Source organism: Oncorhynchus mykiss, chromosome 3 (genome assembly GCF_057628025.1).
Source record: "Oncorhynchus mykiss isolate SJ-2025 chromosome 3, ASM5762802v1, whole genome shotgun sequence".
In the NCBI taxonomy this organism is placed as follows: domain Eukaryota; kingdom Metazoa; phylum Chordata; class Actinopteri; order Salmoniformes; family Salmonidae; genus Oncorhynchus; species Oncorhynchus mykiss.
Genome location: NC_143024.1, coordinates 80,011,103 through 80,082,714, shown reverse-complemented (window position 1 = coordinate 80,082,714; position 71,612 = coordinate 80,011,103). Strand labels below are relative to the sequence as shown.

The window sequence follows — 71,612 nt, the reverse complement described above, 5'->3', positions numbered from 1 at the left end:
CAGGTGGTGATGTTTGTGAGTCCCAGACTGACGTTCATTGTTCTGTTTGACGCAGCGCCTTGCGCTCCCACACACTCCAAGAACGTAGAGGTCTCGTTCAGTGTTCGTAAATCCATTTAGAGAGTTAAAGAAAAATGTCAGAAGTGCACATTATATTCGTGCTATGTGCGAGCATCTGCTTTGGTCAAATGACTGCGTCCATAGAAATCCACCAAAATATTTTTAAGTGGTCTAATTCTTTCCCAAAATTATCCAACCAAATGATTGCTTACTTTGTCTGTAGATGTTCCAAAGTATATTTCCTACTTTACCCATTTATTGGGCATCCTTGAAGTTTCCAGTTGACAGTTTTCACCCCGGAGTTGAAAGGATCTCTGCTTTGCTGTAGTTTCGGGGATCCCACCTTTCTGCTGCGCCTCGTTGGTGACTGTGGCTCGGACTGCAGCGGTGAGGTTATGGGGGACAGCTGAGTGCGTGGGAAGGTGGGGGGAGTAGTTTGTGGGTGGGGGTGCTGCGTTTGGATGCAGTGGTGGATACAGCATTTTTTTTTAAATTGACGGCACAGAAGATGTCTGTATTTGTCGCTAATACTGGACCAGTAAAGCACTACTTGTGTGTGAGAAAAAAAGAACTACATGTATTTGAGTGTTTGCCAGCTTTTGTAATTTGAGTCTGATAATTATCTGTACAAAACAGTTAATCTGATAATATGTGTGGAATATAAAAATACCTTCTTGAATATATGTTTTCCAGTTTAAAAAAAATACTTTGCAAATGCATCTGATTTCAATGTGAAAGCTATAATGGTCTAGTCATTCCTTTTCCATAGACACTCTTAACCAGAGCAACATATAGTAGTGAGTGCATACATTTTCCGTACTGGTCCCCATGGGAATTAAACCCACAACCCTAGCATTGCAAGGGCCATACTCTACCAACTAAGCCAGATCATCACACAACCACTTTGTCTCAATGTACTCAATTACTGTATTGTGCATTGTTTTTCTTTATGGTGATGAAAAGTCTACAAACGTAGATTACCAGCAAATGTACAATACCATAATGTACATTTGTGGTTTGTACGGATGGTAAATGAATACTGAACAAAAAGTGGTTGTTTTCCATGTTATTGGATCAAGAACAACATCTAATTGATGTGGATGTTTTGTGTCTTTGACCATAACTTTGCACCTTTTGATGTACATGTTTGAGGATAGGATTGTGTTCTTTCTGGATCCCATTAGCCAGCAGCATACCACCCTGCATACCACTGCTGGCTTGCTTCTGAAGCTAAGCAGGGTAGGTCGTGGTCAGTTCCTGGATGGGAGGCCAGATGCTGTTGGAGGGCCAGTAGGAGGCACTCTTTCCTTTGGCCTAAATAAATATATCCCAGTGATTGGGGTTAATGCCCTGTGTAGGGTAGGGTGTCCTGACTCTCTGAGGTCATTAAAGACCCAATGGCACTTATTGTAGGGGTGTTAACCCCAGTGTCCTGGCTAAAGTCCTAATCTGGCCCTCAAACCATCACGGTCACCTAATAATCCCCAGTTTACAATTGTCTCATTTCTCCCCTGTAACTATTCCCCAGGTCATGGCTGCAAATGAGAATGTGTTCTCAGTCAACTTATCTGGTAAAAGAACAGATAAATAATTAGAATGACAATCCCAGAAAAATGTACAGCCTTACAACTATTGAATCCTGCAAGATACGGTTCTTAATTATACTGTTTTGCCTGTGATACAGATGTCTACAGTGCCTTGTGAAAGTATTCGGCCCCCTTGAACTTTGCGACCTTTTGCCACATTTCAGGCTTCAAACATAAAGATATAAAACTGTATTTTTTTGTGAAGAATCAACAACAAGTGGGACACAATCATGAAGTGGAACGACATTTATTGGATATTTCAAACTTTTTTAACAAATCAAAAACTGAAAAATTGGGCGTGCAAAATGATTCAGCCCCTTTACTTTCAGTGCAGCAAACTCTCTCCAGAAGTTCAGTGAGGATCTCTGAATGATCCAATGTTGACCTAAATGACTAATGATGATAAATACAATCCACCTGTGTGTAATCAAGTCTCCGTATAAATGCACCTGCACTGTGATAGTCTCAGAGGTCCGTTAAAAGCGCAGAGAGCATCATGAAGAACAAGGAACACACCAGGCAGGTCCGAGATACTGTTGTGAAGAAGTTTAAAGCCGGATTTGGATACAAAAAGATTTCCCAAGCTTTAAACATCCCAAGGAGCACTGTGCAAGCGATAATATTGAAATGGAAGGAGTATCAGACCACTGCAAATCTACCAAGACCTGGCCGTCCCTCTAAACTTTCAGCTCATACAAGGAGAAGACTGATCAGAGATGCAGCCAAGAGGCCCATGATCACTCTGGATGAACTGCAGAGATCTACAGCTGAGGTGGGAGACTCTGTCCATAGGACAACAATCAGTCGTATATTGCACAAATCTGGCCTTTATGGAAGAGTGGCAAGAAGAAAGCCATTTCTTAAAGATATCCATAAAAAGTGTTGTTTAAAGTTTGCCACAAGCCACCTGGGAGACACACCAAACATGTGGAAGAAGGTGCTCTGGTCAGATGAAACCAAAATTGAACTTTTTGGCAACAATGCAAAACGTTATGTTTGGCGTAAAAGCAACACAGCTGAACACACCATCCCCACTGTCAAACATGGTGGTGGCAGCATCATGGTTTGGGCCTGCTTTTCTTCAGCAGGGACAGGGAAGATGGTTAAAATTGATGGGAAGATGGATGGAGCCAAATACAGGACCATTCTGGAAGAAAACCTGATGGAGTCTGCAAAAGACCTGAGACTGGGACGGAGATTTGTCTTCCAACAAGACAATCCAAAACATAAAGCAAAATCTACAATGGAATGGTTCAAAAATAAACATATCCAGGTGTTAGAATGGCCAAGTCAAAGTCCAGACCTGAATCCAATCGAGAATCTGTGAAAAGAACTGAAAACTGCTGTTCACAAATGCTCTCCATCCAACCTCACTGAGCTCGAGCTGTTTTGCAAGGAGGAATGGGAAAAAATGTCAGTCTCTCGATATGCAAAAATGATAGAGACATACCCCAAGCGACTTACACCTTTAATCGCAGCAAATGGTGGCGCTACAAAGTATTAACTTAAGGGGGCTGAATAATTTTGCACGCCCAATTTTTCAGTTTTTGATTTGTTAAAAAAGTTTGAAATATCCAATAAATGTTGTTCCATTACATGATTGTGTCCCACTTGTTGTTGATTCTTCACAAAAAAATACAGTTTTATATCTTTATGTTTGAAGCCTGAAATGTGGCAAAAGATCGCAAAGTTCAAGGGGGCCGAATACTTTCTCAAGGCACTGTATATCGGTCTTCTAACACAAGTAAAGGCCCAGTGCACTACTTTTGTGAGAAAAACAACTCATCAATCAATCAAATGTATTTATAAAGCCCTTTTTACATCAGCAGATGTCACAAAGTGCTATGCAGAAACCCAGCCTAAAACCCCAAACAGCAAGCAATGCAGATGTAGAAGCACAGTGGCTAGGAAAAACTCCCTAGAAAGAAACGTAGAGAGGAACCAGGATCTGAGGGGCGGCCAGTCCTCTTCTGGCTGTGTCGGGTGGAGATTATAACAGTACATGGCCAAGATGTTCAAATGTTCATAGATGACTAGCAGGGTCAACTAATAATAATCACAGTGGTTGTGACCGTAGTGTACGTGTAGGTATGTACGGCAGGACCTAATCGGAAAGATAAGTAGGAGCAAGCCCATGTAATGCTTTGTAGGTTAGCAGTAAAACCTTGAAATCAGCCCTTGCCTTAACAGGAAGCCAGTGTAGAGAGGCTAGCATTGGAGTAATATGATCACAGTTTTTGGTTCTAGTCAAGATTCTAGCAGCTGTGTTTAGCACCCCCTCTCTCTAACTCTCACCTAAATCCAGGTTTTGTTATATCAGGTCATACATTCCTGGAAGAGACTCTCGCCACAGGCGTATCTGTTTTTATGTCCCCCGCGTGTAGGTAATATAATGCTAGCAAAGAGTATGCCGAATGGGTTAATGTGAGACGTCAACGTCACTACTAAACCCCCTTTCCATGTTGTATGGAATCCTTTGTGCTCTGGGAACAGTAGAAGAATAGCTAGCTGGCATGAGACGCTACAGCTAACAAAGGAATAGCAGCCATTTTGTTTTCCTGTGTCACTGCCTAACACTTCCGCCTTGGGCGACGGAAGAGTTCCGCCATTGTACTTCCGTTCAAGTTGAGCTTTGTGCGATCATTGACCCCTGGTGGTGAAGAATCGCCAGTACATTTCTTAATCAACAATTAGTTAGGTGACACCCAAACGTGGATCACGTTTAACAAGTGGTTACTTATGATATCCAGCCAATCGCAATTGATTGGATATCGATGTCTCATTCAATTGAACTAATAAGTAAAATTGCCAGATTTACCTTTTCAGGTGGATCTTTTAAATAATATCAAAATTGATTGGTTTTCTACAATGAGACAACTTAATCTTTTACAATATTAACCTAGATGAACCAACCTCTCAGGTTAATTAAAGTTTAATTTCCAAATAGTCTATACAGGTTTGATTTATCATTAACATTGATTAAGTCAGTAAAATGTGCTTATTCAGGACTACCCAGTACTGAATGAAGTCCCGACTCCAGCAGGTATCCCATGTGGCTGCGGCCAAAGGGAGAAGTGAACCTAGTGGAGAATGTACCATAACATTTGCTCAACTGGTTACACTTATGATAATCCAGACAATCTCAGTTGATTGGATATCATCGTATCAATCAATTAAAATAAATAAATTGTTGAACATACCTTTTCGGGTTCTTCCAAATAAATGAGACATTATAAACTTAACAATATTAACTTAAATGAATTAACTTCTCAGGTTAATTCAAGTTTAAATTCCGAGATAGCCTATCCAGTTATGGTTAATCATTATCATTGACTAATCAATTCAATTTGCTTTGAAAATGAATTCACATTTCCAACTTTCTTTCTTTATTATAATGACAATTATTTTTATTGGTATGTAACTGTTATGAAAGTTTGTCCGTTTTGTTTTGTATTTAAACGCCACTTTAAATGTGTACATGACACTGCAACAAAATGTCCCCATGGGGACAATAAAGTCAGTAAAGTAAAGTACTGATGGTTCATTAAAGCCTATAATACATTACAAACGTTGTTGCAGCTTCCAACGTATCCAAAACCAAAAGTTTGGAAAAATAGGAAATAGGAAACTTTTTTTTTCTCTCCTCTCAAATGTTCTGCAAGCTATCAAGCTAATTAGTGAAACCTCACCAATAAAAGGACTGATCTCTGACCTCAGCAGTGATACTAACTATACCATTAGCGGAAAAAAAGTAGAATTCGGAGACAAACGCCCTCCAAAATCAACCATTGGACTCAGGCCTTGTAAAGGTTCTCTCCAGTTTAGCCCTGATGTCTTGCCATCCAAGATTGGCATCGCTCCAAAACTGCAGTGCACAGATGAAGCACAAGCATCTCCAGTCTTCGAGGGCCTGATTGGTGTCACACTTTTTCTCCATCCCTAGTAAACACAGCTAATTAATCAAATTGCATTCTAAACTGAAGATCATGATTAGGTGATAATTTTTTTTTTAAATTGTTTTATTTATGTTATTTTGCCAGGTAAGTTGAGAACACATTCTCATTTAAAGCAACGACCTGGGTAATAGTTACAGGGGAGAGAAGGGTGATGAATGAGCCAATTGTAAACTGGGGATTATTAGGTGACCGTGATGGTTTGAGGGCCAGATTGGGAATTTAGCCAGGACACCGGGGTTAACACCCCTACTCTTACGATAAGTGCCATGGGATCTTTAATGACCTCAGAGAGTTAGGACACCCGTTTAATGTCCCATCCAAAAGACAGCACCCTACACAGGGCAGTGTCCCCAACCACTGCCATGGGGCATTGGGACATTTTTATTTTTTTAGACCAGAGGAAAGAGTGCCTCCTACTGGCCCTCCAACACCACTTCTAGCAGCATCTGGTCTCCCATCCAGGAACTGACCAGGACCAACCCTGCTTAGCTTCAGAAGCAAGCCAGCAGTGGTATGCAGGGTGGTATGGTGCTGGAATTATTGGAGTCGGGTGTGTTAGCTGGGGTTGGGGCAAAACTGTGACACCAATCAGGCCCTCGAGGACTGGAATTGCCCATCCCTGACATAAAGGGACAGCTGGAGAGAACAGGGAAACTGATGACAAATGCAGAAAAGGGAAAAATTCTGCTAGCCATCGAACTGCAATTGAAAAGTGAACAATTAAACGTAATTGCAAAAACTTATGACAATGAACAAGAACAACCTCTTCAACAAAATCGTCTTCTACAGGAACAAAATCGCATTCTACAGGAACAACTCAATTTAGCCAAAACTAAATAAGATGATGTCCACGCCAAACTAGATAAATCTGAAGAGTTATCTACAGACAGGAGCGCTCAACTTGATAACATGCATGCAGTTTTGTTGAACACTACTCAAAGTAACAATGTTCTACTCAACATGCTGCAGACCAAAGACGATCAGTTAATGAACACAATGACTAAGTTGGATGACAGGTCAGCAGAACTCATTGAAGTCACTGACCAAATTACTGATAAGAGAACTCAGGTGACGAACTCAAGCAACCGGAGTGCGGTATTCAAAGGAGTGAAGACGATAGAAGGTTTCAGACTTTGCCTCCCTCATGTGTCCCTCAGTCTTCTCATCTTGGCCATTCGGCACTGAGTAATATGGCGCCTCATCTCCAACAAAGCCAAAGCTTGGCTTCTCCTCTTGGCCTTTCGGCCCCAATTTCCCCACAGGCCATCCCTCTCCACCTGCTTGGCGCTGAACACTAACAAACTCGTCAAGAATTTTCACTTTTGACCCCGTTCTAGGTCAGCCAAACGATACTGAGACGTTCCTAGCTGACATAAAGGCATTGGATGGCTACCCGAACTTTACGGGTTCTGACAGGGTATACCTGTTGAAGCGAACGTTGAATAGACGTGACGAAGTTCATTCGTCTACAACAGAAACACATGCTTAACGACTACTATAAACTTGCCAGAACTTAGAAATTAGAATTCAGTGGTTCTGCGACTCACAAACACGATAGCTCACTGGCTAACACTGTCAAACAAGCTCAGAATGAACACCCCTAAGCTTCTTCACTGAAACAGGAATGAAAGAGCTGTTACCATTCAAACAAATGTTTCTGTCGAACATGTATCCCATCTTCATTACCTACTTGAGCCCTACAGCCCACATTGGTTTCCCTATCTTACAACTCAGAGAGCTTGCAAGCACAGCTTTTGAGGCATCAAAAGCTGACAACGCTAAGAGCCCTGACCACTCAGTTTTGAAGTTTGTTCAGGAGCACTCTCTCCAGTTAGAGTGTGCATTATCAGATATTGGAGCGTTGAGAGATGACACACAACAACAGTTTCTACCATGAAACCACGATTCCAATAACCACCGCGATCAAAATAACTGAAGTACGTCGCCATCGAAACGACTACCGCTACAATTGACCTGTTCGCTACGTTCCTGCACCCAACCCTCACAAAGTGTCAAAGCACAAGGGTAACAAAGGGTTAAAGGATGATAACAACTTAGACCAATGTTCTCTAGAAGTTCCACTAGGTGAAGAACTAAAGCAAGAAAAATGTGAGGATAGGGTAAAAGATAAGTCACAAGGACTAGACGGGGAATTATCGGACACCAGGTTTCGCAGGAATTAACACGCTTAGCAAGGACATTAAAATTAAAATTTCTACCGCTCTCACTCGAGACCCTATGCAGAGCCCACTTGATCAAGAAACAAGGCCACTTTGTCTATAGACTCTGATACAAAGGTTGCGAAGAAAAAGATCAAAATCTTTGTTAAAGCCCACTCAAAATCTGAAAAGTCAATCTGCTTTCACCTTGAACAGAAATGGCACATCATGTTGTTTGCGAACGACCACTCCACTTTGTGCCGAATATGTCCACTAAACGTGACTCTAAATGGCCATACCTGGAAACAGTTCTGGAGTGCTGCTTAACTTGTTACGGAGGTGGTCCCTGCACAGGGACAGCTCAGCGGAAATTTCAGAGCGCCACCTATAGTACTCGATAAATCTCAAACTTTCATAAAAATACACATGCAAGGTACTGAATTAAAGCTACACTCTTTGTGAATCTATCCACCAAGTCAGATTTGTAAAATGCTTTTCGGCAAAAGCATGAGAAGCTATTATCTGATAGCATGCACTCCCCCAAAATACCAGCACAACAGTAAACAACAGATTTTGCGGTAGCCGGCGCTACCCAAAACGCATAAATAAAATATAAAACATTCATTACCTTGGACGAGCTTCTTTGTTGGCACTCCTATATGTCCCATAAACATCACAATTGGGTCTTTTTCCCGATTAAATCCGTCATTGTATACCCAAAATGTCATTTGCTGAAGGCCAGTCTGATGCTGCAAAAAGCCCATTTACAAGACGCAACGTCACTTTTTAAAATTACAAAAGTCGCCTATAAACTTTTACAAATCACTTCAAACAACTTTTCTAAACCAACCAGTCATGCTGAAACTACACTTCCAGGACGTATCACTCATTCACCCTGTGTATGTTACCAGCCCAGAATCCGATCCAATGAAATATTACGATATCTCGACACATTCCATCAGCAAACCTGATTGACCATTCTTTTCATGATTTCGAGCCAGCTGTCTCTGTGAATGAGCAACTTCCCAGCAATACTGTTGCTGTGATGAACTTCTCTTGCCCTTCAGACACTTCCGCATACACGGCAGTCATCTGAGCAATAAAAGCATCAACGCGCGGAGTGCACTGCGCTTCTGATGATACCCCTTCTGCTTTGTGGGGGACTGTCACCCCTTACAATGACACTAATGGCGTCAGTCCCGCAACTGACCCGATGACTCCGACTGGTGAAACACTTTGCGATATCACAGACAGAAATCCTCTTCTCAGTTCGCAGGTACTAAAGAGGTTGCCACATGCGGACGTGGTGGTAACTGACATGCCTCGACAGCCACTGTGTGTTTTGTAGCACAAACACCAGGAGATTTGGTTGATAGTTTAGTTTTAAAACCACAATTCCAATAACCACTGCGCTCAAAATAACTAAAGTATGTCGCCATCGAAACGACTACCGCTACAATTGACCTGTTTGCTACGTTCCTGCACACAACACACACAAAGTGTCAGAGCACAGCAACTGACCCGATGACTCCCACTGGTGAAACACTTTGCAATATCACAGACAGATATCCTCGTCTCAGTTTGCAGGAACCTCTTGGTTCTTTCCCTGGGAATGTGCACTTATGTAAGCATGAATGCACACGTACAAAGGAACATTTAATGAGGATTTAAGGTTCAAACAAAATACCAGCGTTAGTAAAGTTAAAAATGTACTCTGACGCCTTTGACTCTTCAGCTACAGTACTCACCAGTTTCTCCACAGAGGTCCATAGGTCATCCCTGTAGACTTCCCGAAGCTGGTTCCTTGCAGCTGTAGACTCATCATGTAGTTATCAACTTAGGATAGTGCCCTAAACAACACATCGCAAATTAGGAACACCCTAGATATGACATTAGACAATGCCATGATAGGGTCATTTTGCCAGGACCTAGGACGTATATAGAATACAGTCCAAATGGATGATTAAGGTGTGATAACTATATTTTGTATATATTTTGTTTATGCTTTCATTCCTTTTCATTTAATTTCTTCTGACACTTAGGAAGTGATAGAGCCATAAACAAGTTTCCCATACAACCATCACTCAGTGCCACAACGCTGCTCATTTGGGAAGAAATGTAATTATATATTTTGTGATTGTGTGTGCGTTGTTAACTGCCCTGATCTTCCAGTCTGGACAACCCGACGACAGGCCCGGAATGGCGATCCCAATCCGGACATCCACTGACCATTTTTGTGGCGGCCTGTTCCATTGGCAGAAATCCTACACGGGTCAACCACCAGAGGGGGACTGGAACGGCGATTACCAATGGGACATCCACCGCCCATCCTTGTGTTGGACTGCTCCGCTTTCAGAGAGCCTACCAAGGTAAACCACCAGAGGGGGACCATAACGGTATCACCAACCAGGACATCCCCTGGCCATTCCTGTGGTACTTTGCAGCTTCCAGGAAACCTACCAGGTAAACCACTAGAGAGGGACGGCAACGGTGATCTCAAACCAGACATCCACTGCCCATCCTAGTGGTGGACTACTCCGCGTTCAGGTCAACCACCAGAGGGGGACTGCAATGATTATCTACAACCAGGACATCCCTTGGTCATTATTTTATGTTGGTTTGCAACTTGTAGGATAATCACAAGATTTAAACCACCAGAGCGGAACTGTCATGACATGGGCCTTTCTGGGTATAGATCATGGACCTCCCCTTCTCTCTCTCTCCTAAACCCAGGTTTTGTTATCTCAAGTCATAAATTCCTGGCAGAGACTCTCTCCCCCTGGTCATGCAAAAAGAGCACAGAGAGAGAACAAAGGAGTTCACTTGGCCAAACTTCTAAATCCCCAAAATGGGAGAATTAAACAATCTCTACTTTTGAGAATGTGGGAAGGGTCTATGGACACTTATGGTACAGTTATGACTAGTGTGTTTCATTTGGTGATCTCATGAAGGACATGAAACACACATAACTGTATCTCTTAAAGTGTACATTTCCCAGCTTTCAGGTTTACATCTAAACATTGTGAAACGTATGTGATTAAACCTGAAACTATTTGTGAAAAGATGTAATGTTAACCTTCAAAATGAGAGTATGGATTTTCATATAAAGATTAACTAGTCAGTGGCCACGCCCACGTGAGCATAGACATTACGTAGGCGTAATGGACCGCCCTTCTCTACTGAAACGCATAAAACCCACTCCTAATAAAATTCACACCAGACCACGCAAACCCCGGTGTAAGCTAGGTTGCAAATGGTTGAATTTCTAAGACCAAAACATGCCGGGTGATGCTGGTGTGTGAAGTGGTTTAATCTACAACTCTACCAAAGGACAGACTATGCCACATGGAAATGGTTCAACTATACACGGCTGGAAATGGTTCAACTCTGAGACTATCGATCACTACAGAATAAGAGCAAATCTTAGACCTATAATTACTAGTCTGCATCTAGACCTTACGTAAACCTAGGATGAGAACACCGACACCCGCCGAAGCATCTATTCTTTGAGAACATTTCTGAATGGTACTCTGAAGTTACCATTCTAACCATGTACAACGAGGAAAGACTTTGTGACTACAATGAAAGTTAACCAGAGACTCTGATGAACCTTGCAGGACGATCAACGATTCCAACAGAGAAGACAACAAACACATACGGGCGTAAACATAATTATAAACTGTGTGTGGTGAATCCATGTCTTTCCCGCTCTTTCTTAGTCCCACCCCTTTCCTTTTGTCTACTAAGCTGTCATATCGGTTTAGCCCACTAGGGACTTTTCTGTCATTGTTAGTAACCAATATCTACTGTTTGTTTGTTATGTATTTCTGTGATTATTTAGTTAGTAAATAAATTATTAAGACAATTTGTATATTGCTGAGTCATAATTTATGCTAGGGTTTGTGCAGATAACCAAGAATGTTATGACATTCAGATGAGACTGATAGAAGGTAAAGAATAATTAATGATTGACTGCTATTGAGAGATAGCTCTATATCAACTAATGAGTCTGTGGTGCCCTGGATTCCTAATAAGTTAGTAATTGCCTGATTCATCTAATCAAATAATTCAACTTTAGGTAATCGATTTGAAAATAGCATGTCATCTCATTTAACCATAGTACAGACACGACATGTCTGAAACACAGGCTTCCAGGGTGGGCAATTTTGGGGCTTCACCATGTTTCATAGAAATGTACAGCTCTGTATCGTCTGCATAGTGATGAAAGTTAACATTTTGTTTCCGAATGACATCACCAAGAGGTAAAATATATAGTGAAAACAATAGTGGTCCTAAAACGGAACCTTGACAAAACACTGAAATTTACATTTGATTTGTCAGAGGACAAACCATTCACAGAGACAAACTGATATCTTTCCGACAGATAAGATCTAAACCAGGCTAGAACTTGTCCGTGTAGACCAATTTGGGATTCCAATCTCTCCAAAAGAATGTAGTTATTGATGGTATCAAAAGCAGCACTGAGGTCTAGGAGCACGAGGACAGATGGAGAGCATTGGTCTGACGCCATTAAAAGGTAATTTACCACCTTTATGAGTGCAGTCTCAGTGCTATGATGGGGTTTAAAACCAGACTGAAGCGTTTCGTATATATTGTTTGTCTTCAGGAAGGCAGTGAGTTGCTGGGCAACAGCTTTTTCAAAAACTGTTGAGAGGAATGGGAGATTCAATATAGGCCAATCATTTTTTAAATTTTTTGGGTCAAGGTTTGGCTGTTTCAAGAGAGGTTTTATTACTGCCACTTTTAGTGAGTTTGGTACACATCTGGTGGATAGGGAGCTGTTTATTATGTTCATCATAGGAGGTTGAAGCACAGGGAGCATCTCTTTCAGTAGTGTAGTTGGAATAGGGTCCAGTATGCAGCTTGAAGGTTTAGAGGCCATGACAATTTTCATCAATGTGTTAATTATATATTGTATAAAAAAACCTGTCTCTCCCCTGATCCCAGGTCCTGGCAGTGTTGTGCAGACTCATGAAAACTGAGCTTTGGAGAAATACGCAGATTTAAAGAGGAGTTCATGAATTGATCACTGCTGAAGAGAAAGCCATCCTCTCTTGCGGAATGCTGATTTTTAGTTAGCTTTGTGACAGCAACAAAAATAAAATAATAAGAGGATCGAGCGGCAGTCAGTGCTCTTCGATACTGCACGGTACTGTCTTTCCAAGCTAATCAGAAGACTTCCAGTTTGGTGCAGCGCCATTTCCGTTCCAATTTTCTGGAAGCTTGCTTCAGGACTCTGGTATTTTCTGTATACCAGAGAGCTAGTTTCTTATAACAAATGTTTTTTTGTTTTCAGGGGCGCTACTGCATCTAGGGTATTACACAAGGTTAAATTAAGTTCCTCAGTTAGGTAGTTATACCGATTTTTGTACTCTGACATCCTTGGGTAGGTGGAGGGAGTCTGGAAGGGCATCTAGGAATATTTGGGTTGTCCGAGAATTTATAGCACGGCCTTTGATGATCCTTGGTTGGGGTCTAAGCAAATTATTTGTTGTGATTGCAAACTTAATAAAATGGTGGTCCGATAGTCCAGGATTATGAGGAAAAACATTAAGATCCACAACATTTATTCCACGGGACAAAACTAGGTCCAGAGTATGACTGTGGCCATGAGTAGGTCCGGAGACATGTTGAACAAAACCCACTGAGTCGATGATTGGCTCTGAAAGCCTTTTGGAGTGGGTCTGTGGACTTTTACATGTGAATATTAAAGTCACCAAAAACGTCAATATTATCTGCCATGACTACAAGGTCCGATATGAATTGAGGGAACTCGGTGAGAAATGCTGTATATAGCCCAGGAGGCCTGTCAACAGTAGCTATAAAAAGTGATTTGAGTAGGCTGCATAGATTTCATGACTAGAAGCGGAAAAGACGAAAATGCAGTCATTTGTTTTTTTGTTATTTGAAATTTGCTTTCGTAAATGTTAACAACACCTCCACCTTTGCGGGATACGTGAGAGATATGGTCACTAATGTAACCAGGAGGTGAGGCCTCATTTAACACGGTTTAAGCTATGTTTCAGTCAGGCCAATCACATCAACATTATGATCAGTGATTAATTCATTGACTATAACTGCCTTGGAAGTGAGGTATCTTACATTACGTAGCCCTATTTTGAGATGTGAGATATCACAATCTCTTTAAATAATGACAGGACTGGAGGAGGTCTTTATTCCAGTGAGATTGCTAGAGCGTACACCGCCATGTTTAGTTTTGCCCAACCTAGATCGAGGAACAGACACGGTCTCAATGAGGATTGCTGAGCTGACTATACTGACTGTGCTAGTGGCAGACTCCACTAAGCTGGCAAGATGGCTAACAGCTTGGTGCCTGGTCTGCACTCTATCTCATTGTGGGGCTAGGGGAGTTAGAGCCCTGTCTATGTTCATAGATAAGATGAGAGCACTCCTCCAGCTAGGATGGAGTCTGTCACTCCTCAGCAGGCCAGGCTTGGTCCTGTTTGTGGGTGAGTCCCAGAAAGAGGGCCAATTCCCTACAAATTCTATCTTTTGGGAGGGGCAGAAAACAGTTCTCAACCAGTGATTGAGTTGTGATAATGCTGTAGAGCTCATCACTCCCCCTAACTGGGAAGGGGGCCAGAGACAATTACTCGATGCCGACACATCTTTCTAGCTGATTTACACGCTGAAGCTATGTTGTGCTTGGTGACCTCTGACTGTTTCATCCTAACATTGTTGGTGCCGACATGGATAACAATATCTCTATACTCTCTACACTCGCTAGTTTTAGCCTTAGCCAGCACCATCTTCAGATTAGTCTTAACCTCGGTAGCCCTGCCCCCTGGATGATTATTTTAAAGTCTAATACGTCTAATGGAGTCGCCAATGACTAGGGTTTTTAATTTGTCAGAGCTAATGGTGGGAGGCTTTGGCGTCTCAGACCCCGTAACGGGTAGAGGAGAGACCAGAGAAGGCTACAGCATTTCCTTTCAGAAGCCATGAGAAAATTATCCGTCTGTGGGGACTGTGCGAGGGGATTTCTACTACTATCTGTACATATTAGTGGCACAGACGCTGTTTCATCCTTTCCTACACTTAAATGACCCTTGCCTAACTATTGTGGCTGAAGCTGGGCTTGCAGCACGGCTCTGCTCACCATAAGGCGATCGTTCTCCTGTACATTATGAGTACAGCGACTGCAATTAGAAGGCATAATGTTAATGTTACTATTTATCTTCGGCTGGTGGAGGTCCAGTAGAACCATGTCTAGATAAAGCATCATGTTAATGTTACTACTTATCTTCGGCTGGTGGAGGTCCAGTAGAACCATGTCTAGATAAAGCATCATGTTAATGTTACTAGTTATCTTCGGCTGGTGGAGGTCCTGTAGAACCATGTCTAGATAAAGCATCATGTTAATGTTACTATTTATCTTCGGCTGGTGGAGGTCCAGTAGAACCATGTCTAGATAAAGCATCATGTTAATGTTACTACTTATCTTCGGCTGGTGGAGGTCCTGTAGAACCATGTCTAGATAAAGCATCATGTTAATGTTACTACTTATCTTCGGCTGGTGGAGGTCCAGTAGAACCATGTCTAGATAAAGCATCATGTTAATGTTACTACTTATCTTCGGCTGGTGGAGGTCCTGTAGAACCATGTCTAGATAAAGCATCATGTTAATGTTACTATTTATCTTCGGCTGGTGGAGGTCCAGTAGAACCATGTCTAGATAAAGCGTTCGTGATGAAAAGGTTGAATGAAAAAAGTTGAGCGAGGGAAAAATAAAAATATGAAACGATAATTCAAAAGTAAAAACTGTAACGTTGGCAGGTAGCAAAGTAACGTTAGCAACAAACCGCATAGCAGCACGTAATCAAGTTCACAAGTTGTGGCTGTGAATGACCTAACTGAAAATCTAAAAAAAAAATGTATTCATATTTTTTTTAAATTCATATTTTTCAGTGGGTGCTGCAGCACCCCCAGAACCCCTACTTACACGGCTATGGGAAGTAGGGGATTGGTAGTGGAGTCTGTTTGCAGCCGCGTTTGGGGGTGTAGGATAACGGTCCTCTGACTCAGGTAGAAAGTTATGAATGACAGGTTGAACAGAGCACTACAGTGGCTCCCTCAAGTGGTGAATAAACAAAACACAGTGATTTTACAAGCTCAGATTCCAGAATGTGTCGGCTGTCTACAGGGCTCAATATTGCAGGGCCTTGGTTATCACAATCGACTTCTACTTTATGACTTCAAGAGATCTATATATTGATACTGTAATTTAATCATCTCCCAATGTAGATATGAAACTTGACATAGGTTGTTATTTCATGTGTGAAATGCAGCCGATCCAAATCTCACAGTTTTCACACAATGCTTTTCCCATCAAGGAAGTGGGCCTACACAGATGTTTATCTATTCCATAGATTAGAATGACAATAACAAACTATTGTCATATAGGCTAAGACACATTATTCTATCAACTCACTTCCAATGGAACAAGCTATTTATTTTCTGCATGGCTTCCCTGCACTGTTTCCCTTAAAAGCAGGCAGAGATGAATGGGCCGCTGGATTGGCGGTAACACCTGCTGTATTATAATCAAAGGACCTGTTGTACAGTAGCAGATAGCTGCCTGCTGAGGCGTGTTATTGCTCTGCAGAGAAGGGACTCATCCAAAGGCCTGTGGTGGGGTTATATGAACGCAAACTGCTCTCCCTCAGAGAGAACCATGACTGATTATTACTTCTCCAGACCGCAGAACCAAATCTATCCAAAGCTTTAATTACCCCAGTTCAATATGCAGCCAGTCAATCTGCAGGTGCAATTACCCACATAAACAACCCTATGAGAATGTCAATCAAAGGAGAGAGAAGGAGAGAGAGAGAGAGAGAGAGAGAGAGAGAGAGAGAGGGCTGAGTGCTATTCATCATGGTGTCTCTCTGAGAGGAGTGCTATTCATCATGGTGTCTCTGAGAGGAGTGTTATTCATCATGGTGTCTCTCTGAGAGGAGTGTTATTCATCATGGTGTCTCTCTTGGAGGAGTGTTATTCATCATGGTGTCTCTCTCTCTGGGAGGAGTGTTATTCATCATGGTGTCTCTCTGGGAGGAGTGTTATTCATCATGGTGTCTCTCTGGGAGGAGTGTTATTCATTATGGTCTCTCTGGGAGGAGTGTTATTCCTCATGGTGTCTCTCTGGGAGGAGTGTTAATTATCATGGTCTCTCTCTGGGAGGAGTGTTATTCATCATGGTGTCTCTCTCTCTGGGAGGAGTGTGATTCATCACGGTCTCTCCCTGAGAGGAGTGTTATTCATCATGGTCTCTCTCTGGGAGGAATGTTATTCATCATGGTCTCTCTCTCTCTGAGAGGAGTGTTATTCATCATGGTGTCTCTCTCTCTGGGAGGAGTGTGAATCATCATGGTCTCTCTCTGGGTGGAGTGTTATTCATCATGGTGTCTCTCTCTCTGGGAGGAGTGTGATTCATCACGGTCTCTCTCTGAGAGGAGTGTTATTCATCATGGTCTCTCTCTGGGAGGAATGTTATTCATCATGGTCTCTCTCTCTGAGAGGAGTGTTATTCATCATGGTGTCTCTCTCTCTCTGGGAGGAGTGTGATTCATCACAGTCTCTCTCTGAGAGGAGTGTTATTCATCATGGTCTCGCTCTGAGAGGAATGTTATTCATCATAGTGTCTATGGGAGGAATGTTATTCATCATGGTATCTCTCTGAGAGGAGTGTTATCCATCATGGTCTCTCTCTGGGAGGAATGTTATTCATCATGGTCTCTCTCTCTGGGAGGAGTGTTATTCATCATGGTCTTTCTCTGAGAGGAGTGTTATTCATCATGGTCTCTCTCTGAGAGGAGAGCTATTCATCATGGTCTCTCTCTGAGAGGAGTGTTATTCATCATGGTCTCTCTCTCTCTCTGGGAGGAATGTTATTCATCATGGTCCCTCTCTCCCTGAGATGAGTGTTATTCATCATGGTCTCTCCCTGAGAGGAGTGTTATTCATCATGGTCTCTCTCTGAGAGGAATTTTTATTCATTATGGTCTCTCTCTGAGTGGAATGTTATTCATCATGGTCTCTCTCTCTGGGAGGGGTGTTATTTATCCTGGTCTCTCTCTCCCTGAGAGGAGTGTTTTTCATCATGGTCTCTCTGACATGGAGAGGTGTGTTATTCATCATTGTCTCTCTTTGTGGGCGGAGTGTTATTCATCATTGTCTCTCTTTCTGGGAGGAGTGTTATTCATCATAGTCTCTCTCTCTGGAAGGAGTGTTATTCATCATGGTCTCTCTCTGAGAGGAATTTTTATTCATTATGGTCTCTCTCTGAGTGGAATGTTATTCATCATGGTCTCTCTCTCTGGGAGGGGTGTTATTTATCCTGGTCTCTCTCTCCCTGAGAGGAGTGTTTTTCATCATGGTCTCTCTGACATGGAGAGGTGTGTTATTCATCATTGTCTCTCTTTGTGGGCGGAGTGTTATTCATCATTGTCTCTCTTTCTGGGAGGAGTGTTATTCATCATAGTCTCTCTCTCTGGAAGGAGTGTTATTCATCATTGTCTCTCTCTGAGAGGAATGTTATTCATCATGGTCTCTCTCTCTGAGGGGTGTTATTCAACATGGTCTCTCTCAAATGTAGAGGTGTGCTATTCATCATGGTCTCTCTCTGAGGAGTTAAATTCATCATGTTCTCTCTGGGAAGAGGATTATTCATCATGGTCTCTGTCTCTGAGGAGTGTTTTCCATCATGGTCTTTCTCTGGGAAGAGTGTCATTCATTATGGTCTCTCCCTGAGAGGAGTGTTGTTCATCATGGTGTCTCTCTGGGAGGAGTGTTATTCATCATGGTGTCTCTCTGGGAGGAGTGTTATTCATTATGGTCTCTCTGGGAGGAGTGTTATTCCTCATGGTGTCTCTCTGGGAGGAGTGTTAATTATCATGGTCTCTCTCTGGGAGGAGTGTTATTCATCATGGTGTCTCTCTCTCTGGGAGGAGTGTGATTCATCACGGTCTCTCCCTGAGAGGAGTGTTATTCATCATGGTCTCTCTCTGGGAGGAATGTTATTCATCATGGTCTCTCTCTCTCTGAGAGGAGTGTTATTCATCATGGTGTCTCTTTCTCTGGGAGGAGTGTGAATCATCATGGTCTCTCTCTGGGAGGAGTGTGATTCATCACGGTCTCTCTCTGAGAGGAGTGTTATTCATCATGGTCTCTCTCTGGGAGGAATGTTATTCATCATGGTCTCTCTCTCTGAGAGGAGTGTTATTCATCATGGTGTCTCTCTCTCTCTGGGAGGAGTGTGATTCATCACAGTCTCTCTCTGAGAGGAGTGTTATTCATCATGGTCTCGCTCTGAGAGGAATGTTATTCATCATGGTGTCTATGGGAGGAATGTTATTCATCATGGTCTCTCTCTGAGAGGAGTGTTATCCATCATGGTCTCTCTCTGGGAGGAATGTTATTCATCATGGTCTCTCTCTCTGGGAGGAGTGTTATTCATCATGGTCTTTCTCTGAGAGGAGTGTTATTCATCATGGTCTCTCTCTGAGAGGAGAGCTATTCATCATGGTCTCTCTCTGAGAGGAGTGTTATTCATCATGGTCTCTCTCTCTCTCTCTGGGAGGAATGTTATTCATCATGGTCCCTCTCTCCCTGAGATGAGTGTTATTCATCATGGTCTCTCCCTGAGAGGAGTGTTATTCATCATGGTCTCTCTCTGAGAGGAATTTTTATTCATTATGGTCTCTCTCTGAGTGGAATGTTATTCATCATGGTCTCTCTCTCTGGGAGGGGTGTTATTTATCCTGGTCTCTCTCTCCCTGAGAGGAGTGTTTTTCATCATGGTCTCTCTGACATGGAGAGGTGTGTTATTCATCATTGTCTCTCTTTGTGGGCGGAGTGTTATTCATCATTGTCTCTCTTTCTGGGAGGAGTGTTATTCATCATAGTCTCTCTCTCTGGAAGGAGTGTTATTCATCATGGTCTCTCTCTGAGAGGAATTTTTATTCATTATGGTCTCTCTCTGAGTGGAATGTTATTCATCATGGTCTCTCTCTCTGGGAGGGGTGTTATTTATCCTGGTCTCTCTCTCCCTGAGAGGAGTGTTTTTCATCATGGTCTCTCTGACATGGAGAGGTGTGTTATTCATCATTGTCTCTCTTTGTGGGCGGAGTGTTATTCATCATTGTCTCTCTTTCTGGGAGGAGTGTTATTCATCATAGTCTCTCTCTCTGGAAGGAGTGTTATTCATCATTGTCTCTCTCTGAGAGGAATGTTATTCATCATGGTCTCTCTCTCTGAGGGGTGTTATTCAACATGGTCTCTCTCAAATGTAGAGGTGTGCTATTCATCATGGTCTCTCTCTGAGGAGTTAAATTCATCATGTTCTCTCTGGGAAGAGGATTATTCATCATGGTCTCTGTCTCTGAGGAGTGTTTTCCATCATGGTCTTTCTCTGGGAAGAGTGTCATTCATTATGGTCTCTCCCTGAGAGGAGTGTTGTTCATCATGGTGTCTCTCTGGGAGGAGTGTTATTCATCATGGTGTCTCTCTGGGAGGAGTGTTATTCATTATGGTCTCTCTGGGAGGAGTGTTATTCCTCATGGTGTCTCTCTGGGAGGAGTGTTAATTATCATGGTCTCTCTCTGGGAGGAGTGTTATTCATCATGGTGTCTCTCTCTCTGGGAGGAGTGTGATTCATCACGGTCTCTCCCTGAGAGGAGTGTTATTCATCATGGTCTCTCTCTGGGAGGAATGTTATTCATCATGGTCTCTCTCTCTCTGAGAGGAGTGTTATTCATCATGGTGTCTCTTTCTCTGGGAGGAGTGTGAATCATCATGGTCTCTCTCTGGGAGGAGTGTGATTCATCACGGTCTCTCTCTGAGAGGAGTGTTATTCATCATGGTCTCTCTCTGGGAGGAATGTTATTCATCATGGTCTCTCTCTCTGAGAGGAGTGTTATTCATCATGGTGTCTCTCTCTCTCTGGGAGGAGTGTGATTCATCACAGTCTCTCTCTGAGAGGAGTGTTATTCATCATGGTCTCGCTCTGAGAGGAATGTTATTCATCATGGTGTCTATGGGAGGAATGTTATTCATCATGGTCTCTCTCTGAGAGGAGTGTTATCCATCATGGTCTCTCTCTGGGAGGAATGTTATTCATCATGGTCTCTCTCTCTGGGAGGAGTGTTATTCATCATGGTCTTTCTCTGAGAGGAGTGTTATTCATCATGGTCTCTCTCTGAGAGGAGAGCTATTCATCATGGTCTCTCTCTGAGAGGAGTGTTATTCATCATGGTCTCTCTCTCTCTCTGGGAGGAATGTTATTCATCATGGTCCCTCTCTCCCTGAGATGAGTGTTATTCATCATGGTCTCTCCCTGAGAGGAGTGTTATTCATCATGGTCTCTCTCTGAGAGGAATTTTTATTCATTATGGTCTCTCTCTGAGTGGAATGTTATTCATCATGGTCTCTCTCTCTGGGAGGGGTGTTATTTATCCTGGTCTCTCTCTCCCTGAGAGGAGTGTTTTTCATCATGGTCTCTCTGACATGGAGAGGTGTGTTATTCATCATTGTCTCTCTTTGTGGGCGGAGTGTTATTCATCATTGTCTCTCTTTCTGGGAGGAGTGTTATTCATCATAGTCTCTCTCTCTGGAAGGAGTGTTATTCATCATGGTCTCTCTCTGAGAGGAATTTTTATTCATTATGGTCTCTCTCTGAGTGGAATGTTATTCATCATGGTCTCTCTCTCTGGGAGGGGTGTTATTTATCCTGGTCTCTCTCTCCCTGAGAGGAGTGTTTTTCATCATGGTCTCTCTGACATGGAGAGGTGTGTTATTCATCATTGTCTCTCTTTGTGGGCGGAGTGTTATTCATCATTGTCTCTCTTTCTGGGAGGAGTGTTATTCATCATAGTCTCTCTCTCTGGAAGGAGTGTTATTCATCATTGTCTCTCTCTGAGAGGAATGTTATTCATCATGGTCTCTCTCTCTGAGGGGTGTTATTCAACATGGTCTCTCTCAAATGTAGAGGTGTGCTATTCATCATGGTCTCTCTCTGAGGAGTTAAATTCATCATGTTCTCTCTGGGAAGAGGATTATTCATCATGGTCTCTGTTACTGAGGAGTGTTTTCCATCATGGTCTTTCTCTGGGAAGAGTGTCATTCATTATGGTCTCTCCCTGAGAGGAGTGTTGTTCATCATGGTGTCTCTCTGGGAGGAGTGTTATTCATCATGGTGTCTCTCTGGGAGGAGTGTTATTCATTATGGTCTCTCTGGGAGGAGTGTTATTCCTCATGGTGTCTCTCTGGGAGGAGTGTTAATTATCATGGTCTCTCTCTGGGAGGAGTGTTATTCATCATGGTGTCTCTCTCTCTGGGAGGAGTGTGATTCATCACGGTCTCTCCCTGAGAGGAGTGTTATTCATCATGGTCTCTCTCTGGGAGGAATGTTATTCATCATGGTCTCTCTCTCTCTGAGAGGAGTGTTATTCATCATGGTGTCTCTTTCTCTGGGAGGAGTGTGAATCATCATGGTCTCTCTCTGGGAGGAGTGTGATTCATCACGGTCTCTCTCTGAGAGGAGTGTTATTCATCATGGTCTCTCTCTGGGAGGAATGTTATTCATCATGGTCTCTCTCTCTGAGAGGAGTGTTATTCATCATGGTGTCTCTCTCTCTCTGGGAGGAGTGTGATTCATCACAGTCTCTCTCTGAGAGGAGTGTTATTCATCATGGTCTCGCTCTGAGAGGAATGTTATTCATCATGGTGTCTATGGGAGGAATGTTATTCATCATGGTCTGTCTCTGAGAGGAGTGTTATCCATCATGGTCTCTCTCTGGGAGGAATGTTATTCATCATGGTCTCTCTCTCTGGGAGGAGTGTTATTCATCATGGTCTTTCTCTGAGAGGAGTGTTATTCATCATGGTCTCTCTCTGAGAGGAGAGCTATTCATCATGGTCTCTCTCTGAGAGGAGTGTTATTCATCATGGTCTCTCTCTCTCTCTGGGAGGAATGTTATTCATCATGGTCCCTCTCTCCCTGAGATGAGTGTTATTCATCATGGTCTCTCCCTGAGAGGAGTGTTATTCATCATGGTCTCTCTCTGAGAGGAATTTTTATTCATTATGGTCTCTCTCTGAGTGGAATGTTATTCATCATGGTCTCTCTCTCTGGGAGGGGTGTTATTTATCCTGGTCTCTCTCTCCCTGAGAGGAGTGTTTTTCATCATGTTCTCTCTGACATGGAGAGGTGTGTTATTCATCATTGTCTCTCTTTGTGGGCGGAGTGTTATTCATCATTGTCTCTCTTTCTGGGAGGAGTGTTATTCATCATAGTCTCTCTCTCTGGAAGGAGTGTTATTCATCATGGTCTCTCTCTGAGAGGAATTTTTATTCATTATGGTCTCTCTCTGAGTGGAATGTTATTCATCATGGTCTCTCTCTCTGGGAGGGGTGTTATTTATCCTGGTCTCTCTCTCCCTGAGAGGAGTGTTTTTCATCATGGTCTCTCTGACATGGAGAGGTGTGTTATTCATCATTGTCTCTCTTTGTGGGCGGAGTGTTATTCATCATTGTCTCTCTTTCTGGGAGGAGTGTTATTCATCATAGTCTCTCTCTCTGGAAGGAGTGTTATTCATCATTGTCTCTCTCTGAGAGGAATGTTATTCATCATGGTCTCTCTCTCTGAGGGGTGTTATTCAACATGGTCTCTCTCAAATGTAGAGGTGTGCTATTCATCATGGTCTCTCTCTGAGGAGTTAAAATCATCATGTTCTCTCTGGGAAGAGGATTATTCATCATGGTCTCTGTTACTGAGGAGTGTTTTCCATCATGGTCTTTCTCTGGGAAGAGTGTCATTCATTATGGTCTCTCCCTGAGAGGAGTGTTGTTCATCATGGTGCCTCTCTAATAGGAGTGTTATTCATCATGGTCTCTCTGTGAGAGGAGTGTTATTCGTCATGGTATTTCTCAGAGAGGAGTGTTATTCATCATGGTTTCTCTCTAGCAGGAATGTTATTCATCATGGTCTCTCTCTCTCTGGGAGGAGTGTTATTCATTATGGTCTCTCTCTGGGAGGAGTGTTATTCATCATGGTCTCTCTCTCTGGAAGGAGTGTTATTCATCATTGTCTCTCTCTGACAGGAATGTTATTCATCATGGTCTCTCTCTCTCTCTGAGAGGAATGTTATTCATCATGGTCTCTCTCTGGGAGGAATGTTATTCATCATGGTCTCTCTCTCTGAGAGGAGTGTTATTCATCATGGTTTCTCTCTAGGAGGAGTGTGATTCATCATGGTATCGCTCTGGGAGGAATGTTATTCATCATGGTGTCTATGGGAGGAATGTTATTCATCATGGTGTCTATGGGAGGAATGTTATTCATCATGGTCTCTCTCTCTCTGGGAGGAGTGTTATTCATTATGGTCTCTCTCTGGGAGGAGTGTTATTCATCATGGTCTCTCTCTCTGGAAGGAGAGCTATTCATCATGGTCTCTCTCTGAGAGGAGTGTTATTCATCATGGTGTCTCTCTCTCTCTGGCAGGAATGTTATTCATCATGGTCTCTCTCTCTCTCTGGGAGGAGTGGTATTTATCATGGTCTCTCTCTGGGAGGAATGTTATTCATCATGGTCTCTCTCTCTCTGGGAGGAGTGTTAATCATCATGGTCTCTCTCTCTGGAAGGAATGTTGTTCACCATGGTCTCTCTCTGACAGGAATGCTATTCATCATGGTCTCTCTCTCTGAGAGGAGTGTTATTCATCATGGTCTCTCTCTGAGAGGAGTGTTATTCGTCATGGTCTCTCTCTGAGAGGAGTTATTATTCGTCATGGTCTCACTCTCTGGGAGGAGTGTTATTCATCATGGTCTCTCTCCCTGAGAGAAGTGTCATTCAACACGGTCTCTCTCTCCCTGAGAGAAGTGTCATTCAACACGGTCTCTCTCTCCCTGAGAGGAGTGTTATTCATCATGGTCTCTCTCTGAGAGGAATGTTATTCATCATGGTCTCTCTCTCTCTCTGAGAAGTGTTATTCTTCATGGTCTTTCTCTCCCTGAGAGGAATGTTATTCATCATGGTCTCTCTCTCTGAGGGGTGTTATTCATTTTGGTCTCTCTCAAATGTAGAGGTGTGCTATTATTCATGGTCTCTCTCTGAGGAGTTGTATTCATCATGTTCTCTCTCTGGGAAGAGGGATATTCATCACAGTCTCTCTCACTGGGAGGAGTGTTATTCATCATGGACTCTCTTTGAGAGGAGTGTTTTTCATCATTGTCTCTCTCTGAGAGGAGTTATTCTTCATGGTGTCTCTCTGAGAGGAGTGTTATTCGTCATGGTCTCTCTCTCTGGAAGGAGTGTTATTCATCATGGTCTCTCTCTCCCTGGGAGGAGTATTATTTATCATGGTCTCTCTCTCTCTGGGAGGAATGTTATTCATCATGGTCTCTCTCTCTCTGGGAGGAGTGTTATTCATCATGGTATCTCTCTCTCTCTGAGGAGTGTTATTGTTCATGGTCTTTCTCTCCCTGAGAGAATGTTATTCATCATGGTCTCTCTCTCTCTCAGGAGTGTTATTCATCATGGTCTCTTTCAAATGTAGATGTGTGCTACTCATCATTTTCTCTCTCTGGGGAGTTTTAATCATCATGGTCTCTCTCTCTCTGGGAAGAGGGTTATTCATCATGGTCTCTCTGAGAGGAGTGTTATCCATCACTGTCTCTCTTACTGGGAGGAGTGTTATTCTTCATGGCCTCTCTCTTTCTGAGAGGAGTGTTATTCATCATGGTCTCTCTCTGAGAGGAGTTATTTATCATGGTCTCTCTCTGAGAGGAGTGTTATTTATCATGGTCTCTCTCTCTCCCCAAGAGGAGTGTTATTCGTCATGGTCTCTCTCTCTGGAAGGAGTGTTATTCATCATGGTCTCTCTCTCCCTGGGAGGAGTATTATTTATCCTGGTCTCTCTCTCCCTGAGAGGAGTGTTATTCATCATGGTCTCTCTCTCCCTGAGAGGTGTGTTATTCATCACGGTCTCTCTCTCTCTCTCTCTGGGAGGAGTGTTATTCATCATGGTCTCTCTCTCCTTGAGAGGAGTGTTATTCATCATGGTCTCTCTTTCTCTGGAAGGAGTGTTATTCATCATGGTCTCTCTCTCTCTGAGAGGAGTGTTTTTCATCATGGTCTCTCTCTCTCTCTGGGAGAAGTGTTATTCATCATGGTCTCTCACTCCCTGAGAGGAGTGTTATTCACCATGGTCTCTCTCTCTCTGGGAGGAGTGTTATTCATCATGGTCTCTCTCTGAGAGGAGTTATTCATCATGGTGTCTCTCTGAGAGGAGTGTTATTCGTCATGGTCTCTCTCTCTGGAAGGAGTGTTATTCATCATGGTCTCTCTCTCCCTGAGATGAGTGTTTTTCATCATGGTCTCTCTCTCCCTGAGAGGAGTGTTATTCATCATGGTCTCTCTCTCCCTGAGATGAGTGTTTTTCATCATGGTCTCTCTTTCTCTGGAAGGAGTGTTATTCATCATGGTCTCTCTCTCTCTGGGACGAGTGTTATTCGTCATGGTCTCTCTCTCCCTGAGAGGAGTGTTATTCATCATGGTCTCTCTCTCCCTGAGATGAGTGTTACTCATCATGGTCTCTCTCTCTCTCTCTGGGATGAGTGTTATTTATCATGGTCTCTCTCTCCCTGAGATGAGTGTTATTCATCAGGGTCTCTCTCACTCTGGGAGGAGTGTTATTCATCATGGTCTCTCTCTCCCTGAGGGGAGTGTTATTCATCATGGTCTATCTCTCCCTGAGAGGAGTGTTATTCATCATGGTATCTCTCTCCCTGAGAGGAGTGTTATTCATCATGGTCTCTCTCTCTCTGGGAGGAGTGTTATTCATCATGGTCTCTCTCTCCCTGAGATGAGTGTTATTCATCATGGTCTCTCTTTCTCTGGAAGGAGTGTTATTCATCATGGTCTCTCTCTCCTTGAGATGAGTGTTATTCATCATGGTCTCTCTTTCTCTGGAAGGAGTGTTATTCATCATGGTCTCTCTCTCTCTCTGTGAGGAGTGTTATTCATCATGGTCTCTCTCTCCCTGAGAGGAGTGTTATTCATCATGGTCTCTCTCTCTCCCTGAGAGGAGTGTTATTCATCATGGTCTCTCTCTCTCTCTGTGAGGAGTGTTATTCATCATGGTCTCTCTCTCTGGGAGGAGTGTTATTCATCATGGTCTCTCTCTCCCTGTCAGGAGTGTTATTCATCATGGTCTCTCCCTGAGACAAGTGTTATTCATCATGGTCTCTCTTTCTCTGGAAGGAGTGTTATTCATCATTGTCTCTCTCTCTGGGAGGAGTGTTATTCATCATGGTCTCTCTCTCCCTGTCAGGAGTGTTATTCATCATGGTCTCTCCCTGAGAGGAGTGTTATTCATCATGGTCTCTCTCTCTCTCTCTGTGAGGAGTGTTATTCATCATGGTCTCTCTCTCTCTCTGTGAGGAGTGTTATTCATCATGGTCTCTCTCTCTGGGAGGATTGTTATTCATCATGGTCTCTCTCTCTCTGGGAGGAATGTTATTCATCATGGTCTCTCTCTCTGGGAGGAGTGTTATTTATCATGGTCTCTCTCTCCCTGAGATGAGTGTTATTCATCATGGTCTCTCTCACTCTGGTTAGGAGTGTTATTCATCATGGTCTCTCTCACTCTGGGAGGAGTGTTATTCATCATGGTCTCTCTCTCCCTGAGGGGAGTGTTATTCATCATGGTCTATCTCTCCCTGAGAGGAGTGTTATTCATCATGGTCTCTCTCTCCCTGAGAGGAGTGTTATTCATCATGGTCTCTCTCTCTCTGGGAGGAGTGTTATTCATCATGGTCTCTTTCTCCCTGAGATGAGTGTTTTTCATCATGGTCTCTCTTTCTCTGGAAGGAGTGCTATTCATCATGGTCTCTCTCTCTCTCTGGGACGAGTGTTATTCATCATGGTCTCTCTCTCCCTGAGAGGAGTGTTATTCATCATGGTCTCTCTCACTCTGGGAGGAGTGTTATTCATCATGGTCTCTCTCTCCCTTAGAGGAGTGTTATTCATCATGGTCTCTCTCTCTCTCTGTGAAGAGTGTTATTCATCATGGTCTCTCTCTCACTGAGAGGAGTGTTATTCATCATGGTCTCTCTCTCTCTGTGAGGAGTGTTATTCATCATGGTCTCTCTCTCTGGGAGGAGTGTTATTCATCATGGTCTCTCTCTCCCTGTCAGGAGTGTTATTCATCATGGTCTCTCCCTGAGACGAGTGTTATTCATCATGGTCTCTCTTTCTCTGGAAGGAGTGTTATTCATCATGGTCTCTCTCTCTCTGGGACGAGTGTTATTCATCATTGTCTCTCTCTCTCTCTGGGAGGAGTGTTATTCATAATGGTCTCTCTCCCTGAGAGGAGTGTTATTCATCATGGTCTCTCTCTCTTGGAGGATTGTTATTCATCATGGTCTCTCTCTCTCTGGGAGGAATGTTATTCATCATGGTCTCTCTCTCTCTGGGAGGAGTGTTATTCATCATGGTCTCTCTCTCTCTCTCTCTGGGAGGAGTGTTATTCATCATGGTCTTTCTCTGATATGACGATAATATGCTGATTACACCCAGATGGTGTAACGGTAATGACGTCACCTGCTGGAATGATTAAAGCACCATGAAAGGTTGAGAATAAGTGCATCTCTGATCTGAGATAGTGTGAGGGCGATGTGTAGAATAGATAACTACGTTCTAGTACCATTCTCCAGACAGACGTCCAACTAGAGTGAAGTACATTTAAATTTATACCAATCCAATGACCCAATTTTGTAGCAGAAATGGGACCTTGTTTCTGACACAAACAACTATTTGTTGAATCTAATGAGACTTGGTGTCTCTGTATCCACATATGCGCGCACACACGCACGCTCGCACACGCACGCACGCACGTGTAGAGGGTGATGAATAGTGAAATAAGTCAGGCAGTAGTGTTTGGTCAAGCTGAAGATGATCTCTGTCTCTCTCAGACACACTGTCAGTCTGCTGGCCCTGCATGTCTCCTGTCCTGTGCCCCTCACATCAATCTGTACAAACACAGCTACAGGCCCCTGCTGAGTACCTGCTTGGCCAGAGGGTCACCTTTCTCTCTCGCCCTGGCTGCACAATGCACCATCCGGTCTCTAATGTTTACCCCAAGGACACACACCTGCGTCTGGAGCCTCATTCCTCATCAGTCTGTGTAAACAGACACCCCGTGACTGACCAGCAGCCAGCTCTTGCCCATCAGACTCTCTGTCTCTGACCTAACTGACACACACACACACACACACACACACACACACACACACACACACACACACACACACACACACACACACACACACACACACACACACACACACACACAAACACAAACACACACACACAATAACACACCTATTAACACACATCTCTTTCTCTCCCTCTCATCAATCGCGTATCACTAAAATCAAAGACTTTCCTGGGAGGCAGTTGTCTTACAAATGGCTTTCCTCTTGAGGGAATCATTTTGAATCCCCTCTTGACAGCAGGTGGCAGAGATCAGTTGAAAGGAGAAATGTTCTCAAACTCCCTCTGTTACATGGACCCATATTCCCTTCTGCAAGGTACATAATGGTCCAAGTCCAATTATTACAGTCCTTCAAACCCTAAACTCAACTTAAACATTTCATCCAAAGCTACATTGTCAAAAGATGATGTTTTTGATTGTCATACTGATAACTGAGTTGAGACGTGTTTAGATATTGTTGGTCGGACAAGCTGTGTGTCTGGGCTTATAGTGTCAGTGAGCAAGAAGCAGACCAGTATTACCAAAGCTGCTCACCTGACAACAGTGGTGGCTGGTGGGAGGAGCTATAGGAGGATGGCTGGAATATAATGAACGGAAAGGTGGTTTCCATATGTTTGATACAGTTCCATTTATTCCATTCCAACCATTACAAAGAGCCCATCCTCCTATAGCTCCTCCCACCAGCCTCCACTGCCTGAGAATAACAGTCTTCACAGATCAATCAACCAACCATTACATCCAAGACTGGCTTCAGAGGCATCAAGACATGCCTATTGCCAATGGTTATATTTATTAGTTTTCTGATATAAATATACATTACACACTATAGTTTGAGATAAAGCATACTATACTGGGGGACTATCCCACAGATAAGCGCATTTCCACCATAAAGCATGGAATTCTTCCATCCAGGCAATACGCCCAGTCAGCCAGTCTTTTCTCCCATTAACCCATCCTCACTGCTGTTATTGTTATTGGGTTGTTGTGGTGACGTTGCCAAGTCTTGATCCTTGACATTGTCAGTAGCTTTCTCCACCCCCCTCTGTCATATTTGACCATTCTAAACAGATGACTGGGTTGTGATTAACACGGTGGTTTTAAAGGGACACCTGGACTGTTTAGACATGTGTCTCCCAAGATGCCACGAGACACTGTTAAATAACTCAGCCTTTAAGTTCAACTTTGACCTGTCAAAGTCCTTCAGAGAGAGAGAGAGAGAGAGAGAGAGAGAGAGAGAGAGGGGAGGAATGAAATGAGAGTGTGAGAGCAAGAGCGAGAGAGAGAGAGAAATTGGGAAGAAACAGAGATACCACCTTACCTTAACAAAATAAGATCCTCCTCTGGACTGGGACTGGGACGAGAGACAGGAGTAGGTGAGGGAATGTTCTACTCTTTCTCCTATTGTTGTGGTCTATCAAATGAATCACGTATATATTATGTTTAGTTACTTAGCTTTTGATGCTAATTAATGCTATATTTGTTAACATGATCAATTCTACTATTTGCTCAGTGTTTTGATATCACATGCACTGGTTATCTTATGTGTGGTGGTGGGCAATGGCAGGTGTTTAAGACTGACTATGATGGACATACAGTTAAAGTCGGAAGTTTACATACACTTAGTTTGTCATTAAAACTCGTTTTTCAACCACTCCACAAATTTCTTGTTAACAAACTATAGTTTTGGCAAGTCAGTTAGGACATCTACTTTGTGCATGACACAAGTACTTTTTCCAACTATTGTTTACAGACAGATTATTTCACTTATAATTCACTGTATCACAATTCCAGTGGGTCAGAAGTTTACATACAATACACTAAGTTGACTGTGCCTTTAAAACAGCTTGGAAAAATCCAGAAAATGATGTCATGGCTTTAGAAGCTTCTGATAAGCTAATTGACATAATTTGAGTCAATTGGAGGTATACGTGTGGATGTATTTCAGGGCCTACATTCAAACTGAGTGCCTCTTTGCTTGACATCATTGGAAAATCAAAAGAAATCAGCCAAGACCTAAGAAAAAAAATTGGAGATCTCCACAAGTCTGGTTCATCCTTGGGAGCAATTCCCAAATGCCTGAAGGCACCACGTTCATCTGTACAAATAATAGTACGCAAGTATAAACACCATGGGACCACACAGCCGTCATACCGCTCAGGAAGGAGACGCGTTCTGTCTCTTAGAGATAAACGTACTTTGGTGCGATAAGTGCAAATCAATCCCAGAACAATAGAAAAGGACCTTGTGAAGATGCTGGAGGAAACAAAAGTATCTATATCCACAGTAAAAACAAGTCCTTTATCGACATAACCTGAAACGCCGCACAGCAAGGAAGAAGCCACTGCTCCAAAACCGCCATAAAAAAGCCAGGGTACGGTTTGCAACTGCACATGGGGACAAAGGTCGTACTTTTTGAAGAACTTTCCTCTGGTCTAATGAAACAAAAATAGAACTGTTTGGCCACAATGACCATTGTTATGTTTGGAGGGAAAGGGGGAAGGCTTGCAAGCCAAATAATACCATCCCAACCATGAAGTACAGTGGTGGCAGCATCATGTTGTGGGGGTGCTTTGGTGCACTACACAAAATAGATGGCATCATGGGGAAGGGAAATTACATGGAAAGAAAATTACGTGGATGTATTGTTTGACCCAAGTTAAACAAATTAAAGGCAACGCTACCAAATACTAATTGAGTGTATGTAAACGTCTGACTCACTAGGAATGTGATGAAAGAAATAAAAGCTGAAATAAATTAACAATTCTCTCTACTTTTATTCTGACATTTCACATTCTTAAAATAAAGTGGTGATCCTAACTGACCATTTTTACTAGAATTAAATGTCAGGAATTGTGAAAACCTGAGTTTAAATGTATTTGGCTAGGGTGTATGTAAACTTCCCACTTCAACTGAGCGTTGGACCAGTAACTGAAAGGTCACTGGTTCAAATCCCTGAGCCAAATAGATTTTTCACCTATCTTCTTTTTCACCCAAATTGCTCCTGTAAGTTTCTCTATAAGAGTGTCTGCTAAATGACTCACATGGAGATATAGAGTAACAACAGAGACACAGGTGCAGTGGATAGAGGGGCTCCAAATAACAATACAGGATACTTTGGGGTTAGTACGTGACATGTGCCCCCACAATGAGGATTCAATCTCTGGGGAAAGGACCATGGTTCCACTCAATGTAGATGGTGTTTCCCTGCAATTGTCATCTTGGGTTAGTTTCTAGGACTGCATCTACTTCCAGGAAACAGTCTCCCTAAAAACAGCAGTCTACAGTGACTGTGTCAGGGATTAAATGATAGAACTAGATTAGCAAAATGTAGGAACAGACACATCAGCACACTGCCACACACAGACTTACACTACACCTGAACACAAACACACACACAAACACACATCTGTCACGTCTTACTTTCTCTCTGTGATAACAGTGTAATAAACATTTCAAGGATTCTCATGTTGACCATCTTTATTGGGGGGTCAAATTCACACATTCCAGTTAAAAGAGCCCTTCGCACCTTCAGCTGGCCCTAGCTGCTGTTAACCATTAACAACCCATGGCCACGTGAGAGGTAGCATAGCAGGTTAACCTTCTTCTAGAGCTATCAGCACTTTGCTACACTATTAAAACACGAGTGTAGATCGTGGTGTGTCTGTGTGCGTGTTTGTGCGAGATAGGGATTCAGCGTAATGGTTCGCAGAATACACTCTCTAGAGATCTCTTGTCAGTAAAGTATCAGTGTAATCAATGACATTGAGCCCAACCCTACACTGACCTATGTGGTCTCTTATCTCTACGGGATATCCAGTCTTTTAATATATGTGTTTATATCCCTGTTATATCTCTCTATATTGCCAATCAGATTTCTGTTGTGCAAATGTTCCATTCCACCCCCGATTTACTGCAATTTATCTGATGGTGACGTTGCTGTACAGTACATACCTTTGAGTTGCTACAGTATAACTCACAGGAGGTTGGTGGCACCTTAATTGGGAGGATGAGCTTGTGGTAATGGCTGGAGCAGAATCGGTGGAATGGTTATCAAACACATGGTTTTTACAAGTATGTGTGTGATGCCATTTCATTCGCTCCGTTCTAGCCATTATTATGAGCCGTCCTCCCCTTACCAGCCTCCACTGGTATAGCTCCAGTACCATTCAAAAGCTTGGACACACTTACTCATTCCTGGGTTTTTCTTTGTCTTTACAATTTTCTACATAGTAAAATAATAGAAGACATCAAAACTATGAAATAACGTATAGAAACATGTAGTAACCAAAAAAGTAGCCACACTTTGCCTTGATGACAGCTTTGCACACTCTTGGCATTCTCTCAAACAGCTTCATGAGGTAGTCACCTGGAATGCATTTCAATTAACGGGTGTGCCTTGTTTAAAGTTCATTTGTGTAATTTCTTTCCTTCTTAATGCGTTTGAGCCAATCGGAAATGAACTGCACCTCAGATTGCAGCCCAAATAAATGCTTCACAGAGTTCAAGTAACAGACACATCTCAACATCAACTGTTCAGAGGAAACTGCGTGAATCAGGCCTTCATGGTCGAATTGCTGCAAAGAAACCACTACTAAAGGACACCAATAAGAAGAGACTTGCTCTGGCTAAGAAACACGAGTAATGGACATGTCCTTTGGTCTGATGAGTCCAAATTTGAGATTTTTGGTTTCATACGCTGTGTCTTTGTGAGACGCAGAGTACGTGAACGGATGATCTCCACATGTTTGGCTCCCACCGTGAAGCATGGAGGAAAAGGTGTGATGGTGTGGGGGTGCTTTGCTGGTGACACTGTCTGTGATTTATTTAGAATTTAAGGCACACTTAACCAGCATGGCTACCACAGCATTCTGCAGCGATATGCCATCCCATCTGGTTTGCACTTAGAGGGACTATCATTTTGTTTTTCAACACAACAATGATCCTCAACACACATCCTGGCTGTGTAAGGGCTATTTGACCAAGGAAAGTGATGAAGTGCTGCATCAGATGACCTGGCCTCCACAATCACCCAACCTCAACCCAATTGAGATGGTTTGGGATGAGTTGGACTACAGAGTGAGGGAAAAGCAGCCAACAAGTGCTCAGCATATGTGGGATCTCCTTCAAGATAGTGGGGGAAGATTCAGACATTGAGATTAGATAGAATGGGGTTTACCACTGATACACACAGTGGATTATTTGATGGTCAGAATTTTTTGGGGGGGTAGGGAAGAGAAGGTAGGTTTGTGTGTGTCAGCGCTCTCGCATTCTGGTCTGTCATACAAGACATGGCAGGGTAAAAACAGAGCGTGACTGTGCTCACCAGTGTGTGTGTGTGTGTGTGTGTGTGTGTGTGTGTGTGTGTGTGTGTGTTTGTGTGTGTGTGTGTGTGTTGTATTGTATTCATACCCTGTGGTCTCTGTTGCAGGACATGGCTGGGTACAGGCCGAGGGTGATAGTGCTGAGTAAGAAGCCAGGTCAAAGTTTTGGCTTCCTCTTGAGGGTGGAGCAAGGAGAGGATGGTCACCTGATCAGGAACCTGGAGAGGGGCAGCCCGGCCAAGCTGGTGGGTTTGAAGGACGGAGACCGCATCCTCCGGGTCAACGGGACCTATGTGGACGAGATGGACCACACACGGGTGAGGAGGGGGAGAGGGGAAACCACATAAGCCCTAGACCCTCCCTCTTTTTTTGCTGTATTGAAATTATAAAGATGTAAGAAATATAGTAATAGTATGGTAATAACCTTGTCTGCTTATATTGTTCACACCTATCAAGTCCTTTAAAGTGCCTGGGGTAAGGTATCAGTATTAGTTAGGTAAATGTGGAATTACTAGAGAACACATGTAGCAATAAGTACTGTACTAATGTAGCAACATACCATACTTTGTCCCATCTCTTTCTCCTGTGCTGTGTGTCCTGGGTTAGGTAGTGGACCTGGTGAAGGAGAGTGGTACATCGGTCACCTTCCACGTTCTGGATGTGGCATCCTACAAGCAGGCTAAGACTGAGGGGGTGGACCTGTCTGACCAACACGCCACACCCACTCAGCACGCCATGAACGGGGTGGGAGGAGGGGCGCCCAAACCCAAACTCTGCTACCTGGCCAAGTCCAGCGGGGGCTACGGCTTCTCTTTGCGCTCTATCAAAGATGAGAGGGGTGGGACATGCATGCGGACACACACACACACACACACACACACACACGCACACGCACACACATATACACAGTAATTGTGTATCTCTTTGATTGTGATATTGCTGACAAGAGAGAAGAACCAAACTGACAACAGCAATTATTGTAATCTCTGAGGATTCATATTAAATTGTTTTGCTTGTTGATCAAGCATCAAATTAACACATTATCTTCGTCTCACATGGCGTGGGCCCTTAACATACATTCCTGTCTTCTTTATGTCCAATGATAATGAATTTAGGATTGTGATTTTAAACTACATTTTCTTTCCTCCATTTCCTGTCCCAGGTGACGTGGGCATGTTCATGACAGAGGTGGCTCCAGGGGGTGTGGCCGGGAGGGCAGGGGTCAAGACCAACGACCGCCTGATAGAGGTCAACGGGGAGAACACGGAGAACGCCACTCATGACCAGATAATTGAAAAGGTCAGGGTTCTGTCCTTATTTACACTACTCTGTGGTTAACTTTTAACTTCAATATCTGGCATATTACTCTACAGCCTGTCAACGCATTTTGTTCGCTCAGAATACAGGAGTCAGGACAGGGATCATTTGGAAAATCAGTGTTAATTCCATTTGGTTTCCCTGGGCAACTCAGCCTTGAGGGCAGAAACAAATGTGATTGGTTACGTTTAGTCAAGATATGTCATAAGTCTTTATTTTACATGACAGATAAGAATGTTTACTCTTCTTCTGTTAATTTTGATCTAAACGTTATTTAACTTTGCGCCCGCCCGAATGAGCCCGTTGTGTGATCTCTGTCAGATCAAGGCATCAGGCAGCAGCGTCATGTTCCTATTGGTGGATGAGGACACAGACAGGTTCTACAAGATAAAACGCATCAGGATAGGGGCGGGGCTAGCCACAGCAAAGCTCCTCCCACTGAAGCCACGCATCGCAGACTTGGTCAAAGGATCAGACGGCTATGGATACTTCCTAAGGACTGAGCCTAACAAGACAGGTCTGTGTGTTTGTATGGTGTGTGAATTTGGATGATCAGTAGGTATCCAAAGAAAAACTTGGTTACACTACTATAAGCAAATGGGTATAATGCATTATGATGCGGTTATAATGACTTTTCATAAGCGTGTATGAACCCCTTATAACAACACATCTGCCAATAGCCACATAGGATCATCACTATTAAACTATTCACCAACAACAATAGCCATCTGTCTGAATAATTTTACACAATAACACCATCTTAATATCCTCCTACCTGCAGGCCACTTCATCAGGGACATTGACAGGGGTAGCCCAGCTGAGAGGGCGGGATTAAAGGAGATGGACAGGCTGGTTGCCGTGGAGGGTGTGGAAGTGGATGGCTGCAGCCATGAGCAGGTGGTGGACAGGATCAGGCAGTGTGGCAGCAAGTGCTGCCTCCTGGTGGTTGATGAAGACACTGACAAGCTCTACAAGATGGTGAGGGTTCTGGGATCAATCTTTCTTGATGGATTTAGGAAATAAATGTATGAAACAACAGTCATAGGAGTTGGCTCAAGCCCATTGGTCTAAACATCTGGCCCCATATTTACAAAGTGTCTTAGAGTTGGAGTGCTGATCAAGGATCAGTTTTTCCTTTGGGATTATAATGAAGCTGTGGCTGATACTGATGAGCACCACAACGCTGAGAAACTGTTTGAACCCCCTGTGAAAGTTACCACCCCTTCCGCTTTACTTCCGGATCACATCCACTCATCTTTTGAAAATGCTTCACAATTATGTCATCAAACTCGTGGAAACTCGGTCATTTCTATATATATATATAGTTATACATATATATATATAGTATATAGTTATATATACAGGATTTAATGTCACATCCACAAGTACAGTGAAATGCCTTTCTTTCAAACTTAAAACCCAACAATGCAATAATCAATAACAAACTATTACTAGAAAAAAAAGATGAAATGAGAATAGGAAATATGAAATACACAATAAAGTAAAAAAGTAAGTAAGCATACTATGTACAGAAAATATTTAAAAAGTCAGATCCAATACCACATTTACATGAGCAGGGATACTGGAGTGATGGAGGTAGATATGTATAGAGGTAAGGTGACAGGGATACTGGAGTGATGGAGGTAGATATGCATGTTAGGTGACAGGGATACTGGAGTGATGGAGGTAGATATGTATAGAGGTAAGGTGACAGGGATACTGGAGTGATGGAGGTAGATATGCATGTTAGGTGACAGGGATACTGGAGTGATGGATGTAGATATGTATAGAGGTAAGGTGACAGGGATACTGGAGTGATGGAGGTAGATATGCATGTTAGGTGACAGGGATACTGGAGTGATGGAGGTAGATATGTACAGAGGTAAGGTGAAAGGGATACTGGAGTGATGGAGGTAGATATATATGTTAGGTGACAGGGATACTGGAGTGATGGAGGTAGATATGCATAGAGGTAAGGTGACAGGGATACTGGAGTGATGGAGGTAGATATGTATAGGAGAAAGGGGAGAGGGATACTTTAGTGATGGAGGTAGATACAGTGGGGCAAAAAAGTATTTAGTCAGCCACCAATTGTGCAAGTTCTCCCACTTAAAAAGATGAGAGAGGCCTGTAATTTTCATCATAGGCACACTTCAACTATGACAGACAAAATGAGAGAAAAAAATCCAGAAAATAACATTGTAGGATTTTTTAATTAATTTATTTGCAAATTATGGTGGAAAATAAGTATTTGGTCACCTACAAACAAGCAAGTAACTTCTTCTTTAAGAGGCTCCTCTGTCCTCCACTCGTTACCTGTATTAATGGCACCTGTTTGAACTTGTTATCAGTATAAAATACACCTGTCCACAACCTCAAACAGTCACACTCCAAACTCCACTATGGCCAAGACCAAAGAGCTGTCAAAGGACACCAGAAACAAAATGATAGACCTGCACCAGGCTGGGAAGACTGAATCTGCAATAGGTAAGCAGCTTGGTTTGAAGAAATCAACTGTGGGAGTAATTATTAGGAAATGGAAGACATACAAGACCACTGATAATCTCCCTCGATCTGGGGCTCTACGCAAGATCTCACCCTGTGGGGTCAAAATGATCACAAGAACGGTGAGCAAAAATCCCAGAACCACATGGGGGGGACCTAGTGAATGACCTGCAGAGAGCTGGGTCCAAAGTAACAAAGCCTACCACACACTACGCCGCCAGGGACTCAAATCCTGCAGTGCCAGACGTGTCCCCCTGCTTAAGCCAGTACATGTCCAGGCCCGTCTGAAGTTTGCTAGAGAGCATTTGGATGATCCAGAAGAAGATTGGGAGAATGTCATATGGTCAGATGAAACCAAAATATAACTTTTTGGTAAAAACTCAACTCGTCGTGTTTGGAGGACAAAGAATGCTGAGTTGCATCCAAAGAACACCATACCTACTGTGAAGCATGGGGGTGGAAACATCATGCTTTGGGGCTGTTTTTCTGCAAAGGGACCAGGACGACTGATCCGTGTAAAGGAAAGAATGAATGGGGCCATGTATCGTGAGATTTTGAGTGAAAACCTTCCATCAGCAAGGGCATTGAAGATGAAACGTGGCTGGGTCTTTCAGCATGACAATGATCCCAAACACACCGCCTGGGCAACGAAGGAGTGGCTTCGTAAGAAGCATTTCAAGGTCCTGGAGTGGCCTAGCCAGTCTCCAGATCTCAACCCCATAGAAAATCTTTGGAGGGAGTTGAAAGTCCGTGTTGCCCAGCAACAGCCCCAAAACATCACTGCTCTAGAGGAGATCTGCATGGAGGAATGGGCCAAAATACCAGCAACAGTGTGTGAAAACCTGGTAAACACTTACAGAAAACGTTTGACCTCTGTCATTGCCAACAAAGGGTATATAACAAAGTACTGAGATAAACTTTCGTTATTGACCAAATACTTATTTTCCACCATAATTTGCAAATAAATTCATTAAAAATCCTACAATGTGATTTTCTAGTTGAAGTGTGCCTATGATGAAAATTACAGGCCTCTCTCATCTTTTTAAGTGGGAGAATTTGCACAATTGGTGGCTGACTAAATACTTTTAGGGGTAAGGGGACTAGGCGACAGAGTAGCAGCAGCTTGCATGTGAATGGGTGTGCGTGTGTGTAGTCAGTATAAAATTATGTGCATATTATGTGTGAGTGAGCAAATGATGGAGTGTGTGTGTGTGTGTGTGTGTGTGTGTGTGTGTGTGTGTGTGTGTGTGTGTGTATATGTGTGACAGTGTGTAGAGCCCTGTGAGTGTGCATAGAGACAGTGGAAAGATTGAAATAAAAGTTCAATAAAGATTTTTTATTTATTGATTTATTTCACCTTTATTTAACCAGGTAGGCACATGGACACATGGAGTAAAACAAACATACAGTCAATAATACAGTATAAACAAGTCTATATACAATGTGAGCAAATAAGGTGAGATAAGGGAGGTAAAGGCAAAAAAAGGCCATGGTGGCAAAGTAAATACAATATAGCAAGTAAAACACTGGAATGGTAGATTTGCAGTGGAAGAATGTGCAAAGTAGAAATAAAAATAATGGGGTGTAAAGGAGCAAAAATAAATAAATAAATAAATAAAATACAGTAGGGAAAGAGGTAGTTGTTTGGGCTAAATTATAGGTGGGCTATGTACAGGGGCAGTAATCTGTGAGCTGCTCTGACAGTTGGTGCTTAAAGCTAGTGAGGGAGATAAGGGTTTCTAGTTTCAGAGATTTTTGTAGTTCGTTCCAGTCATTGGCAGCAGAGAACTGGAAGGAGAGGCAGCCAAAGAAAGAATTGGTTTTGGGGGTGACCAGAGAGATATACCTGCTGGAGCACGTGCTACAGGTGGGTGATGCTATGGTGACCAGCGAGCTGAGATAAGCGGGGACTTTACCTAGCAGGGTCTTGTAGATGACATGGAGCCAGTGGGTTTGGCGACGAGTATGAAGCGAGGGCCAGCCAACGAGAGCGTACTGGTCGCAATGGTGGGTAGTATATGGGGCTTTGGTGACAAAACGGATTGCACTGTGATAGACTGCATCCAATTTGTTGAGTAGGGTATTGGAGGCTTTTGTAAATGACATCGCCGAAGTCGAGGATTGGTAGGATGGTCATTTTTACAAGGGTATGTTTGGCAGCATGAGTGAAGGATGCTTTGTTACGAAATAGGAAGCCAATTCTAGATTTAACTTTGGATTGGAGATGTTTGATGTGGGTCTGGAAGGAGAGTTTACAGTCGAACCAGACACCTAGGTATTTGTAGTTGTCCACGTATTCTAAGAACCGTCCAGAGTAGTGATGTTGGACAGGCGGGCAGGTGCAGGCAGCGATTAGTTGAAGAGCATGCATTTAGTTTTACTTGTATTAAAGAGCAATTGGAGGCCACGGAAGGAGAGTTGAATGGCATTGAAGCTTGCCTGGAGGGTTGTTAACACAGTGTCCAAAGAAGGGCCAGAAGTATACAGAATGGTGTCGTCTGCGTAGAGGTGGATCAGAGACTCACCAGCAGCAAGAGGGAAATCATTGATGTATACAGAGAAGAGAGTCGGTCCAAGATTTGAACCCTGTGGCACCCCCATAGAGACTGCCAGAGATCCGGACAGCAGACCCTCCGATTTGACACACTGAACTCTATCAGAGAAGTAGTTGGTGAACCAGGCGAGGCAATCATTTGAGAAACAAAGGCTGTCGAGTCTGCCGATGAGCATGTGGTGATTGACAGAGTCAAAAACCTTGGCCAGATCAATGAATACGGCTGCACAGTAATGTTTCTTATCGATGGCGGTTAAGATATCGTTTAGGACCTTGAGTGTGGCTGAGGTGCACCCATGACCAGCTCTGAAACCAGATTGCATAGCAGAGAAGGTATGGTGAGATTCGAAATGGTCGGTAATCTGTTTGTTGACTTGGCTTTCGAAGACCTTAGAAAGGCAGGGTAGGATAGATATAGGTCTGAAAGATACAAGGTAATACAAGGTAAGTCTGTGTAGCTAAATTGTTAGCTATTTATCAGTCGTATTGCTTGGAAGCTGTTCAATTATAGTCATGTTGGCGGATTAATTTACTTCTGCCAAATGCCGTTTTGCACTTTAAAGACCATTCAAAAAGCCTACTAAAGTTGAAAAACTTCAAGGCTGAGGGGCAGTCATTTCATAGTGTATATAGGCTCAGGAACTGTCCAGAAACAGAAGTGCAGTAAAGAAGACTACTCTGTGGATTGAGATATTGGTCTGAGATGAATTGTGATCTTCCACAGGGAGGCGTTTCTCCTCTGTTCTACTTGGAAGAGATTACGGAATCCCTCCTTCCAGCAACCCCTCCACCCAGCTACCCAGAGAGCGTGCCGGCCCCGGTCCCAGACCCTGTTACCACAGACCTCCTCAAGCTGTGCAAGATGGAGAAGACCTCCGCCGGGTACGGCTTCCACCTCAACGGTATACAAGGAGTCTTTGGCCAGTATGTCAAAGAGGTAACTACAATGAACAGAGCACCTACCTACAGTACCAGTCCAAAGTTTGCAGAATAATAGTGAAGACATCAAAACTATGAAATAATACTGAATCATGTAGCAACCAAAAATGTGTTAAACAAATAAAAACAATGTAGCCACCCTTTGCCTTGCTGACATCTTTGCACTCTTGGCATTCTCTCAACCAGCTTCATGGAGATAGTCACCTGGAATGCATTTCAATTAACAGGTGTTAAAAGTACATTTGTGGAATTTCTTGCGTTTCAGCCAATAAGTTGTGTTGTGACAAGATAGGGCTATCTTCTGTGTAACAACCCTATTTGGTAAAATACCAAGTCCATATTATAGCAAAGAACAGCTCAAATAAGCAAAGAGAAACGACAGTCTATCATTACTTTAAGACATGGAGGTCAGTCATTCCAGAATATGTGAAGAACTTTGAAAGTGCAGTCACAAAAACCATCAAGCGCTAAGATGAAACTGGCTCTCATGAGGACCGCCACAGGAAAGGAAGACCCAGAGTTACCTCTGCTGCAGAAGATACGTTCATTAGAGTTACCAGCCTCAGGAATTGCAGCCCAAATAAATGCTTCAATGAGTTCAAGTAACAGACACATCTCAACTTCAACTGTTCAGAGGAGACTGCGTGAATCAAGCCACTACTGAAGGGCACCAATTACAAGAAGAGACTTGCTTGGGCCAAGAAACATTAGCAATGGACATTAGACCGGTGGAAATCTGTCCTTTGGTCTGATGAGTCTTTGTGAGATGCAGAGTAGATGAACGGATGATCTCTGCATGTGTGGTTCCCACCGTGAAGCATGGAGGAGGAGGTGTGATGGTGTGGGGGTGCTTTGCTGATGACACTTTCAGTGATTTATTTATTCAAGGCACACTTAACCAGCATGGCTACCACAGCATTCTGCAGTGATACGCCATCCCATCTGGTTTGCGCTTAGTGGGACAATAATTTGTTTTTCAACAGGACAATGACCCAACACACCTCCTGGCTGTGTAAGGGCTATTTTACCAAGAAGGAGAGTGATGGAGTGCTGCATCAGATGTCCTGACCTCTACAATCACCCGACCTCAACCCAATTGAGATGGTTTGGGATGAGTTGGACCGCAGAGTGAAGGAAAAGCAGCCAATAAGTGCTCAGCATATGTGGGAACTCCTTCAAGACTGTTGGAAAAGCATTCCAGGTGAAGCTGGTTGCCAACAGTGTGCAAAGCTGTCATCAAGGCAAAGGGTGGCTGCTTTGAAGAATCTAAAATATATTTTGATTTGTTTAACACATTCTTGGTTACTACATGATTCCATATGTTATTTCAGAGTTTGATGTCTTCACTGTTATTCCACAATGTAGAAAATTGTAAAAATAAAGAAAAACCCTTGAATGAGTAGGAGTCCAAAAGTCCAAACTTTTGACTGGTACTGTATATCCAACAGGTAGCCTAACAGACAAGAGAATGCATCCCAAATACATTAACTACTATGGGAAAGATCAAGAGGCAAAGCACATGCTAGTCTCAATTCCGTACCTCTGAAACACTCCTGTCATTCAGCAACTGTCAACTGTTGTTTACGTTCCAAACCATTCACATCTCAGCTCACCCCTTGATGTCTTCTCTGTAAGGTGGTGAAGGGTGGAGCCGCGGACAGGGCTGGTCTAGAGGACGAAGACATGGTGGTGGAGGTGGACGGTGTGAATGTGGAGCAGAGCAGTCACGAGCAAGTGGTGGGGTTGATCCGTAAGAGTGGCAGCTCGCTGGTACTCCTAGTTGCCGGGAAGCAGGCCAACGACCACTTCAAAGCCAAAGGGGTGGCCATCACTCCTCAGCTCTTCATCCCCTCGTCCCAAGCCAGGTCCCCATCCCCAGCCCCGTCCCCGTCCCTAGCACGAAGCCACACACCAGCCCAGATAGACACTCCAGCCACTCTGGAGGAGGTCCAAGAGGAGGAAGAGGAGGAGGCTGCTGAGCCAGACACCACGCCGCACCAGGAACGAGAGAGGGTGAGTGACGTAACATAAGTGTGTTCCTTGAGTGCCTTGGTAGCTTCTAAACTAGATCCAAATTATCCAGACAAGCCAAAGTAGTTAAAAGCAAGTTTGTAGCAATTGTATTTTCCCACAGTTCTATTACAGAAAAATATATGACTCTCTTTCTCTCTCATAGACTCCATCTGTGTCATCAGCAGCATCATCTTGCTCAAGCGTTGATGAGAGACTCTGAGAAGTCACCAATGAGAAATCATTTCCTGTCAAGACTTTTTCTGTCTCCCGTCAGCCTTTGCACCATGCTGGATAATGCAGGTATCTCTGCTCAAGAACTCTGATCAAACTTAATACATTTCTATGACAGACGCTGGATTTAGGTATCAATGCAAATCGGTTGAAAATAGCAATAAATAGCCATTAATGTATTGATCAGTTAGATAGCACTGTCGTCCAACCAGCGTATGGATCAGTATAATCTCATTACGAACACCTGCAATGTAGACCGAGAACACTAGTAATGCCAGTTCAATGTGTTTAACTGGAACCGTAACCATAGTGAGAGAGGCCTACTGTACTACACCTTAATAATAATGCTGTCTTTTAAATATCATTAAAAGGATCAAATACATTTGATTTGTTTTACCCAAAGAGCCATTGTGTCTTTCTGCTCTGATGTCAAATACTGCTCTCACAACGAAAAGAAATGATCCTGGACCAGATGCCTGTTTATAAGTGGTGTATGTATAGGGGCATTGCAGTACTTACTGATTAAAATAAAGGGAACAGAGTAATGGATAACTAAGTCATTAATGACCACATCAGTTGGTTTATTCTGAAGCCTTCCCATCTGTCTTGGTAGAATAAATACAGTAGATATGCACGCCACCCCAGGTACATGGCATGTACAGGCTGGACATCATCAAATACGCTAACCAATAGCATCATGGACATTTGGGGGATACTGGTAGACATGTGTTACATTTAAAATTATCATTTGGATTATTCTGTTTGTCAAAAATAGAGTGTAAACACATATTTACAACCCCGTTCACAAAACAAGCTACTGTTGCAGTGAAGCTGGTCTGTGCTGTATACTAGACAGTTCTGCTCTGCTCAGATTGATTTAAGGATAGACAGAACCTCTGTCCAACGGGGCAACAGCACAATGAAATATCATCATCGTCGTAAAATATCCCATTTTCATTTTTGCAAAGAACAATTAAGTCCTGATTTCAAGTACTGTAGTTACATTATATGAGTCATTACCCCCACGTTCAACCCAACATTATACAAAATCCAGTCTTCCATGACTCCAATCTCCATTGACTCTCCCTGACACCAACGGTCCACATGACCACACGTCGGCCATTCCTGATTCAGAAAGCACAGGCGCTTCTCTCCACCACACAGACAGACAAGAGATGGATTTGGATCTGCTCTTAAAAAATAATCCAACAGAGAATCAAAGCCTCCAGGGAATGGTTGGAAAAGGGTCAAGGGTCAAGTTCAGAGTGGGGTCAGGGGGTCATGTGCTTCTCGGGTGCCTGTTTGTGGGCGAGGTAAAGGAAGAGGATGCTGGAGAGGGCGCTGACGAGGAAGATGACGTCGAACCATCGATGGTAGAAGTTGAACTGTAGCTCTCCCAGCACTTCGGTCACGATGGAGCGATACTCCAGAGGCATGCTCATCCTCATGAGGAGAACCGACGACACAAAGTACATCCCCTGAGAGACAGAGAGAGAGGAGAAAGGAGAGAGAGACAGAGAGAAAGAGAGAGACAGAGAAGAGAGAAGAGGGAGAGAGAGAGGAGAGAAGAGACAGAGAGAGTGAGAGACACAGAGAGAGAGCGAGAAACACAGAGAGAGAGCGAGAAACACAGAGAGAGAGAGAGAGAGAGAGAGACACAGAGAGAGAGCGAGAAACACAGAGAGAGAGAGAGAAACACAGAGAGAGAGAGAGAGACACAGAGAGAGAGAGAGAGAGAGAGAGACAGAGAGAGAGAGAGAGAAAGAGAGAGAGAAAGAGAGAGAGTGAAAGAGAGAAAGAGAGAGAGAGAGAGAGAGAGAGTAGGAGAGAGAGAGAGAGAGAGAGAGAGAGAGACAGAGACAGATACATTATTTACTGGTCACTTTGTTTCTTTCAAATGTGTTTTTCCATTTCACTTGCTTTGGCAATGCAAACATGTTTCCAATGCCACTAAAGCCCCTTGAATTGAATTGAGAGATGCAGAGAGAGATAGAAAGATGCAGAGGGACACAGAGAGAGAAACACAGAGAGAGAGCGAGAAACAGAGAGAGAGACACACAGAGACAGAGTGAGAGACACAAAGAGAGAGTGAGAAACACAGAGAGAGAGCGAGAGACACAAAGAGAGAGTGAGAAACACAGAGAGAGACACACAGAGAGAGAGCGAGAGAGACACAGAGCGAGAGAGACACAGAGCGAGAGAGACACAAAGAGAGAGCGAGAGACACAAAGAGAGAGCGAGAAACACAGAGAGAGAGAGACACAGAGAGAGACACAGAGAGAGAGAGAGACACAGAGAGAGAGAGAGAGAGAGAGAGAGACACAGAGAGAGAGAGAGACAGACACAGAGAGAGAGAGAGACAGACACAGAGAGAGAGAGAGAGAGAGAGAGAGAGACAGACACAGAGAGAGAGAGAGACACAGAGCGAGAGAGCGAGAGAGACACCGAGCGAGAGAGCGAGAGAGAGAGAGCGCGCCACAGGGGGAGAGCGCGCCACAGGGAGAGAGCGCGCCACAGGGGGAGAGCGCGCCACAGGGGGAGAGCGCGCCACAGGGGGAGAGCGCGCCACAGGGGGAGAGCGCGCCACAGGGGGAGAGCGCGCCACAGGGGGAGAGCGTGCCACAGGGGGAGAGCGCGCCACAGGGGGAGAGCGCGCCACAGGGGGAGAGCGCGCCACAGGGGGAGAGCGCGCCACAGGGGGAGAGCGCGCCACAGGGGGAGAGCGCCACAGGGAGAGAGCGCGCCACAGGGGGAGAGCGCGCCACAGGGGGAGAGCGCGCCACAGGGGGAGAGCGCGCCACAGGGGGAGAGCGCGCCACAGGGGGCGAGCGTGCCACAGGGAGCGAGAGAGCAACACAGAGAGAGAGAGAGACAGACACAGAGAGAGACAGACACAGAGAGAGAGAGAGAGAGACACCGAGCGAGAGAGCGAGAGAGAGCGCCACAGGGGGAGAGCGCGCCACAGGGGGAGAGAGCGCCACAGGGGGAGAGCGCGCCACAGGGGGAGAGCATGCCACAGGGGGAGAGCGCGCCACAGGGGGAGAGCGTGCCACAGGGGGAGAGCGCGCCACAGGGGGAGAGCGCGCCACAGGGGGAGAGCGCGCCACAGGGGGAGAGCGCGCCACAGGGGGAGAGCGCGCCACAGGGGGAGAGCGTGCCACAGGGGGAGAGCGTGCCACAGGGGGAGAGCGTGCCACAGGGGGAGAGCGCCACAGGGAGAGAGCGCGCCACAGGGGGAGAGCGTGCCACAGGGGGAGAGCGCGCCACAGGGGGAGAGCGCGCCACAGGGGGAGAGCGCGCCACAGGGGGAGAGCGCGCCACAGGGGGAGAGCGCGCCACAGGGGGAGAGCGCGCCACAGGGGGAGAGCGCGCCACAGGGGGGGAGCGCGCCACAGGGGGAGAGCGCGCCACAGGGGGAGAGCGCGCAACAGGGAGAAAGCGCGCCACAGGGGGAGAGCGCGCCACAGGGGGAGAGCGCGCCACAGGGGGAGAGCGTGCCACAGGGGGAGAGCGTGCCACAGGGGGCGAGCGTGCCACCGGGAGCGAGAGAGCAACACAGAGAGAGAGAGAGACAGACAGAGACACACAGAGAGAGAGATTATGACACAGAGAGAGAGGAGGGTTAGATAGAGATGTAATATTTACTGTTCACTTTGTTTATTTCACTTTTGTTTATCCATTTCACTTAAACATATGTTTCCCATGCCAATAAAGCCCCTTGAATTGAATTGAGACACAGAGAGAGATGCAGAGAGAGAGAGAGAGACGCAGGGAGGGACACAGCGAGAGCGAGAGAGAGACACAGCGAGAGCGAGAGAGATACAGCGAGAGCGAGACACAGCGAGAGAGAGATGACATACTGACCATAATTTGAGCCAGGACCAGCACTATAACATTGGAGGACTTGCTGCTGGAGATGGCATAGAAGAACTAGAGAGAAACAGACAGACAGGATTGGGGTTAGGGTACATTGTTACATGCCTATGTAGACTGACAACTTCCTGTCTGTAGATGACTTACCTTAGTGAGTGTGATGAGAAGGCCTCTAATAGAGGTGACAATGATGATGCCCACCAGGATGAAAGAGATGTGCTGAGACCAGAACTTCACCTGCAGAGGAGAACATATGTAAGGAACACTAGAGCAACAACAGAATATGCCAACACAACTACAGTTTTTGGACTTCCTAAACTGACTGTAAAACAATGTTGAAATAGATGAATCAGTCAACAGGAATACCTGTACTGCAGGACACTTTAATAAACTGACAGCTATTAACACAACCGGAAATGTTTTGTGACTGTGAGTGAGTGAGTGAGTGAGTGAGTGAGTGAGTGAGTGAGTGAGTGAGTGAGTGAGTACGTGAGTACGTGAGTACGTGCGAATGTGGAAAAGCCTACATCAAACTGAATGCCCAAGTAGTTAACTGTGATCTCAATCCCTCTCGTCACTGGATCAGTCTTCCCTACACGGTCGAACACAATGTTGATGGTGGCCTTAGAGGGACAAAAAACAAGGGTTACTACAGAAATACAGTTGAAGTCGGAAGTTTACCTACACCTTAGCCAAATACATTTAAACTCAGTTTTTCACAATTCCTGACATTTAATCCTAGTACAAATTCTCTGTCTTAGGTCAGTTAGGATCACCACTTTATTTTAAGAATGTGAAATGTCTGAATAATAGTAGAGAGAACGATTTATTTTAGCTTTTATTTCTTTCATCACATTCCCAGTGGGTCAAAAGTTTACATACACTCAATTAGTATTTGGTAGCATTGCCTTTAAATTGTTTAACTTGGGTCAAACGTTTCAGGTAGCCTTCCAAAAGCTTCCCACAATAAGTTGGGTGAATTTTGGCCCATTCCTCCTGACAGAGCTGGTGTAACTGAGTCAGGTTTGTAAGGCCTCCTTGCTCGCACACGCTTTTTCAGTTCTGCCCACAACATTTCTATGGGATTGAGGTCAGGGCTTTGTGATGGCCACTCCAATACCTTGACTTTGTTGTCCTTAAACCATTTTGCCACAACTTTGGAAGTATGCTTGGAGTCATTGTCCATTTGGAAGACCCATTTGCAATCAAGCTTTAACTTCCTGACTGATGTCTTGAGATGTTGCTTCAATATATCCACATAATTTTCCATTCTCATGATGCCACCTATTTTGTGAAGTGCACCAGTCCCTCCAGCAGCAAAGCACCCACACAACATGATGCTGCCACACGGTTGTGTCCCAAGAACACGGTTGGGATGTTGTTCTTCGGCTTGCAAGCATCCCCCTTTTTATGGCCAAACAGTTCTATTTTTGTTTCATCAGATCAGAGGACATTTCTCCAAAAAGTACCATCTTTGTCCCCAGGTGCAGTTGCAAACCGTAGTCTGGCTTTTTTATGGTGGTTTTGGAGCAGTGGCTTCTTCCTTGCTGAGCCGCCTTTCAGGTTATGTCGATATAGGACTCATTTTACTGTGGATATAGATACTTTTGTGCCTGTTTCCTCCAGCATATTCACACGGTCCTTTGCTGTTGTTCTGGGATTGATTTGCACTTTTCGCACCAAAGTACGTTTATTTCTAGGAGACAGGTCCCATGGTGTTTATACTTGTGTACTATTGTTTGTACATATGAACGTGGTACCTTCAGGTGTTTGGAAATTGCTCCAAAGGATGAACCAGACTTGTGGAGGTCTACAATTTTTTTTTCTGAGATCTTGGCTGATTTATTTTGATTTTCCCATGATGTCAAGCAAGGAGGCACTGAGTTTGTCGGTAGGCCTTGAAATACATCCACAGGTACACCTCAATTGACTTAAATGTCAATTAGCCTAACAGAAGCTTCTAAAGCCATGATAGAATTTTCTAGAATTTTCCAAGCTGTTTAAAAGACACAGTCAACTTAGTGTATGTAAACTTCTGACCCACTGGAATTGTGATACAGTGAATTATAAGTGAAATAATCTGTCTGTAAACAATTGTTGGAAAAATTACTTTGTGTCCTAATCGACTTGCCAAAACCATAGTTTGTTAACAAGAAATTTGTGGAGTGGTTGAAAAACAGGTTTTAATGACTCCAACCTAAGTGTATGTACAGTCATGGCCAACAGTTTTGAGAATGACACAAATATAAATTGAAAGTTTGCTGCTTCAGTGTCTTTGGATATGTTTGTCAGATGTTACTATGGAATACTGAAGTATAATTACAAGCATTTCAAGTGTCAAAGGCTTTCTTTGACATTTACATGTCTGTAAGTGTGTGACTCACCATGAAGATTTTCCACACACAGTAAATGGAGAAGAAGTAACCTAAGAAGTTAAAGTATTTCCCCTGGAATGTCTTGGAGTACTCGATCCGCTCCTACAGAGGCACAAAGACACCTTATTACTAAAAAGCAAACGTACATTACAATAGCCTTAGTCCACTACATACTATACATGGACATTGTGTGTGTGCGTGTGTGTGTGTGTGTGTGCGTGTAAGGCACGCGTGCATGTCTCTGTGTGACAAGGAACATAATATTGGGGGGAGGAAAATACAAATAATATATCATGCTATCCCCACTGAGTGAATAACATTACACCCGTTAATTCACACTCAGAATTCGTATTTAGAATATGGTAATACAGAAAATAGAGTATGCGTTGAAAATAAATACTCTTTAATAGAATGTTTCAGTTTAGAATGTTTGGTTGTTAGGCACCTTGTTTTCATTTGATTTGGAAGTCGAATCTTTGGTGACAACAACCCCAAGACTTTCTGCTTTCCAAGATTATCCATTATTCAGAAATGAGCTTCAATAACCGCCAATTCAACCAGTCTGTACCATGGACGGTACCAGGACAGCCGTATCTTCCTGCAAGACCATCAGACTATATCAACAATGGTAAGAAATATTGTGTTCTTACCAGGAATTGGTTCATTTCTTATTTTGGTGTATCTCTCATTATAATTAGAATGCATTTAGGTACATAACCATAGATCTGGTTTTATGTGTGAATTTAGGTCAGGTCCTCCCAAGTCTCTCAGAGATCTACAACTGTGAGTGGTACTGGAAGTCCCAGTCCCTACAAATGGCCAGCTTCCGCTACCACAATCAGCACCTGCCTGAGCAGGAGAAACAACGTCTATTCCACAAACACATGGAGCTGAGGCGCAAAGTAGAATTTTACAGGGGAGTGACGAAGGCCTACCAGCCCAGATTGAGCTCTGGCGAGGAGTGGCCGCTCTTTTCTGAAGAAGACATTGAGAAACTGGAAGCCATTCCGGGGGTGTTGGAGTTGGCTGCAGTGATGGGCTTCCTGAGAATCTCTGAGCCCCGAATGAAGTGTTGAATTACTATTTATTAACGTTGTATTATTATTATTAGTAGTAGTAGTAGTCGTAGTAGTAAGTTAACTATCTTAAGTGTGTGTCACATGGGTGACTATGTATCTGACTAGAAGCTGCCCTCTTACATTGCATTATATGCCCAAGCCAGAACCTTATTCACCTGGTACGTGTTTTACCCAGACATTTATAGACGCACACCTCTTTTGCCCCTTGTAAAACTTCCCCCTTTTGATCACAAGAGTAAGTAATTAAAGCTTCACGAAATTGGGACCGGTGAGTAGCTCGCACCTGTTCTTTATTTAAGGTGCGGGTCGGAAGCTGTGTGGGTCGATGTGAGCTGAGAGCAGAGCGGTTGCAGAGCCAGAGCCGAGGAAAGTGATGACGACATGCGGTGGCTGGAGCGGACCTGGACCAGAGCAGACAGAGAAAAGTCCCTTCCCAAAGCTAAGTACCTCTACATATCCAACTCCAACATAATGCCTGATAGGGCAGTATGTCGACATTCTCTGCTGTGTTGCGTACTACGCACTCATTAATGCCAATGTATCTGTGGATTGAACCTGTAGCTGTGTGGACCCGACGACAAAGTGCCTTTGCGAACCGAATTGATGGCTGCCCGGCGAGCGGGAGGGACAGAGTTGAAGCCTTTTGGGAAATTGGGCGAGAGAACACTTCATCCTTCCTCAAAGCTAAGTACCATATCTCATCTCCAACAGTTCTCCTGATAGCGCTGCCTGCCGACATTCTCTACAGGTTAACGTGCTACACACTCATTAATGCAGGAACACCTGTGGACTGCATTTCTAGCTGCGTGGACCTGACTGGAAGACCACACACAACAGACGGACCTTAACACAACAAACTACTGTAAACCAGATTGAACCAGAGAGGAGGCCTGTTGGGGTACTGAGGCTGAAACACATTCACCCTTCCCTAAGAGACTAGTCAAGGATCATATAACCTCCACCCTACCTGACACCCTAGACCCACTCCAATTTGCTTACCGCCCCAATAGGTCCCCAGACAACGCAATCACACTGCACACTGCCCTAACCCATCTGGACAAATCAAATCAAATCAATCAAATCAAATTTTATTTGTCACATACACATGGTTAGCAGATGTTAATGCGAGTGTAGCGAAATGCTTGTGCTTCTAATTCCGACAATGCAGTAATAACCAACGAGTAATCTAACAATTCCAAAACTACTACCTTATACACACAAGTATAAAGGGATAAAGAATATGTACATGAAGATATATGAATGAGTGATGGTACAGAGCGGCATAGGCAAGATGCAGTAGATGGTATCGAGTACAGTATATACATATGAGATGAGTATGTAAACAAAGTGGCATAGTTTAAAGTGGCTAGTGATACATGTATTACATAAAGATGCAGTAGATGATATAGAGTACAGTATATACATATGAGATGAGTAATGTAGGGTATGTAAACATTATATTAGTTAGCATTGTTTAAAGTGGCTAGTGATATATTTTACAGCAATTCCCATCAATTCCCATTATTAAAGTGGCTGGAGTTGAGTCAGTGTGTTGGCAGCAGCAACTCAATGTTAGTGGTGGCTGTTTAACAGTCTGATGGCTTTGAGATAGAAGCTGTTTTTCAGTCTCTCGGTCCCAGCTTTGATGCACCTGCACTGACCTCGCCTTCTGGATGATAGCGGGGTGAACAGGCAGTGGCTCGGGTGGTTGTTGTCCTTGATGATCTTTATGGCCTTCCTGTGACATCGGGTGGTGTAGGTGTCCTGGAGGGCAGGTAGTTAGCCCCCGGTGATGCGTTGTGCAGACCTCACTACCCTCTGGAGAGCCTTACGGTTGTGGGCGGAGCAGTTGCCATACCAGGCGGTGATACAGCCTGACAGGATGCTCTCGATTGTGCATCTGTAGAAGTTTGTGAGTGCTTTTTGTGACAAGCCGAATTTCTTCAGCCTCCTGAGGTTTAAGAGGCGCTGCTGCGCCTTCTTCACGATGCTGTCTGTGTGGGTGGACCAATTCAGTTTGTCTGTGATGTGTACGCCGAGGAACTTAAAACTTGCTACCCTCTCCACTACTGTTCCATCGATGTGGATAGGGGGGTGTTCCCTCTGCTGTTTCCTGAAGTCCACAATCATCTCCTTAGTTTTGTTGACGTTGAGTGTGAGGTTATTTTCCTGACACCACACTCTGAGGGCCCTCACCTCCTCCCTGTAGGCCTTCTCGTCGTTGTTGGTAATCAAGCCTACCACTGTTGTGTCGTCCGCAAACTTGATGATTGAGTCGGAGGCGTGCGTGGCCACGCAGTCGTGGGTGAACAGGGAGTACAGGAGAGGGCTCAGAATGCACCCTTGTGGGGCCCCAGTGTTGAGGATCAGCGGGTGGAGATGTTGTTACCTACCCTCACCACCTGGGGGCGGCCCGTCAGGAAGTCCAGTACCCAGTTGCACAGGGCGGGGTCGAGACCCAGGGTCTCGAGCTTGATGACGAGTTTGGAGGGTACTATGGTGTTAAATGCTGAGCTGTAGTCGATGAACAGCATTCTCACATACAGTGGGGAGAACAAGTATTTGATACACTGCCGAGTTTGCAGGTTTTCCTACTTACAAAGCATGTAGAGGTCTGTAATTTTTATTATAGGTACACTTCAACTGTGAGAGACGGAATCTAAAACAAAAATCCAGAAAATCAGATTGTACGATTTTTAAGTATTTCATTTGCATGTTATTGCATGCAATACGTATTTGATACATCAGAAAAGCAGAACTTAATATTTGGTACAGAAACCTGTTTGCAAATACAGGGATCATGTGTTTCCTGTAGTTCTTGACCAGGTTCGCACACACTGCCCACTCCTCCATACAGACCTTCTCCAGATCCTTCAGGTTTCGGGGCTGTCGCTGGGCAATACAGACTTTCAGCTCCCTGCAAAGATTTTCTATTGGGTTCAGGTCTGGAGACTGGCTACGCATCCCCAAAGAATGATGTTTCCACCTCCATGATTCACAGTTGGGATGGTGTTCTTGGGGTTGTACTCATCCTTCTTCTTCCTCCAAACACAGCGAGTGGAGTTTAGACCAAAAAGCTCTATTTTTGTCTCATCAGACCACATGACCTTCTCGCATTCCTCCTCTGGATCATCCAGATGGTCATTGGCAAACTTCAGACGGGCCTGGACATGCGCTGTCTTAAGCAGGGGGACCTTGCGTGCGCTGCAGGATTTTAATCCATGACAGCGTAGTGTGTTACTAATGGTTTTCTTTGAGACTTTGGTCCCAGCTCTCTTCAGGTCATTGACCAGGTCCTGCCGTGTAGTTCTAGGCTGATCCCTCACCTTCCTCATGATCATTGATGCCCCATGAGGTGAGATCTTGCATGGAGCCCCAGACCGAGGGTGATTGACCGTCATCTTGAACTTCTTCTGGTTTTATAATTGCGCCAAAGTTGTTGCCTTCTAACCAAGCTGCTTGCCTAATTGTCCTGTAGGCCATCCCAGCCTTGTGCAGGTCTACAATTTTATCCCTGATGTCCTTACACAGCTCTCTGGTCTTGGCCATTGTGGAGAGGTTGGAGTCTGTTTGATTGAGTGTGTGGACAAGTGTCTTTTATACAGGTAATGAGTTCAAACAGGTGCAGTTAATACAGGTAATGAGTGGAGAACAGGAGGGATTCTTACTGGTTGGTAGGTGATCAAATACTTATGTCATGCAATAAAATTCTAATTAATTACTTAAAAATCATACAATGTGATTTTCTGGATTGTTGTTTTAGATTCCGTCTCTCACAGTTGAAGTGTACCTATGTTAAAAATTACAGACCTCTACATGCTTTGTAAGTAGGAAAACCTGCAAAATCGGCAGTGTATCGAATACTTGTTCTCCCCACTGTAGGTATTCCTCTTGTCCAGATGGGTTAGGGCAGTGTGCAGTGTGGTTGAGATTGCATCGTCTGTGGACCTATTTGGGCGTTAAGCAAATTGGAGTGGGTCTAGGGTGTCAGGTAGGGTGGAGGTGATATGGTCCTTGACTAGTCTCTCAAAGCACTTCATGATGACGGAAGTGAGTGCTACGGGGCGGTAGTCGTTTAGCTCAGTTACCTTAGCTTTCTTGGGAACAGGAACAATGGTGGCCCTCTTGAAGCATGTGGGAACAGCAGACTGTGATAGGGATTGATTGAATATGTCCGTAAACACACCAGCCAGCTGGTCTGCGCATGCTCTGTGGGCGCGGCTGGGGATGCCATCTGGGCATGCAGCCTTGCGAGGGTTAACACGTTTAAATGTCTTACTCACCTCGGCTGCAGTGAAGGAGAGTCTGCATGTTTTGGTTGCGGGCCGTGTCAGTGGCACTGTATTGTCCTCAAAGCGGGCAAAAAAGTTATTTAGTCTGCCTGGGAGCAAGGCATCCTGGTCCGTGACTGGGCTGGTTTTCTTTTTGTAATCCGTGATTGACTGTAGACCCTGCCACATACCTCTTGTGTCTGAGCTGTTGAATTGCGAATCTACTTTGTCTCTATATTGACGCTTAGCTTGTTTGATTGCCTTGCGGAGGGAATAGCTACACTGTTTGTATTCGGTCATGTTTCCGGTCACCTTGCCCTGATTAAAAGCAGTGGTTCGCGCTTCAGTTTCACGCGAATGCTGCCATCAATCCACGGTTTCTGGTTTGGGAATGTTTTAATTGTTGCTATGGGAACGACATCTTCAACGCACGTTCTAATGAACTCGCTCACCGAATCAGCGTATTCGTCAATGTTGTTATTTGACGCAATACGAAACATATCCCAGTCCACGTGATGGAAGCAGTCTTGGAGTGTGGAATCAGATTGGTCGGACCAGCGTTGAACAGACCTCAGCGTGGGAGCTTCTTGTTTTAGTTTCTGTTTGTAGGCAGGGAGCAACAAAATGGAGTCGTGGTCAGCTTTTCCGAAAGGAGAGCGGGAGAGGGCCTTATATGCGTCGCGGAAGTTAGAATAGCAATGATCCAAGGTTTTGCCAGCCCTGGTTGCGTAATTGATATGCTGATACAATTTAGGGAGTCTTGTTTTCAGATTAGCCTTGTTAAAATCCCCAGCTACAATGAATGCAGCCTCAGGATATGTGGATTCCAGTTTGCAAAGAGTCAAATAAAGTTCATTCAGAGCAATCGATGTGTCTGCTTGGGGGGGAATATATACGGCTGTGATTATAATCGAAGAGAATTCCCTTGGTAGATAATGCGGTCGACATTTGATTGTGAGGAATTCTACATCAGGTGAACAGAAGGACTTAAGTTCCTGTATGTTGTTGTGACCACACCACGTCTCGTTAACCATAAAGCATACGCCCCCGCCCCTCTTCTTACCAGAAAGATGTTTGTTTCTGTCGGCGCGATACGTGGAGAAACCAGCTGGCTGCACCGACTCCGATAGCGTCTCTCCAGTGAGCCATGTTTCCGTGAAGCAAAGAACGTTACAGTCTCTGATGTCCCTCTGGAATGCTACCCTTGCTCAGATTTCATCAACCTTGTTGTCAAGAGACTGGACATTGGCGAGAAGTATGCTAGGGAGTGGTGCGCGATGTGCCCGTCTCCGGAGTCTGACCAGAAGACAGCTTCGTTTCCCTCTTTTACAAAGTCGTTTTTTGGGATCCATTCCGTTGTCCTGGGTGAAAGGCAGAACACAGGATCCGTTTCGCAAAAGTCATATTCTTGGTCGTACTGATGGTGAGTTGACGCTGCTCTTATATTCAGTAGTTCTTCTCGACTGTATGTAATGAAACCTAAGATGACCTGGGGTACCAGACAAGAGGAATACCTATGTAAGAATGCTGTTCATCGAATACAGCTCAGCATTCAACACCATAGTACCCTCCAAACTCGTCATTAAGCTTGAGACCCTGGGTCTCGACCCCGCACTGTGCAACTGGGTCCTGGACTTCCTGACAGGTCGTCTCTTCAACCTCAGGGGGCTGAAGAAATGTGGATTGTCACCAAAAACACTCAAACTTTTACAGATGCACAATCGAGAGCATCCTGTCAGGCTGTATCACCGCCTGGTATGGCAGCTGCTCCGCCCATAACCGTAAGGCTCTCCAGAGGGTAGTGAGGTCCGCACAACGCACCACCGGGGGCAAACTACCTGCCCTCCAGGACACCTACACCACCCGATGTCACAGGAAGGCAAAAAGATCATCAAGGACAACAACCACCCGAGCCACTGCCTGTTCACCCCGCTATCATCCAGAAGGCGAGGTCAGTACAGGTGCATCAAAGTTGGGACCGAGAGACTGAAAAACAGCTTCTCTCTCAAGGCCATCAGACTGTTAAACAGCCACCACTAACATTGAGTGGCTGCTGCCAACACACTGACTCAACTCCAGCCACTTGATCAAACTCCAGCCACTATGTCATGCAATAAAATTCTAATTAATTACTTAAAAATCATACAATGTGATTTTCTGGATTGTTGTTTTAGATTCCGTCTCTCACAGTTGAAGTGTACCTATGTTAAAAATTACAGACCTCTACATGTTTTGTAAGTAGGAAAACCTGCAAAATCGGCAGTGTATCGAATACTTGTTCTCCCCACTGTAGGTATTCCTCTTGTCCAGATGGGTTAGGGCAGTGTGCAGTGTGGTTGAGATTGCATCGTCTGTGGACCTATTTGGGCGTTAAGCAAATTGGAGTGGGTCTAGGGTGTCAGGTAGGGTGGAGGTGATATGGTCCTTGACTAGTCTCTCAAAGCACTTCATGATGACGGAAGTGAGTGCTACGGGGCGGTAGTCGTTTAGCTCAGTTACCTTAGCTTTCTTGGGAACAGGAACAATGGTGGCCCTCTTGAAGCATGTGGGAACAGCAGACTGTGATAGGGATTGATTGAATATGTCCGTAAACACACCAGCCAGCTGGTCTGCGCATGCTCTGTGGGCGCGGCTGGGGATGCCATCTGGGCATGCAGCCTTGCGAGGGTTAACACGTTTAAATGTCTTACTCACCTCGGCTGCAGTGAAGGAGAGTCTGCATGTTTTGGTTGCGGGCCGTGTCAGTGGCACTGTATTGTCCTCAAAGCGGGCAAAAAAGTTATTTAGTCTGCCTGGGAGCAAGGCATCCTGGTCCGTGACTGGGCTGGTTTTCTTTTTGTAATCCGTGATTGACTGTAGACCCTGCCACATACCTCTTGTGTCTGAGCTGTTGAATTGCGAATCTACTTTGTCTCTATATTGACGCTTAGCTTGTTTGATTGCCTTGCGGAGGGAATAGCTACACTGTTTGTATTCGGTCATGTTTCCGGTCACCTTGCCCTGATTAAAAGCAGTGGTTCGCGCTTCAGTTTCACGCGAATGCTGCCATCAATCCACGGTTTCTGGTTTGGGAATGTTTTAATTGTTGCTATGGGAACGACATCTTCAACGCACGTTCTAATGAACTCGCTCACCGAATCAGCGTATTCGTCAATGTTGTTATTTGACGCAATACGAAACATATCCCAGTCCACGTGATGGAAGCAGTCTTGGAGTGTGGAATCAGATTGGTCGGACCAGCGTTGAACAGACCTCAGCGTGGGAGCTTCTTGTTTTAGTTTCTGTTTGTAGGCAGGGAGCAACAAAATGGAGTCGTGGTCAGCTTTTCCGAAAGGAGAGCGGGAGAGGGCCTTATATGCGTCGCGGAAGTTAGAATAGCAATGATCCAAGGTTTTGCCAGCCCTGGTTGCGTAATTGATATGCTGATACAATTTAGGGAGTCTTGTTTTCAGATTAGCCTTGTTAAAATCCCCAGCTACAATGAATGCAGCCTCAGGATATGTGGATTCCAGTTTGCAAAGAGTCAAATAAAGTTCATTCAGAGCAATCGATGTGTCTGCTTGGGGGGGAATATATACGGCTGTGATTATAATCGAAGAGAATTCCCTTGGTAGATAATGCGGTCGACATTTGATTGTGAGGAATTCTACATCAGGTGAACAGAAGGACTTAAGTTCCTGTATGTTGTTGTGACCACACCACGTCTCGTTAACCATAAAGCATACGCCCCCGCCCCTCTTCTTACCAGAAAGATGTTTGTTTCTGTCGGCGCGATACGTGGAGAAACCAGCTGGCTGCACCGACTCCGATAGCGTCTCTCCAGTGAGCCATGTTTCCGTGAAGCAAAGAACGTTACAGTCTCTGATGTCCCTCTGGAATGCTACCCTTGCTCAGATTTCATCAACCTTGTTGTCAAGAGACTGGACATTGGCGAGAAGTATGCTAGGGAGTGGTGCGCGATGTGCCCGTCTCCGGAGTCTGACCAGAAGACAGCTTCGTTTCCCTCTTTTACAAAGTCGTTTTTTGGGATCCATTCCGTTGTCCTGGGTGAAAGGCAGAACACAGGATCCGTTTCGCAAAAGTCATATTCTTGGTCGTACTGATGGTGAGTTGACGCTGCTCTTATATTCAGTAGTTCTTCTCGACTGTATGTAATGAAACCTAAGATGACCTGGGGTACCAGACAAGAGGAATACCTATGTAAGAATGCTGTTCATCGAATACAGCTCAGCATTCAACACCATAGTACCCTCCAAACTCGTCATTAAGCTTGAGACCCTGGGTCTCGACCCCGCACTGTGCAACTGGGTCCTGGACTTCCTGACAGGTCGTCTCTTCAACCTCAGGGGGCTGAAGAAATGTGGATTGTCACCAAAAACACTCAAACTTTTACAGATGCACAATCGAGAGCATCCTGTCAGGCTGTATCACCGCCTGGTATGGCAGCTGCTCCGCCCATAACCGTAAGGCTCTCCAGAGGGTAGTGAGGTCCGCACAACGCACCACCGGGGGCAAACTACCTGCCCTCCAGGACACCTACACCACCCGATGTCACAGGAAGGCAAAAAGATCATCAAGGACAACAACCACCCGAGCCACTGCCTGTTCACCCCGCTATCATCCAGAAGGCGAGGTCAGTACAGGTGCATCAAAGTTGGGACCGAGAGACTGAAAAACAGCTTCTCTCTCAAGGCCATCAGACTGTTAAACAGCCACCACTAACATTGAGTGGCTGCTGCCAACACACTGACTCAACTCCAGCCACTTTAATAATTCAAAATTGGATGTAATAAATGTATCACTAGCCACTTTAAACAATGCCACTTTATATAATGTTTACATACCCTACATTACTCATCTCATATGTATATACGGTACTTTAATCCATCTACTGCATCTTGCCTATGCTGAACGGCCATCTCTCATCCATATATTTATATGTACATATTCTTATTCATTCCTTCACACTTGTGTGTAAAAGGTAGTTGTGGTGAAATTGTTAGATTACTTGTTAAATACTACTGCATGGTCGGAACTAGAAGCACAAGCACTTCACTACACTCGCATTAACATCTTCTAACCATGTGTATGTGTAAAATGTGATTTGGAAGTTAGATAGCTTCCGCCGCTCTCATTTCAACCGCAGCCATGGTCAACCCTCGAATTCCACAAAGCCATTGGATTGCAAAACATTGTGGATTATAGCACATTTTCTGACTGAACACTACCAGCTCACATCTGAATGATTTAAAATCACTAGTGTCCCCCCACGGGCTTTTGATCCAAAGACTATTTGTGAATAGACATTGTCCTTGAAAGGACATCCGATAACATTACCTGAGCTACAATCCCTTGACTCTCCATTTATTTTTTATTTACATTACCTTGCGTAAATTGATTTACTATTTTCCATTATCATTTGTTTCTGCTTTGATATTACTGTATTCCTTTAGTTAGTTACTATTTTGGTTTATTGTGAATTGTGGAGTTGTGTATTTGGCCTACGGAACCTTAGCGCAACAGTGCCATTTGCTGACGGAATCTTTGTCTTTCACTCAGTACAACACGACCCAGCAGAGGCCTGCTGCATCTGGAACTGGACTGGAGCCCTCAAAGCGTGCCTGCCGTTGGGGGACCAGAACACTCCAAAAGGAATTTTTTAAAACGTTTACCTTTTTCCATTGCTCCAATTGGTGCATTTAGATATAGTTCAAATAAAGATGTGTGTTTGAATGATATACAGTCTGCTCCTCAATAGTAAATAGGGTTTTTATCAGGGTTCAACTGGACCGGTGGTCACGCTCCCGTTATGAGAACGTGCACATGCGTTACCTTGGTGGCCTGCAGGTCTACTGTCTCCAGGAAGAGCTGGCGACTCAGCTCCTCCAGAGCATCCACTTCCTGCTGGATCAGAGACAAATCTGAAGAGGGGGGTCAAGGAACTGTACACAGACACACAATAAAAACACACGCACTTCCCATTAGGATGTGTGAAGGATACTCTCGCTGCCTGGTGGTGAGGAGGTGACACTCTTGATCATGCCCCAGAATCCTGTCTGTTTGTTCTGGTCCTCCCCTCGCTGGTACATCTGCCTCCGTGTCATGGCAATGCTGCACAGACAAAACGGAAAAGGCATGACACCAAACACTGGCACAGGAAAACAGAAAACTAGAGCCTGAGAATGATTTGATTATCAGAATAGGGTGAGGGTCTCTATGCTCTCTCTATAGAAATATATTCCCCTATCCCTGTTCCTCACCGTTTCTTTTTGCTGACGATCATGTCCATGGTCTGAAGAAGTCTCCTCTCCAAGGCAAGAATATCACTCTCTGTCACATTCCTGTAGATAAAGATGCATCACATAGGTATACAGGTAGTGAGGGTAGTAAGGATAGTGGGGAATGAGAGTGTAGGTTATTTAGTTGTGACAAGTAGAGTATGTGAGGAGTAGAGTAGTAGGCGTTTATGGGGAGTTAGAGAATGGGATTGTAGGTAATGTAGTTGGTTAATGCTGTTTTGGTCTATACAGACTTGGTGCACTAACCGTAGGAAGTAGGACATGTAGGTGTAAGGGCAGTTGACAGCACCAAAGCCGGACAATAGAGCCATCAGCGTGACCCCTATGACCCCAACACGACTGATCAGCTGCTCAATGGACAGGATACCTGAGGTACAGAAACAGGTATAGAATGCAAAATTATGTACAATCACTGTTACAATCCTTATAAGAATTTGGTGCTTATATTTGTCCTATTTCACACATGTACAAGTGTATATTAATATGCATGCATTTTTTGCATATCCCACTCTCCCAGAGACACCCTCAGTGTGGTCACAGCAAGGGTCTGCCATTAACAACAGCGAACCTGGAACAATTAGGGTTACTCAAGGGCACATCAACAGATGTTTCACCATGTCAGCTCGGGGAATCGAACTAGCGACCTTTCAGTTACTGACCCAATACTGTAACCACTAGGCTACCTGCCAAACTTTCAGCTCTACAAGAGGTGACTATGATTAGTGGCTACGGGTTATTTGGAATAGGGCCTTAAACACAGCAGTGAGAATAGGGAATAGGGTAGGGTAGGCACTCACCATGTTTGGGACTGAGGATGGGGAAAGGGTCCCCCAACTTCCAAAAGAAATACATGAAGGTAAACCAGACGACACAGGCAAAGAGCAGCTTCTGTCTCTGCACTGAACACAAACACACACTTCAGAGACTGTGTGTGAGAATCCCCAGCAAGACAGCACCCATCATATACTCTGTAGCATCAAACACAGAAGGATCACTGGAATTATGCTACAGATGGAATAACATGGATAAAATGTCACTCACAAAGGCGGATGTTGCTGACGACAAAGTAGCCGATATAAAATGGCACCACAAAGATTAGAACCAGTAGAATCACATACAGGTTGAACTTCCAGTGGAAATACCTGGAACTGAGGGACAAGGACATCTATGAGACATCAGCTAGCCTATGTTAGCTGGTTAATGGAGAGAAAAGTATCATACTGAATGAACGTGGTGACGTAAAGAATGAATTAAACCATTGTACTTACCTAGTTTCTAAGGCACCCAGTATCTCAAAGATGATGAGCTCAAACATGGTGCAGGAGAAGGCAAAAGTGATGGAGAACACCACTTGGACCACATACTGCCGTACCTGTTGACCGGAACATGACCACAGGGTTAGATCAGTCTCTGTAGATCACTGCTGTGTAAACACCCATGCTGATGGATCTGTCTGTTTCTGTTTCTTGCTGGTTCTCCCAACTGTTCTTAAACAAAAACGGTCCAGAAAACATAACGACACCTAGCTACAAAAATAAAGACAAGGCATGTAGATTAATGTCTACCAAATCATAACTAATATAACAGTACTTGTGTAGTAACTAAATAACATACCTCATAGTCTTTGAACAGCTGCCGCATGAAGAACAGCCACCCAAAGCCAAAGAAGAGCACCTGATAAGTTGAAAGATTTCACGTTAGTAAATTGGCACAAGACAGTGTATGTGCAATCATTCTAGCTGGCTAGCATAATAGCTGGCTAAGCAAAGGGAGACAAAAGTGGTGTTATAGTAGCTAGCAGTTGTTTGTAAGGTTACAGTAACTGTTAGCTAGCGAGAAGAACAGCCACCCAAGAACAGCTAACGTTAGCTAGCAATTCTTACCTGTGAGGTGAACATGATCACAGAATCCATAAGAAACGACATTTTGATTGGGAAACAACGGACTAAAATCTATAGAATACGTTTAGTTCAAAGGCTCTGTATTCAGCTCATGTATGACTACAAAAAAAATGTCAACAAACACGTGAAACGTGGTTATTTTGTTGATTTTTTTTGCATTGTGGAAACGCGTTGTTGAGCTGTCAACTTACTGGACTGTGAAGCACGTCATCAGAATGAGTCAGAGATTTGTCAATTCCGTCGCAATGCTGTGACGTCCAAAAATGAGTTTGGCTGGTTAATACGTTTTAATTTAAATATTGTACTTTAATTTCAATATTATTTTGAGGGAATTAATTTCTATAATAAATCGGTTTCTTTCTAATTGATCTACTGAATGTGAAACTGTGTGGTTTGTGGCCTGCAGAGGGCGACAAAAACGATGGTCTAGGTTGGGGATCCGTTAAGATTGAATACAGTCTGTTTGTTTATTTTTAAAATCCTTTCTTATAATATGTACCGTTTAATCATACCAAATCAAGATCATCTCACATACGCACATGATCCTAACATCAACGTTAACAGACACTTCTCTGCAATCCAACTGGGCTCCTGAGTGGCGCAGTGGTCTAAGGCACTGCGTCTCAGTGTACTCTGAAAGGTTCGAGGCTGTATCACAACCAGCGGTGATTGGGAGTCGCATAGGGCGGCGCACAATTGACCCAGCGTTGTCTGGCCGGGTCAGGGTTTGACCTGTTTAGGCCGTGAATTGAAAATAATAGTTAAGTGAAAAAAAATCATATGATGACAGTGTAACTTGTTGTATGATTGTTTGTTTGTTATTATTCTAAATACAATTTACAAATATCAGGCACACATGTTCATTATACTATACTATATCAACTATTTACATCACTACATCAAACACTTCTACTACAAAACAAAACACATTATTATGATTCAAGAAGATGTCATTATTTTTATTATTAACTAGGGATAATGTCTTAACTTGATGATTAAATTTGATCAGAAATATTTGTAATTTTGGATTAGATTTCTGGAAGAATAAAACAAATGCTGAATAATTTCAATGGTTTGTCATCATTGCAATAGTAACATACAATATCCTTCATGTCAAAAATATGATGTTCAAAAAGCTAAATAAGTACTCCGCAAAGTTTTCCCAAACATCTATCAGAGATTTACATCAACATCAACAAATTTGGACAACATAGAATAACATCTTATGTGAAATCTTAAAGAGCACTTCCTTAAAAGTGTTTGGTACACACTGAGTTTACAACACATTAAGAACGCCTGCCCTTTCCATGACAAAGACTGACCAGGTGAATCCAGCTATGATCACTTACTGATGTCACCAATCAGTGTAGATAAAGGGGAGGAGACAGGTTAAAGAGGGATCGTTAAGCCCTGAGACATGGATTGTAAAGGTGTGCCATTCAAAGGGTGAATGGTCAAGACAAAATATTAAAATTCCTTTGAATGGGGTATGGTAGTAGGTGCCAGGTGCATTGGTTTGAGTGTGTCAAGAACTGCATCGCTGCTGGGTTTTTCACTCTCAACAGTTTCTTGTGTGTGTCAAGAATGAGCCCCACCTTTTTAACAAACAAAAATATAAATAAATAAACAACTTTTTTGGGGGGGGGGTACCTGTTTTGCATGTTATTTTGGTATTAATACGTGTCACATATCAGTTTGCAAACAATGTAAAAAATATATATATCATTGAGTTAATAAAGCTGCATACAAACATGGTCTCTTTTTTGTTTTCTTGAGAAAGGCAGCTCAAAAATGCAGGTGTTTCAGTGCTTTCTGTGGTGGTAGGGCAAGCCAGCAGAAAAGTGTTGTGGCATGATTGGCTCAGTGTTCTCTCACTCATGGGGAAACTACGTCATTGCGAAGTGTAAGGAGAGGCCTTGAAAATCCCAACCCTTTGGCTGCTGATATTAGAAGTGCCCATCAAAGAAGGCTCAAGAATATTGGCCACAGATAAAATGACATCAAATCACATTATATGTACAGCAGCTTTGATTGGACTGATCATGTCAACATCATACGTACAGATTCTTAGCTAGCAGTCATCCTGAGTCAAGCTGACAAACAACTGGCAAATCATTTTCAGTCCTTGTGATATGAAGATAAATAATAAAGAGAAATTATAGATAAAACATATCGGTGCTCATCGTCCATTGGACATTAGCATTACACGACAAGTTGGAAATCGCAAATTCAACAATGAGTGGTTTGGAAGGAAGTGTGCACAGCCCAACACAGTGAGTCCAAAAATGTATTGTATACTTCTGAATTAATGATGCAATATGCCATGGCCCCGGAGGGTAGGACTGACGTTTTATCAGCTCTCAACCAATCATGCTATTTTGTTTGTTTTTTCACATGGTTCGTAACTTGTTTTGTACATAATGTTTTGTTACTACCGTCTCTTATGACCCAAAAGAGCTTCTGGGCATCAGAACGGGGATCATTCACCTCAAACTGGATGAGGAGTTCTTCTTCAATGACTCGGACGCGAGGGATATACTGCAGACACCTGACCAGGCCCCGATCCCCCTTATTCACTGGAGAAGGAAACTGAGATTTCGAGGCAAAAGATCAAGGCACCTTGCGAGGATCAGGCGACGAGTGGCTAATCTGCCCTTGCCTTCCGTTCTACTACCTAACGTTCAATCGCTGGAAAATAAATGGGACGAACTGAAAGCACGTATATCCTTTAAAACTGTAATATCTTATATTTCACCAAGTCGTGGCTGAATGACGACATTAAGAACATACAGCTGGCGGGTTATACACTCAATCGGCAAGACAAAACAGCAGCCTCCTGTAAGATACGGGGTGGGGGTCTATGCATTTATGTAAACAACATAAATGTGCTGGTGCCAAATATCTAAGGAAATCTCAAGGTGTTGCTCACCTGAGGTAGAGTATCTCATGGTAAGCTGTAGACTACACAATCTACATAGAGAGTTTCCATCTGTACTTTTCGTAGCTGTCTACATACCACCACAGCGAAGTTTGCACTAAAACCGCACTAAATGAGCTGTATTCTGCCATAAGCAAACAGGAAAACACTCATCCAGAGGCGGCGCTCCCAGTGGCCGGTGACTTTAATGCAGGGAAACTTAAATCAGTTTTACCTCATTTCTACCAGCATGTTAAATGTGCAACCTGAAGGAAAACAAATCTAGACCACCTTTACTCCACACACAGAGACGTGTACAAAGCTCTCGCTCGCCCTCCATTTGGCAAATCTGACCATACATTAACTCTATCCTCCTGATTCCTGCTTACAGGCCAAAATTGAAGCAGGAAGCACCAGTGACTCGGTCTATGAAAAAGTGGTCAGATGAAGCAGATGCTGAACGTCAGGACTTTTTTGCTAGCACAGACTGGAATATGTTCCGGGATTCTTCCGATGGCGTTGAGAAGTACACCACATCAGTCACTGGCTTCATCAATAAGTGCATCGAGGACGTCGTCCCCACAGTGACTGCACATACATAGCCCAACCAGAAGCCATGGATTACAGGCAACATTCGCACTGAGCTAAAAGGTAGAGCTGCCGCTTTCAAGGAGCGGGACTCTAACCCAGAAGCTTATAAGAAATCCCACTATGCCCTCAGAGGAACCATCAAACAGGTAAAGTGGCAATACAGGACTAAGATTGAATCATACTACACGAGAGCTGCCCAGTGACACGAGCCTACCAGACGAGCTAAAAAACTTGTTCACTTCGAGGCAAGTAACACTGAAACATGCATGAGAGCATCAGCTGTTACAGATGACTGTGTGATCACCCTCTCAGCAGCCAATGTGAGTAAGACCTTTAAACAGGTCAACATTCACAAGGCGGCTGGGCCAGACAGATTAACAGGACATGTGCTCAGAGCATGCACTGACCAACTGGCAGTGTCTTCACTGACATTTTCAACCTCTCCCTGTCTGTAATACCAATATGTTTTAAGCAGTCTTGTAAGTAAGCATTTCACCGTTGTATTTGTCACAAATACACTCATTGTGTATTTGGCACAAATACCTGTTGTATTTGGCACATGTGACAAATATATATTTTTTTATCAAACTAGGCAAGTCAGTTAATAACAAATGCTTATTTACAATGACAGCCTTCCATGTAACAGTGGGCCTTGTTCAGGGACAGAATGACAGATTTTTACCTTGTCAGCTTGGGGACGCGATCCAGCAACCTTTCGGTTACTGGCCCAATGCTCTAGGCTACCTGCCACTCTGGTTTGATTTGACATGTATACTGTAGCTGAGTACAATGTTAGTAAGTGCATGTTGTGCAGTAAGCTTTTTGTAGCCCATGTGCCTCACGATAATATTTTGGTATTTTTTCCCTCTTATTTATCCTATAGCTTGTTTTAGAGAAATGTAATCATCAAATATTGTAAGATCTTTCATTGTCTGCTTATATGCCCCCGTTATTTTTCCAAAGGTTCTGACTTGGTGTACAGGGAGAATACAGTAAGAATGGCCCATGTTCTGAATTTTGTCTCTGTACATTTCAAAAGTGCTGAACAGAACAAATAGTTATATTGACTAGTCTGTCCTAGCTCGCTCATTAATTTCTTAATTTAAATTACGGATTGCATCATATCCGCTCATCCTTCTCTTATGCCATAGTTTGTACATCTCAGTTGTCAGTAGAAACCACATTTGTTTAAACAAGTCAGCCATATCAGCTATGTTTTTTTTTGAGGCAGTAAATGAGGCTGAATTAACTGTTTCACTGCCAGACAAGGCTCTGCTGATAGCCAGGTGTAGCAGTGATAAGGTGTTGGGACTGCTGTTGGAAGTCTTATTTTGGGGGGGAAATTAATATGTTCTCTGACTAAGTGATTTTTAGATACAGTTGAAGTCAGAAGTTACATACACCCTAGCCAAATACATTTAAACTCAGTTTTTCACAATTCCTGACATTTAATCCTAGTAAAAATTCCCTGTTTTAGGTCAGTAAACAATTGTTGGAAAAATCACTTGTGTCATGCACAAAACTATAGTTTGTTAACAAGAAATTTGTGGAGTGGTTGAAAAACAAGTTTTAATGACTCCAACCTACGTGTATGTAAACCTCCGACTTCTACTCTAGATGTATTTCTAAATATTTAACGCAGTCCTTTACAGGAATAGTTTATATTTCTTTATTGTCAGAGTCATTTTCATGTTTAGAAGCATTCGGTTTGAATCCAGACATAATAAAATATGCATTGATGGCATTAAGGACATGGGCGACCTGGTCTTTGTCTTTAAGAAATGTATCAGCCAGCTGGGAAATGTAGATTTCTCGGTCAGAACTGTATAAGCCATATGCAAATGTGCATTATTTAGAATATCTTGACATAGAAGATCCATTACCAAAATTAATAAAAAAACGCACATTTGGACATCCCTGTCATACACTTCTGTTGACACTGAATAGATGTATTAAGGTTTAGTGTCGCAGAACTATTTACATCTTTGTAAAACATGCAATTGACTTCGATACAATTTTCACCAAAACCAAAAAGTTTCAGAGACCAAGGTGTGTCAGGTGTTCCAGCTCTTTGACAAGTTTAATAGCTAAAACTGATTTTTAAATTTTAAGAAATCCCATTTACTCCCATGAACTAAGTCTCCTCTCGCAAAATTATCTTTGGCTAACGATTTGATGATTCCATTGAATATAGGATTTCTAAGAAGTGTGTTGTTTAATTTCGAATAGACTCAAAAATCCTTAGATCTTTTAACAGCTTGTAAATTCAGGGAAATCAAATGATGATCAGAAAAGGGAGCAAATTGATGATTTACTGTACATCTGTAACATTGATGATTTACTGTACATCTATAACATTGATGATTTACTGTACATCTATAACATTGATGATTTACTGTACATCTATAACAATGATGATTTACTGTACATCTATAACAATGATGATTTACTGTACATCTATAACATTGATGATTTACTGTACATCTATAACATTGATGATTTACTGTACATCTATAACATTGATGATTTACTGTACATCTATAACATTGATGATTTACTGTACATCTATAACATTGATGATTTACTGTACATCTATAACATTGATGATTTACTGTACATCTATAACATTGATAATTTACTGTACATCTATAACATTGATGATTTACTGTACATCTATAACATTGATGATTTACTGTACATCTATGACATTGATGATTTACTGTACATCTATAACATTGATGATTTACTGTACATCTATAACATTGATGATTTACTGTACATCTGTAACATTGATGATTTACTGTACATCTATAACATTGATGATTTACTGTACATCTATAACATTGATGATTTACTGTACATCTATAACATTGATGATTTACTGTACATCTATAACATTGATGATTTACTGTACATCTATAACATTGATGATTTACTGTACATCTATAACATTGATGATTTACTGTACATCTATAACATTGATGATTTACTGTACATCTATAACATTGATGATTTACTGTACATCTATAACATTGATGATTTACTGTACATCTATAACATTGATGATTTACTGTACATCTATAACATTGATGATTTACTGTACATCTATAACATTGATGATTTACTGTACATCTGAAACAAATTGTAGCAAAGGAGTAAATCTATTCTAGATTCTGTGACGTAGTTTTGTTGGTCCAGTTGTAACCCCTTGCATCCGGATTGAAACAACGCCAGCCATCAACAGAGAGGTCATTGCATAATGTTGTGATAATATTAACACATTCTAGGAGAAAAACCAGCCTTAGAGTCATCAGGTGTTTTGAACTTCTTCAGGATCGGTGAGTCCTCCACGGGACGGTTGAGCTAACGTAGGCTAATGTGATTAGCATGAGGTTGTAAGTAACAAGAACATTTCCCAGGACATAGACATAACTGATATTGGCAGAAAGCTTAAATTCTTGTTAATCTAACTGCACTGTTCAACTTAAAGTAGCTATTACAGTGAAATAACACCATGCTATTGTTTGAGGAGAGTGCACATTTATGAACTTTAAAAGTTATCTAGTGGCCAAAATATAAATTGTGCCTGGGCTGGAATAATACATTATGACCTTTCTCTTGCATTTCAAGGTTTTTATATTTTACCAGATCTAATGTGTTATATTCTCCTACATTCATTTCACATTTCCACAAACTTCAAAATGTTTCCTTTCAAATCGTATCAATAATATGCATATCCTTGCTTCAGGTCCTGAGCTACATGCAGTTAGATTTGGGTATGTCATCTTAAGCGAAAAATTGGGGGGAAAAGGGTCGGATCGTGAATGAACTATAAAGTGCTCAAATTCTTCTAGTTCAAAACCTTTTTCATTTCAGTGTAAAAATGGTAATTTCATTGTGTTTGACATGTGGCTATGAATATTTATTATTTAGTTCTGTTTTGTAAGGACAGGGTCCCCAGAATGTGACTACAACCAACCCATCATCTAGCATCCCAGATGTGTCAGTTGATGGAGATACACAGTTAACAATGCTATTTTCATCATCTGTAAAGTGTATGAACCTAACTCACATGCTCCAAATAAGACCCTTTTTGCCCAACTTACAAGAAAATGACAGAATCTATGCAACAAATACTCAACAAATGATCTGAACTGCAACGCCTGCTTAGTTTCACTTCAGTGTGTCTCTGCGTCTCTGTAGTGATAGAAATGGTCGTACACTCCCAATGTACTTTAAATGTAAACCACTAGATGGCAGCACTCTTACACCTCACGCTGTTGAAGCGATAGGTGCGCCTTTTTGTCCCCACTGTACACAAGTGCGATAAAAAGAACATGCAAGTAATTCG

At 43.5% G+C, this 71,612-nt stretch overlaps 4 protein-coding genes and 1 pseudogene across 7 annotated transcripts in view; 3 read left to right on the top strand and 2 right to left on the bottom strand.

The window, feature by feature from the left end:
* LOC110504539 (cholecystokinin receptor-like) overlaps positions 1-441 on the bottom strand; it is a 39,927-nt pseudogene extending 39,486 nt beyond the window's left edge. Inside the window, exon 1 of the transcript XR_016494825.1 lies at positions 1-441. This exon is cut by the window's left edge and continues 47 nt beyond it. The product of XR_016494825.1 is annotated as a cholecystokinin receptor-like (transcript).
* A 29,678-nt stretch (positions 442-30,119) lies between these two features.
* Positions 30,120-44,357, top strand: pdzk1 (PDZ domain containing 1). Of its 2 annotated transcripts, none has more exons than XM_021597810.3 (9): positions 30,120-30,448; positions 34,504-34,713; positions 35,003-35,234; positions 35,559-35,695; positions 36,035-36,230; positions 36,495-36,691; positions 41,497-41,709; positions 43,347-43,724; positions 43,888-44,357. In XM_021597810.3, exons 2-9 carry the CDS (start codon positions 34,507-34,509, stop codon positions 43,942-43,944), a joined length of 1,617 nt encoding a protein of 538 aa, XP_021453485.1. In that variant the 5' UTR covers positions 30,120-30,448; positions 34,504-34,506; the 3' UTR covers positions 43,945-44,357. The 2 variants fall into 2 exon arrangements, with proteins under 2 accessions (XP_021453485.1, XP_021453486.1); XM_021597811.3 differs by having other exon boundaries at positions 30,161-30,444.
* Positions 44,358-44,515: 158 nt separating this feature from the next.
* Positions 44,516-63,983, bottom strand: gphra (golgi pH regulator A). Its single transcript, XM_036975021.2, has 14 exons — positions 63,736-63,983; positions 63,467-63,526; positions 63,121-63,224; positions 62,894-63,000; positions 62,650-62,751; positions 62,099-62,219; positions 61,814-61,894; positions 61,555-61,664; positions 61,386-61,474; positions 50,213-50,305; positions 48,356-48,451; positions 47,976-48,065; positions 47,820-47,885; positions 44,516-45,433 (listed from the first exon to the last, which is right to left on the bottom strand). The coding sequence occupies exons 1-14, from the start codon at positions 63,775-63,777 to the stop codon at positions 45,227-45,229; spliced, it is 1,368 nt and encodes a 455-aa protein (XP_036830916.1). The 5' UTR covers positions 63,778-63,983; the 3' UTR covers positions 44,516-45,226.
* Positions 50,661-52,811, top strand: LOC149984692 (uncharacterized). The gene is made up of 2 exons (XM_090230249.1): positions 50,661-50,831; positions 50,951-52,811. The coding sequence occupies exons 1-2, from the start codon at positions 50,735-50,737 to the stop codon at positions 51,277-51,279; spliced, it is 426 nt and encodes a 141-aa protein (XP_090086375.1). The 5' UTR covers positions 50,661-50,734; the 3' UTR covers positions 51,280-52,811.
* A 7,545-nt stretch (positions 63,984-71,528) lies between the features above and the next one.
* The window catches only part of LOC110520466 (OX-2 membrane glycoprotein), a 22,866-nt gene continuing 22,782 nt past the window's right edge, over positions 71,529-71,612 (top strand). The window contains exon 1 of one of the 2 annotated variants that reach the window (XM_021597804.3): positions 71,529-71,612. This exon is cut by the window's right edge and continues 257 nt beyond it. The gene's annotated coding sequence lies outside the window, so the exon portion shown is untranslated. The other variant, XM_021597805.3, reaches the window with a different exon arrangement.

Bases quoted from the DNA above. Each gene is read 5' to 3' on its own strand.
- LOC149984692 (XM_090230249.1), top strand. From the start codon at position 50,735: ATGAGCTTCAATAACCGCCAATTCAACCAGTCTGTACCATGGACGGTA. The intron at 50,832-50,950 runs GTAAGAAATATT...GTGTGAATTTAG, and splicing joins ATCAGACTATATCAACAATG to GTCAGGTCCTCCCAAGTCTC.
- gphra (XM_036975021.2), bottom strand. From the start codon at position 63,777: ATGTCGTTTCTTATGGATTCTGTGATCATGTTCACCTCACAG. The intron at 63,527-63,735 runs GTAAGAATTGCT...TCAACTTATCAG, and splicing joins TGATCATGTTCACCTCACAG to GTGCTCTTCTTTGGCTTTGG. The intron at 63,225-63,466 runs GTATGTTATTTA...TCCGGTCAACAG, and splicing joins AGCTGTTCAAAGACTATGAG to GTACGGCAGTATGTGGTCCA.
- pdzk1 (XM_021597810.3), top strand. From the start codon at position 34,507: ATGGCTGGGTACAGGCCGAGGGTGATAGTGCTGAGTAAGAAGCCAGGT. The intron at 35,235-35,558 runs GTGGGACATGCA...TTCCTGTCCCAG, and splicing joins CTCTATCAAAGATGAGAGGG to GTGACGTGGGCATGTTCATG. The intron at 43,725-43,887 runs GTGAGTGACGTA...TCTCTCTCATAG, and splicing joins CGCACCAGGAACGAGAGAGG to ACTCCATCTGTGTCATCAGC.